At 42.0% G+C, this 72,089-nt stretch overlaps 2 protein-coding genes across 7 annotated transcripts in view; both read right to left on the reverse strand.

Annotated features, from left to right (window-relative positions):
• Window positions 1-8,626: 8,626 nt before the first annotated feature.
• Window positions 8,627-48,600, reverse strand: SLC6A12 (solute carrier family 6 member 12). The gene is made up of 15 exons (XM_044677496.1): window positions 48,546-48,600; window positions 47,723-47,971; window positions 42,397-42,531; window positions 36,448-36,588; window positions 35,125-35,212; window positions 34,465-34,597; window positions 28,151-28,285; window positions 24,951-25,054; window positions 23,523-23,647; window positions 23,075-23,187; window positions 20,230-20,367; window positions 19,804-19,906; window positions 15,911-16,011; window positions 10,347-10,517; window positions 8,627-9,830 (listed from the first exon to the last, which is right to left on the reverse strand). The coding sequence occupies exons 2-15, from the start codon at window positions 47,919-47,921 to the stop codon at window positions 9,693-9,695; spliced, it is 1,824 nt and encodes a 607-aa protein (XP_044533431.1). The 5' UTR covers window positions 47,922-47,971; window positions 48,546-48,600; the 3' UTR covers window positions 8,627-9,692.
• A 15,550-nt stretch (window positions 48,601-64,150) lies between these two features.
• The window catches only part of SLC6A13 (solute carrier family 6 member 13), a 57,161-nt gene continuing 49,222 nt past the window's right edge, over window positions 64,151-72,089 (reverse strand). For all 6 annotated transcript variants that reach the window (XM_044679418.1, XM_044679416.1, XM_044679414.1 and 3 more), the window contains exons 10-15: window positions 71,572-71,684; window positions 71,009-71,146; window positions 70,149-70,251; window positions 69,549-69,649; window positions 68,586-68,756; window positions 64,151-67,380 (exon numbers count right to left, since the gene is read on the reverse strand). In XM_044679418.1, the coding sequence (XP_044535353.1) occupies window positions 67,258-67,380; window positions 68,586-68,756; window positions 69,549-69,649; window positions 70,149-70,251; window positions 71,009-71,146; window positions 71,572-71,684 (749 nt within the window). In that variant the 3' untranslated portion in view covers window positions 64,151-67,257. The remainder of the gene's footprint in view (window positions 67,381-68,585; window positions 68,757-69,548; window positions 69,650-70,148; window positions 70,252-71,008; window positions 71,147-71,571; window positions 71,685-72,089) is intronic.

The raw sequence follows: 72,089 nt of genomic DNA on the forward strand, positions 1-72,089 counted from the left end.
TAATTCAATTTGATAATCATTTATTAAGTGCCTATACTATGGGACAGGCACATTGCTAGGCTCTGGGACGTGAGAAGGTAAACAATCTTTTAGAAGCAGAATACCAAGTTGCTGGTATACCAAGAATTCTGAGCTTGGAATCGGGAAGATTTATCTTTATGAGTTCAAATTCTGCCTCAAGCACTTACTGGCTATATGGTCCTGGGCAAGTCACTTTGCCCTGTTTGTCTCAGTTTTCTCATCTGTAAAATGAACTGGAGAAGGAAATGGCAAGGCATTCCAGTATCTTTGCCAAGAAAACCCCAAAAGGGGTCAGGGAGCGTCAGACACAACTGAAAATAAGTCAGCATCTTTATCATCACTAAGTTGCTGACCCATGTTCTTTCACCAAATGGAAATTCCCTAAGATTAATAAATTCCCTTTTGAGAATGCAAATAACCCTGGAAGGGTTAGGCCTGTCAATCGGTTATCTACAATTAATGTGAATTTATTTAACCATGCTACTTTTAGCCAAATGTTTGTCTGAAATTACAGCAGAGAATCCTGTTTGGCCTTTGGAGGGGAATGAAGGGTTTTCAAGAATCAGAAATGTGCAAAAGGAAATTAGTTGCCTAGAGGTTTAAAAAAAAGTGAGAGGAAGTAAGAAAGGATCTCATAAATGGAACAGGACAACAAAGACAAGCTCCTCTGCTTTGCTATGTTGCCTAGGACTATGGGAATACAGCATCAAACGACGTCAAGATCTAGAAGGAATCTTAAAGGTCATGTCAACCAACCTCTTCATTTTATAGAGATAGAAAATTGGGAGTTCTTTCCCAGAATCACACAGAGTTAATTTAAGTAGCAAATTGGGAATTCGTAAAGAATTTTTCTGACTTCCTCTGAATCTAGCACAATGTGCTACCTGGGCTAAGGAATTTTCTCTCCAGAAGTATTTGGATTTTTAATAGGAGAATTCCTAAAGTTTGAAAGAACCCCAAACTATGAGGAATGGATTTTCTAATGGGAGAACTTCAGGCAATCTGGAAGGCTGGCTGGGAGATATTTGGGGGCAAAGATCCCAAGCAACCCCTCAAATTATAGTTCCTAGGCCACTACCTATTCTCCTTCTTCTTAACCATGATTGGCTCTGGTCAGTGTCTTCTACTGTTGTTCAACATATATTTATAGATGGAACTCATTGATTGATTCATCTCACTCCCACTAGAGCCTGACTCTATTTCCCTTTTGTAATCTTTCTTGCTCCTGCAAAGTCATATAGACCCATAGACTGTTGGGGTGGTTTTTTAAAACTCTTACCTTCTGTATTAGAATCAATCCTAAGTATCAGTTCCAAGGCAGAAGGATGGCAAGGGTTAGGCAGTTGGGTTAAGTGAATTGCCCAGGGTCATACAGCTAGAAGAATCAAAATTTGAACCCAGGTCCTCCCAACTTCAGGCCTGGCACCCTAAACCACTGAACCTTGTCTTGGCTCTCTCTTGTCTTAACATCAATTCTGAGGCAGAAGAGTGGCAAGGGCTAGGCAATCAGGATTAAATGACTTTCCTAGAGACACATACAGCTAGAAAGTATCTGAAGCCAGATTTGAACCCAGATCCTCCTGACTCCAGGCCTAGTGCTCTGTCCACTATGCTACCTAGCTGTCCTGGACCCATAGAATGTTGGAGAACCAGAAGAGGTCGATCTCAGAGCTGGCAGGGACTTCACACAAAATCTAAGTCCCCTACTTTAGAGATGAACAAATGAATGAGATTCAGAAAGTTATCCAAGTTGATGGGGATATGGTTGGGGATATTGACTCTAAACAATCACCCTAGTACAAATATCAATAATATGGAAATAGGTCTTGATCAATGACACTTGTAAAACCCAGTGGAATTGTGCATTGGCTAAGGGGGGGGGGAGTAGGGAGTGGAAAACATGAGTCATGTAACCACGGAAAAAGTATTCTAAATTAATTAATTAAATGAAATTTTCCAAATTCAAAAAATAAAATAAAAGGTTGCCTTGGGGAAAAACAAGAAAGTTACCCAAGGATCCCTTGGGGCTTCAGTTTCATCGTTTGTAAAATGAGGGGGTTCAAGCAGATGGCTTCTGAGGTCCCTTCTACCTCTAAGTCCTATGAATCCTAAATGGCGGGGCTGGAGCAGAGTTTCAGGTCTCCTCAATTCGGTATTCTTTCCAGTAAGTCATGCAGCTTGTCAGAATGACCTCCTGCATGCGTGGCTTGGTTCTCAATAGCATTTTCACAAAAACTTTCACAGCAATGGAGGTATAATCAAATCTTGATTAACAAAGCCTTACAAAGTTTCCAAAGAAAACCTGAATTCATAAATTTTTTAAAAACATATTCATTGTGAGCTGAATAAGACCAAATAGAAAACCAAAGAAAAGGAATCTGAGAAAAAGCTGACAGCTAAGCAAAATTAAAAAAAAAAACAAACCCAAACAATGGAGCTGTTTGTTGGTGCTAAGATTAGATGTGGGGGGGATTCAGATTGGAATTTAAAATAAAGAGAGTTGGATTTTTAAGGGAGGGCACAGATTCGGGATTGGTAAAAGAATTCCATGGGGTTAAATTTTCAGGGTTGTTCTAGATACCTAATGAAGTTCTGCTCCCAATGTCATTTTTCTCCCCTTTGTGAAATTCAATCTATGTTTCTCCCTTCAAAATTAACTGGTCATGGAGGACTGGCCTCGGTTCTCACTCCCCAAATGGGCTGAATCCACTCAATTGAGGTAACCAGTCCCAGCCTGTGCCTCCTGAAAAAATGAACTAGCTGGCAGGAACAGCCAAATTGATTCTCACTTGACCATTAAAAAGTGACCAGAAATGATCATACTTATATGGCCCAGATCAAATTGCTTACCATCGGGGGCAGTTGGGTAGCTCAGTGAATTGAGAGCCAGGCCTAGAGATTGGAGGTCCTGGGTTCAAATGTGGCCTCAGCTACTTCCTAACTGTGTGACCCTGGGCAAGTCACTTAACCCCAACTACCTAGCCCTTACTGCTCTTCTGCCTTGGAACCAATACACAGTATTGACTCTAAGACAGAAGGTAAGGGTTTAAATTTTTTTTGCTTACCATCTCTGAGTGGGGAGAGGGAAGGTATGGAGGGAAACAGTTTGGATCTTATAATTTTGGAAAATGTATGTTGAAAGTTATTGTTACATATAACTGGGAAAATAGAATATCTTTGAATTAAAAAATAAAAATGAATAAATATTTAAAACAGAAAAAGTTACTCAGTGGATTGAGATCCAGACTTGGAGACCAAAAGTTCTAGGCTCAAATCTGAACTCAGACATTTCCTAGCTGTGTGACCCTGGACAAGTCACGTAACCCCCATTGCCTAGGCCTTCCCACTCTTCTGCCTTGGAACCCAATACGCAATATTGATTCTAAGATGGAAGGTGAGGGTTTTAAAAAAAAGTTAGTAAAAGTATCTTGTCGTGAAGAAGGTAAATGGAAAGGCACCCATTGTGTCTGCCTGGCTCTAACATTTTCCTCCTAGCCTTGATTTTTTGGGGGTGTGAGCAAGAATACCCCTCTCCTGCCCCTGCCCCTGCCCCAGGAATCCTCAGGGGGGAGGATGGTGAGATGGTGCCTCTGGGAGCTGCCAGGGGAAGAGCCACACGGCACAGACCAGGGCTGCTAGAGGAGGAACGCTGACTCGTTGGATCCACACCTTGGGCAGCAGCGTTGAGTTATGGAAACAAGCAAGTCTGAAGGAGTTGGCCCCACGGTGGGATTCTCTTGATCCTCTTCCTTGTCTTAGCTATTAGGACTCCTATCAAACCTAATTATGATGCTTCAAGGAAAATATTCATGAGACCAAACAAAGCATATTCCTGCAGGGCTTGTGATGGATGATTTCTATGTGGCAGCAGCATAGGTTTTTCTGCAGAATTTGTAATGTGTTTTCTCTATGTAGTAAGCTAATGTTATATTGGGCTTTATAAATATCTAGTTAATATATGCAATTCTACAATCTGATGTATGTCCTCTTTTTTTAAAATCTTACCTTCTGTCTTAAAATCAATAGTGTGAATCGATATTTAAAATCCATCCTAAGCATCGGTTCCAAGGCAGAAGAGCAGTGAGGACTATGTAATAGAGGTTAAGTGACTTGCCCAGGGTCACACAGCTGGGAAATGTCTAAGGTCAGATTTGAACCCAGAAACTCCCATCTCCAGACCTGGCTCTCCATCCTCTGAGCTACCCAGCTGTCCCTATGTATGCACTCCTGCTATGTGTTTCTTTGATATGTATTCTGATATGCAACATGTAGCACAATGGAAAGAGTCTTAGCTTTATAGTTCAAGGACCCAAATTCAAATCCTCACCCTACTGCTGTTTTGTTGTTGTTGATCCTTCATTTTCAAAGAAGACCGATGATATCAGGGTGAGCGATATCTTCACGTGCTCTGGAATTGGACTGAAGTGAGGCAGAATTGTACAAAGTCATCCACCTCACTCTCCCTTCCAGTCATCAAAATCCAGTTCTGGACAAAAGTCAACACAACCAGGATGCAATGGATCATCTTGGTTTCTTCAATGTCTGACCAAGTTCTGGGTGCTCTTTCGTGGCCTTTGGAACAAATTGTTCTCATCTGTCCATTCTGCCAGGGAGGTCTTCACACGCTTGGAGTAACTAAGTCACCCACAGGGGTGAGGTCTGTCAGTGATCCTCACCCTGATTTAGCCCATCTGCAGAGATGGTTTTCCTCGGCACGGTCACTGTGCCTGCTACAGCTTCTTGGAGCCACAGGTGAGAATAGCCTCGATCTACTACTTGCTCCCCACAGACCTTATGGCCTTGGGCAACCCATCTCTGTAACACGAAGGGGTTGGAATAGATGCCCCCTACGGTCTCTCCTAATTTTTGGTCTACGAGCTCGTGCCATTGCTCTACGCCATCTTCCTACATAGATTTGGTCACAGTATGTAGCTATCATATATGCTCTGTGTTTTGTATTTCACGGGACGTGTTTCTGTTTTATAGATGCAACATTTTATATGCTATGTTTATGTGTAATGGGCTGTATTTGTGGGAAATTCTGTGGCAAAGCTGCACATAATTCTACTGTGAAGCCACGTATTCAGTTCCTTCTTGTACATTGTATTATGGGTAATGGTAGCAAAACTTTGTTAATTATGTCAGCTTTGGAGGCCAGGCTAGCACGAGTAACTCCAGTAATTGGGAAAACCGTGGCATGATGAGTTCTAGAATTCTATAACATATGCTAAACTCAGTACGCTGTGTTATATGTTCCCAGGTATCTCGGAGTCTTGCCTATGATATGCTGGGGCTGCAAAAGAAAATACAGGAGGGCATTCAAAGTCTGCAGTGTTTTGAGGATATATATGTGTGTGTACATATATATATATAAAACAAAGAAATGTGAAAAGGATGTCAGACAAAGCCTAAAGCAGCTCCACCTAAGGGATCTTTTTGTTGTTCAGTCATTTAAGTCTTGTCAGACTCTTCCTGACCCCATTGGGCTTTTCTTGGCAAATATACTGGAATGGTTTGTCATTTCCTTCCCCAACACATTTTTACAGATGAGGCGCTGAGAGAAGCAGGGTTGAGTGACTTGCCTAGGACCACACTGAAAGTATCTGAAAGCCAGATTTGAACTTTGGAAGATGTATCTTCCTGACTTCAGACCTGGAACTCTAGCTACTGCGTCACCTACGTGCCTTTTACAAGGGTTTTATTCATTAATTTTGTCCTCCCCTCACCCTCATTTGGGTGGGAGACCAAAGAGTCTTGGACTGTAAAACAAATAAATGAAAAAATGGGAAAGGAGGCAGTTTAACCTCAGAGAACTCTTGGCAGTTTGTTGAAAGGGCATCCTCTAACAAGACACAGAATGATCGCAATGGAACGATCTGATATTAAGCTGGGAGGACTTTCTAAGTCCTGCTTAAGTCAGCCAGAGATTTCAGGTAGAGGGTCTTGATGAGTAGAAATGAAAGTTAAAAAAACAACAGTCTACAGCATGTTTTATGAGCTTGGCTCCTGAAGCACAGAATTTCCTTTTGTCTATTATAGTTTTGTCGCTTAGAATGGTCTGAGTCCCTAAGGAGAATTCCCTAGTCAGCTGGCTGGGCGTGCCTGGATCTCACCTTTCTAAAAAAGCTGTATCTCAAGAGATGACAAAAACCACTTCTCTTTGGGTTAAAAATGAGATTGTAACTTTAAGTGATATTCCTCTTGTCTGCCTACCATGTCTCTCCACTCAGCAAGGAGGCACTTTCTTCTAACAGCCTTCCTCTTGTGACCACTGCTTAACATTAGTGAAGCTTCTCTTAGAAATGGTGATAATCAAAGCTAACATCTTCATTCACTTCCAATTTTTCAGAGTTAACAGTTTGTTCAAATGTATTTGATTTGGGAGTTATTGACTCTATATGCATTGGCTAATTTTCTTCTCATCTTTGGGCAACTAGGTGGTGCAGTGGTCAGAAATCAGGAAAATTCATCTTCTTGAGTGTAAATCTGGCTTCTGACACATACTAGCTATATGACCTTGGGCCAGTCATTTAACCTTGTTTGCCTCTGTTTCTTCATCTGTCAAATGAGTTGGAGAAGGAAATAGCAAAGCACTCCAGTATCTCTGCCAGGAAAACTTCAAATGGGCTCACGAGTCAGACATGACTGAAAAAATGACTGGGCAACTGAATCTTCTCATCTTTATATTTCCCTTTAATTTGGTGTATAGATAAGGTGATTCAGAAATGACAAAGATATCAGTAACCAGTCATTTCTTATCTGTTAATGTATAGGCAATTAGATTTTTTGCTGTGTTTTTCAGTGTCACCATGTTCAAACTTTGAATCAGTATACGGAAAAGAGTTTCTAACAAAGTTTTCCAATAATGGAATGGGTTGCTATGGGGGATGGTGAATATCTGATCCCTTGAAAGAGTGACTGGATGAACATCTGTAGAAGATATTGTAGACATCTTTAATAAAAGCTTTGAGTAGAGATTGGGCCAAGTGATCTCCTAGGCACTTCTCTGGACTGAAATTTGATGATTGTGAGGTAAACTTACTCCTCTTGCCCATAGGATAGGATTTGAGTACAACAAACTCTGAATAAGTGGGCTCTGGTTTCTTGGCTGTTACCTCCCCACAATTAGTCTCCACTAGTTGGGAAGTTAAGTTAACTCTCTCCAATCTCTCTTTGTTCCTCCTTCTTCCCCTTCTACCAAGCCCTGGCCTTGGCTAAGAAGAATTATGTCTTAGACCAGTGATGGGCAAACTTTTTAAAGAGGGGACCAAAGGAAAGGAAATGCTCATCCATCAGTCTGTTTCTAAGGCAACTCTTTCAAAGTTTCATTGTACTGTATCCTACTCATTGTACTCATCAGATTAGGAATAATGTCACCCGGCTGGATAGAACACTTCAGGGGGACGCATCTGGCCCACGGGCTGTTGTTTGTCCATCACTGTCCTAGACAACATTTACATTAGAGATATCCATTGTATTCAAGACTTGGAAGTAAGGAATATAAAGGCTTAAAAAACATACCAATTTGGAGAAACATTGGGAAAATGAGGGCATTCCATACACCATTGAGGCATTTAAATCCACAAAGGGGCTAGACTATAAGAAGTATTTTTCCAAAGTTGAGACATTCAATAGGAAGGAGTTGGGGCAAAGTAGAAAGGTTGTTCATTGTATTTGCTAACTCTGTGCCTAGCTAGGTGATAGATGTCCTGATCCCACTCATACCGTCACTAATCCTGGACATGATATGGGTCCTAAGGCCAGGCAGAACACAAGCAATTTGCCCTGGCTGGATAGATTTGGAGGAGGGTGTAAGAAGAATGACATCATGAATGGTAGTGGCAAGCAGAAGAGGAGGGTGACCCAGATGAAGCCAGAGCAGGAGAAAGCATGGTTTTTCCCTTCAAAATGCCCATGTCCAGCAGATTGTGTTTTGTCTTCCCCTCAGCATTTCCCTCATAGTCCTCTTGGGGGCCACAGTTGCTTTTGGAGAAGGTAGTGTGCTCCACACTCAAGTTGTCAGTGCCCTGGAAGAAGGAAGCATTTGCCTCCATGTCTGCCCTGCTCATGCTAGTTATGGTTCTGGTGGTAAGAGGCATAGGAAATTAAGTTCCCAAACATGCTGAAAATCTTCCCTTTCCCCTGAAGGGAAAGCAAGGAATAGTTTTCTCTCCTATCTCTTCTTTCTTGAATTTAACCCAAAGAATCTCCCAACCCATTCTGTCAGAGTTCTGGCCATAAGCAGGTACACAGATTTCGCTTCTCTATCATTAACAAGTTTAAAAAGAGGAATGGAGAATAGGAAATGAGACCTTAAACTATCCATAGGGAGCCAAAGACAGAGACTAAGAAAACAGGGATCCTCACACCTTGATTCCAGCTCTTAGAGGTTCACCAAAGTTGGTCTGATTCAAAGGATGTAACATAACCAATCCCATGTGTAGGGAAAGTTGGAAAGTTGCCCAGTCAGATCATACCTAGTGATCAGCATTTGTCTGATATTCGAAAGAAGTGAGCCATCTTCCTTCTGGCTACCTTCTCTCTCTGGCTATAAGAAACCATTTTGAAGTCAATAAGAATGTCTTTCTCACCATCCCCAACTGGCTCCAAGAACTTCACAATTTTATTTCTATGTCCTGCTTTAAACTTTCCTCCAAAGTAGAATAATTTGTACAAGTCCTGGTAGGGTTAAAGGGGCTAAGGAGGGCAAGGGCAGAGGGAAAATGGTGTGTTCAGTTTTTCTTGTGGCAATTGTCTCCTTGCCCCACTTCCCAGTGCTATTGTTTCTGATGGAATGAAAACATGGAACTAGGGGATCACTAATGAGGAACAGTTACTTCCAGAGACTTTGTGGGCATTGATAGTAACATGCCAAAAAACTTTCCTTTTGATTGGTTCTCCTTACCTGGGGGTAAGAGTTTCCATTAAACCTTAGGATTAAAATCACCAGGTTCTAGATTCTGTCCTTTCCCCTTCCCATTTCCCCTGTTCCAAGGGAAGACTATTTCTAGGACAATTTTGAAGACATGACTGCCTACTAATCAATTTTAATGGAAGTACTGAAACATAATGGGCATATTTTCTAATGCATTCCACGTCTTTGCATGTTTTGAGGGGACCCCCAAATCAACACATAGTACATTTCACATGAAATCTCCTTACATCATGGTAATTCTATTTATAATCCTCTCACCAGAAATGTGCTCCAACAGAGATCCCCTCCCCAACACACAAGCCATACCGCATGGGGTATGGCTTTAGATGTTCTCTCCTAATGTGACATACTCTAGTCAAATAACTCTCTCTCTCTCTCTCTGACCTTCCTCAAATTCTCACAACATACTGATTTGCAAAATGATTCCTTTCCCCTATGTATAAGATAGTGTATTCCAACAAGACACCCCTTTATCGCATGGCATGTACCAGTGATAACATCTTTAACCAAGTCATTTATGCTCATCCAGGAAGAAGCAGTTAGGAATATAGCTGCACCACCTGAGGAAATGATAGGAATTTGGCCCTTGCTACAAGGGAAGCCATTTTCATTCCCATTTTTTGCATGATAGAATTAGAACAAGGGGGGGAATAAGGGAATGCTATCTGATAAGAAGGCACTGAAGAGGCTCATCTCAAGTTTCTGACTATTAATCTCTCCAAGCTCCCACCGTGGTCTACAGGTGAGTCTCTTTCTCCAAGGTCATCAGTCCCTCTTTAGCTGGAGAAAATGAACAACTCGGCCTATGAACACCATCGGAATACCGCTTGGGCTGCGGCAGATCCAAGGCTGGGGAGATAAGTTGTTGAAGGCGCTGTGGAGAGAACAGATAAGATGGAGATGGGTAGAGAGAGAATCATTCTTAAAATCCACCAGTCTGTGTAAGGTGGAACCTACTTTCTCTTCCTACAACTTGCTGGACCAGTGGAGATCAGTTCACTACCTGATGTCTGAACATGAACAAAGTGGAAATGACCTGGCACCTCATTCATTTACAATATGGGAAATGTCTTTGCACTTTCCATATGGTGCATTCCATTGGGTCTCTTTTTACATGCACACACAGGTATACAAAAACATCCACCTCACAGTGCCTTCCAATGAGACTAATACTAATAAAATGCATTCTAATAGAACTCCACTAGGTTCTGTGGGAAATGGCAGAGGGTGCCCCTTAGTTTTACAACATGATATAGCATCCCAGGTAATCCTTTTAGCCTAACCTCCATGTGCACTCTCAGCTCCCAGATTTTGTTCCCTGCATGAGATCTCTCTGCAGTCCTTTTCTATCATGTCTCCCATCCCCTCCCTTCTTCTCCTATCCTCTTACCTTCTTGAAGGAGCCTTGACTCTTCAGTAAGCCTATAATGAAGAAGATTGGAACACAGACCATGGAAGAGAGTGCCAGCATCCAGCCAATTGAATATCCCCATGGTGGGTACACATAGACATTGTTATATTTGAGGGGTGTGTACTTGATCAGGGAGAACAGAAATGTGGCCTGGGTAAAAGAAGGGACAGTGATGGGTAGGACGGTGGTCCATATGATGAACCATTAATTGCAGAATCAGATTCAAAGTCATTTAAGAATTGGACTTCAGTGGCCATCTTGACCAACCACGCACAAAAGGAATCCTCAATTAACCTACCTCTTTTCACATGATAGCTCCTCAAATTCTTGAACTCAGTTATCACGTCTCCCCTGGTTTTTCTCTTCTCTAAGCCAAACACGCTAATTTCCTGCAACCAAGCCTCCTGTGTCATGGACAAGTCATTCTCATCCTTGGTTGTCCTCATCTGGATATTCTCTGGTTTATCAATGTCCTTCTAGAGGCATGGGGACCAGACCTGAACACACTACTCCAGATGTGATTTGATGATTATAGACTACCTTGAGATGATCACCTCTCTTTTCCTGAAAGCTACGCCCCATCTTCATGCAGCTCAAGATTTCACTGGCTTTTTTGTAGCTGAATCATATATTGATCTTTTAACCCACTAAAAATCAAAGATGTCCTTTTCAGAATAGCTACTCTCTGGCCATGCCTTTCACATCATATATTTTTGTGCCCAAGTACGAGTCTACATTATCCCTATTGAATTTTGTCTTATTAGATTCAGCCTACTACCTAGCCTGTTGAGATCCTTTTGGAGTCTGACTCTTTCATCTAGTATATTATCTATCTTTCTCAGCTTTGTGTCATCTGCAAATATAATGAGCACCTGCCTTAATCCAAGACATTGATAAAATACATAAAACAGCATGGGACCAAGCACAGATCCCTGGAGAACTCCAAAAGAGACCTTCCATCATGTTGACTCTGAGTTGTTAATAATTAACAGCTACTGCCCATTCAACCATTCAATCCCAAATTCATCAATTCTGATTGATCTGATTGTATTATCTTCTAATCTAGGTCTCTATTTTCTCCACATGGGTAGTATAAGATAGTTTATCAAAAGTTTACTAAAATGATCAACCACAACTCTAGAGGACTAATCATAAAGCACACTACCTCCTTCCTAATAGAAGAGTAATGGACTTAAGGTGCAAAATGAGACATATTTGGGGGCATTAGAAATATATGTATGTGTTTTGCTTTACTATGTTTATTGCTTACAGGGATTGCATTTTATTTCTTTTTGGGTGAGATTTGGGAGGAAGGGAGAAACTAGTGAAAGTGTTACCAAGAAGAAAATGAAAAGAAATCAAAGTATTTTTTAACGCAAAAACCACCACCACCACCACCCCAAAAAAAAGAAGTCCAGAGGGAAACGCAGGCAAGCAGGACAACTTTGAAAGTAACATGCTAATAAATAAATAGATATGCATATGTATATTTAAAACAAGTTGCATGTAATTTATCATTTTATCTATAATCCTGTTTTTCTGTTCTGTCTTGTTGATGGAAACATTCTCTTTTTCTATGGCTATTAATGTCAAATTTTAAAAACTTAAGCTTGCTAAAATCTAGGTAAACTATATCCACAGGAGTCCTTCTGCTAGTTTAGCCATCCTGTCAAAAAAGGAAATAAGTTAGATGGCATGCCCATGATGAAATCATACTGGTTCTTTGAATCACCACTTCCTTTTCTGGATGTTGGTCAACCATCTCTTTAATGATCCTTTCTATAGCTTTTTCTAGGAACCAAAATCAAGCTCAATAGCCTATAATTTGTGGACTCTCTTTTTTTCTTTTTCCCTTCCTTCCTTTCTTTCAAAACTAGGATATTTACCAGTTTCCAATCATACCATCCTTCTTCTTTTTCCCATGATCTTTCAAATATTGCTGATAGTGACTTGAATTCATCAAGGGCTACTAAATGATCTCTTACTATCTCCTTACTTATCTTGTGAGTATCATTTTCCTATTAGTCATTTTAGTCTGTTATTTCCAGTACGAAGGTCATTCTTCTTTGAAGAGAAAGCAGAAACAAAGTAAGAATTTAGCAGCTCTGCTTTTTTCTCAGTTGTTAGTTATAATTATCTCATCCATCTCAAGCAAAGGTCCTAACCCATCTTTTATCCTTGCTCCTCCCTCCATATAACCTAATGTGTCTATTGTTCTTATCTCTCCTCAGCTCAATTTCAGTTTTAGTTTTATTAATACAACTGCTTCTTCCATCTTCTGTATGTTACTTTCTTTTAAAACTAAATTTGTTGGTGAATTTCCTGTATATCCACAAAGGTCTTTTCAGATAAATCCATTTTCCCTCTTTACTAGAATTGTTTCTATCTATGTCTTTACTTCTGGAACATCTCTCTTCTCTTCTGGGCAAACTTCTCCCTACTCATTTCACTCCTTGGTTCATTACTTTCTTCTCTGAACCTTTTGAAATCTGCTTTTTTCAAATCTGGGGTACATGTCAGATTATGCAGAGGAAGAGAAAGATGATAGAGGAGAAGAAAGAGAAGAGAAAGAGAAGGATGAAGAAAAGGAAGTGGGGAAGGGGAAGAAAGTTCAAGTGGATGTTTGAAGTCCCCCATCACTAAAGTATGCCTCAGTGAAAGACTTATCTTTCCTAAATTCCTTTATTTCTTCTTTCTGTATTGGATTGGGTGGCATAGATTTTCTAATAACAAAAGCAGTTCTGTTGTCCCTCCTTGACTTTTGCCCAGATGATCTCCATCATGCCCCTTCCCTCTGATTCCTGGATTTTCTCACATGAGTTTGCCTTCATAAAATACTAAGCTACCTCTTTCTTCTCCCCTTCTCCATATTTTTGTTTATCTTAATTACTTTGAATAAGACATTTATATTAAAAAAAAAATAAGGGGGCAGCTGGGTAGCTCAGTGGATTGAGAGTCAGGCCTAGAGACAGGAGGTCCTAGGTTCAAATCTTGCCTCAGATACTTCCCAGCTGTGTGACCCTGGGCAAGTCACTTGACCCCCATTGCCCACCCTTACCACTCTTCCACTTAGGAGCCAATACACAGAAGTTAAGGGTTTAAAAAGAAAAAAAATTTAAAAAAATAAGCCAGTCATGTGGTGAGATGACACCTATGAGGTCAAATTTACCATCTTGTTTTAGGACATCTTATTGTTGCCTAAACATAGGGTATTTGTTGTTATTCTTTTTTTGTTTGTGCTTACTCTCTATAATATCTTACTTTAAGGATATACATAGGTAGACTTCTCATTTGTCCACCCTTTTCGATTAGATTTGCAAGACATCAACAGATTATGTTATGTATACTGCATCTTTGGTCAAAAATCTGTCATCCATGTAAACTGGGATCCAGAATCTAGATCACATTCTCAGATGCCATCCTCTTGGTCACTTCCCAAGATAATTATTTTTTTTCTTTCTGCATTCCTTGGCTTCAATGAGCATCACTGAAGAAAATACAACTTGTGTTCCATGGTCTTCGGTTTCTTTGCCAAGACTTTATAATCACTGACAATACTTTTGTGGTTCTTTCTGATACCAATTTTTTCTCATTAATCACTAAAAGTGAGAATTTTTCAACCATTTTGGTAAGTCTTAGGAGGTTCTCTGTTATTCTCAGTCCAACCCCTGCTCATTCTCTGTACCACCAAGATATGGCAAAGATTGAAATACAAGGAACCTTGGAAATACAGAAGGTTAGAGTGTGTGTATAGGAATCAGTCTGGTGTTCTCTTCAAAATGAAAAAAAAAAAATCAGGATTGTTGGATCTTTAAACACTACTTAGGAAGTCATTTAGTCTATCCTGCTGTTTTCAAGCAGTCTGCCCCTAATCATATGAGAATTCTAGCATCAAGGATGGTAATGCTTCCGCCACCAAAGACGACTTTTATTAAGGCATTTGAAGGGTCAGTACAAGTCAAGGGTACTTCTTTTCTAAACATAACTGGAAATAGACGTTAAGTCTGACAAAAATCAGAAGTAGTGAATCTCTTTTAGAGGATGCAAGAGAAGACAGGATAGGAAAGTTGTGAGGTTCTTTACTTACATCCATGTTAGAAATAAGGAATGAAGGAGATATGAGGGAGGGGATGAAAATAGTGGGATGTAGTGAAAAGAAGACTTAACAGTCAGGAGAGTACCAATTCCAATACTTAATAGTTATGTGGACTTTTGAGAGTCACTATATCTTTCACTTTCCTCTTCTGAAAAATAACATTTGTATAATGTATCTTATGGGTGATGAATTTACTTCAAACACCTTAAAGTGCTCTAAAAATATTCGTTGTTCAGAAGCAGGCTGAGGCCCTTTCCTAACTCATTCCTAAATATCATTTGTATAATGTGAATTCAGTGTCCTCAATTAAAGCCCTCAGTCCCCAAATCTTATGTAAACTTAATCAAAATCCCATAAAGACAACTTCACACAGTGAAATGGTTTTTCTTCCATTCTTGACAAACATCGAATTAATCTTCTTTTTTTAGAAAACAATCAAGTTTAGGAAGAAACTGGAAAATAGATGAAACTAAGATAATATAGAGAGAATGTTCCTTTTATTAGCCAAAGGAAGTTGCCTTGGATTCAGTTATACTCTGGACAAGATCTTAGTTTTCTGGAACGATATCATCTCCAAGGATGGACCTCCCAACATGGCTATTATTCTGTTTGATGAACCAAAAACCCTAAGCAGAATTTTCTGTATTTGGCTTATCTCTGTAAAATATTGATTTTGTTTCTGAATGCTATAAAATATATGAAGACTTTACCTGGCCAGAAAGTTTCAGTAAACATTAGAAACCATGTAGAATATAGAAATTATATGTAATGTTTACACATATTATACATCTATGTATATATGTTGGTAATGTTTACATATACATGTGTATTAATATATCCATCATTGTAATATGCACATGTTAATACTAAGAATATGTGTGTGCCTACGGATAGAGTGCCAATCCTGGAGTAGGAAGGACTTGGGTTCAAATCTGGCTTAAGATATTTCCTAACTATGTGACCTTGGGTAAGTCACTTAACCCCAATTGCCTAGCCCTTGCCATTTTATGTCTTAGAATTGATACTAAGACAGATGGTAAGGATTTTTTTAAAAATGGAGATGAAAAGACAGAGGCAGCGGTGAAGACAGGGGCACTTAGACAAAGAAAAAGAGAAACATATACATTTAGGTACTTGGATAAGTAGGCAGGAGATGGTTTTGACAATAAAATTGGGCCAGAATAATCTCTAAGAAGAGATATTGAGAAGACATACAAGACTATTACTGAAGAGAACTATTGATTAAAATAATAAACATAATACACACCAATTAAGTACCTACCATTCGCATAGCACTGTGCTGGCACATAGGATAAAAAGACAAAACCAAAGCACTTATTTACTGTTCTTGATAAGAAAAATAAAACATAGGGCTTAAATATTTTTTTCCTATTTTTCTAAGAGTTCTAGTTTAGGAGTAAAGTAGCTGGACTAGAGGATAACATACCAAGCAAAGTCCAGGAGTTAGGAAAAGCCAGCAGATCTTCACCAGTGGCCATGGCCGGTAGCCAATCATGTCTTCAACATTATCATAGAAACGTTCGGCTCCTGGAATAATGGGCATAGAGGGAGCAGAGAGAGAGAGAGAGAGAGAGAATGGCAATGAGAGAATGGAGCTAAAAAGGAATCATCATGGTAATTCAGTGTTCCCTGCTGGAAATGGAAGACAGGGACAGGGGAAAGGAGAGAGGACTTCTCAAAATTATCACTGGAAGTTCCAAGATAACCCCAAGGCTCTCATGATTTTCAAAAAATGCTATCCACAGCCAAAGAAGGAACTATTGGAATCTGATTGCAAATCAAAGTACAAAATCTTTCCTTTCATTTCCTTTATCAGCTTTTTTTTATTGTATATGTGATATGTATCTTCAGTCACAACATGGGGAAGATGGAAATATGTATTGCATGAATGTACTGACGTAGCCTATATCAGACCATCATGAAAGGATGGGAGGAAGGGAAGGAGAAAATCTGAATCATAAACTGTCAGAAAACAATTGTCAAAAAATATATATGTAGTTGACAAAATATAAAATTTAAAAAATAAAATAAATGATCATCGAGAAATGACGAGATGGGGAGAATACAGAGTCTATCAAAATGACAGTGAACCAGTGTAGTATAAAGATCTGAAGTCAGGAGAGATGTGAGTTCAAATTTTATTTCTGACACTTTAGTCTTGGCTTCTTCATCTGTAAAATGGTGAGGATCAAAAAGATATAATGGATATTTAAAAGTGCTTTGCAAACTTTAATGCATTATATACATATTACTCTTCTTTTTGGAGAGCTCCTGGTTTGTAATATATTGAAAATCAAAAGAATGAGAAGTCTATTCTCAGCTTTGCTATCAAGTATCTGTATGACCTTGGGCAAGTCAAGTGACTACTATGTGTAGCATCAATTACCTCATGTGACATCGGCAGGAAGAACTCCTTGCTTGTCTGTCCTTATGGGATTGATGCAAAATTTAAAAAACAAAACACTGGTTGTTTAAAAAAAACCACTTGGAATTCTTTTAAAATGTTTGGGATTCTTGCATTCTCAGTTGAATCTCATCACAGGTCATTATACTAGTGTGCGAGTAAGGTATAGGTTCAATAAAAAATTGGAACATAAGGGAGCATACAGGACTGGGACTTAAGAAGATATAGGCTCAAATACCATCTCTCAATTCAATTTAACAAGCATTTCTAAAAATACATAGTGGGCAGCTAAGTAGCTCAGTGGATTGAGAGCCAGACACGGGAGGTCCTAGGTTCAAATCTGACCCCAGACACTTCCCAACTGTGTGACCCTGGGCAAGTCACTTAACCCCCATTGCCTAGCCCTTACCACTCTTCTGCCTTGGAGCCAATACATAGTATTGACTCTAAGATGGAAGGTGAGGGTTTAAAAAAAAACACATAGGGGGCAGCAAGGTGGCTCAATGGATATTTAATGGATATTTAAAAGTGCTTTACTGCATTCAACTCTGGCCTCAGATACTTCTTAGTTGTGTACCCCAGGGCAGGTCACTTAACCCCTACTGCCTAGCCCTTACCATTCTTCCACCTTAGAATTAATATTTAATGTTAATTCTAAGACAGAAGGTAGGGATTCTAAAAAAAAAAATTCTTACTTTATTCCAGGCACTGTGCTAGTTACTGGGAACTTTGTGATCTTGAGCAAATTGTTAATTAATAGCAAACAAAAGTAGGTATGTTCTAGTGGTTGACACTATAGTATAATAACCTTTTTTTATTTTTTAACATTAGACAAGATGAAATTTCTTTTAGTCACTGTATTTATTCTACCTAAGATGGCCCTCAAGAAGCTCTCATGTTTAAAAACAAAACAAAATGTAATCCACAGAAAGTTAAAATGAATTCAGAGCAAGCTTCACAGAAATAGGTGTCTAAGATAACATTTTTCAAAGACTTATATTGAATACAGAGCAGCAAAATGAGACTTTAAAGTGCTTTAAATCTGTTTGAAATAAGTAATTAAAAATATGGCATGTTTCAGCTTATGGTCTAATTAATCTACTCTAGACAATAAAGTACCAACATCCTATATTTGATATACATTATTTATAAACATCCATATGTACAATTCTTTATAATAGCTTCTGAAGAGTTAGGGTTAGGATCGGGTTCAAAAGGGAGAATATGTAACAGTGAGGCTGCTATTCTGCATGCCTCACTATATATAATTGAATGCTTAAGGGGGTGGCGTGGGGGATGATGAGCAATTTCTGAGAAAGTGATCCTTCGGTCTTGAAAATCCCAATTCTGCCATACACTAGAAATTTCGAGGAAGCTCATTTCTATTTTATCATTTATTTTTATTAACAATATGATATAAATGTCAACACAACCAACTAAACTTGCTCAGTTGAGTTTCTCATTTGAATTGATTCATTTTATCACAGAATATTCTGACAGTTTCAGTCATTTCAACTCTATCAGTCAATAAATTAAGAATTTATTAAGCAACTAATATGAGTCAGGGCTATTAAATGGCATGGTGGATAGTCTCAGGTCTGGAGTCAAGAAGACTCATTTTCCTGAGCTCAGATCTGGTCTCAGACACTTACTAGCTGTGTGATCCTGGGCAAGTCACTTAACCCTATCTGCCTCCATTTCCTTGTCTATATAAAAGGAGCTAGAGAAGGAAATAGCAAACCACTCCAGTGTCTTTGCTAAGAAAATCTCAAATGGGGTGAAGAGTCAAACATGACGGTTATGACTGAACAACAATGACATGTTGCAGGTACTGTGCTAGAGATTCAAAAACAAAAGCAAGCCAGACAGAGCCTGCCTATATGCCACTTTTATTTCAATAGGAAGAGGAAAGAAAAAAGCATTTTTAAAGTGCTATAAAAATTATGAATTGCTGAGATTGAACACATAGAAGCATACTAAGGTCGTCTCTTACCCCTTTTCAAGATATTACTTGTATAATATTAATTGTATATATACATATATAATTACTCCTATAATATTAATTCAGCATCCTTAGTTCCTCTTTTAAAAAAATCAAGTTTAGGAAGAAATTGGGAAATACTTGAAACTAAGATAAAATAAAAGGAATGTTCTAGGAAAGAACTGAGAAATCATGAAACTACAATAAGATAGAATGGTCTAACACAGAATATACTAACACAGACAAGATTAATATGTAATTTTCTAAGTCGATATGCTGCCTGCAGGGATCTTACTCCCCTTTAGTGCCCCTCCCCACCATTTCTGTCTTAGTTTGGCGCCACTGTTGTAGGGGACACCACCACACCGAGAAGCTGGAAAAGACAACATCCAACATTCCTTCCAACTCTACTGGAAAAATAATGACTAGCTTTTAGTTATCGTATTTGTCAGAGAGATTAGTGTCATCCCAACACTTCAAGTCTATCAAGCTTTCATGCTTCAAGGTGACTTTGGGTTCTCAAAGCCTATGTTGGTGGGAAAAAATATATCTAGCAGGTTCTACCAAGACTGATATAGACCCAGCAAGAGAATGGACGCCAGTCATTCAAGGGTCAGCCTGATTCAAGTCAAAGAGGCTTACCAACAAAAAGTAATCACAAAATGGTGACTTTCTTTTTTTTCCTCATAAAAGCTCCTAAAGACTCTCTAGCAAGAAGAGGAGAGGTTGTTTTAGAGGAGGAGATCAGTGAAATCATGAGGCTTTTGAAATGTGAAAGAAACATTATTGTAACAACCACGACATGCTAGATGATAATCTTTGGGACTAGAGGGGCTGAATTCCAATGTCATCAAGGACTTGGTCCAAATATTCCTCTTCTCATATCCGTGCCCTGCCCCACGTTCTTCCCCCTCCCTCCATCCCTCATGCTTACCATACACCCAGCCAATGCAGATCACCTCTAAAAATGAAAGGAAGAGTAGGCACATGCCACTGGTGGCATAATAATCAAACAGCTGGAATACGTACATTCCACCCTGTGGAGAAAATAGCAAAGCTGAGCTCTTGTTGGAGGAGAATGTCTGGGACCTGGGATGGAAAAGTGGACCTTTAAGAATAGGAAATGCCCAGGCAATTTTGGGGCAGGCGCTGTCTTGCCAGGCTCTTGGGTGGTTCTTCCTCATACCCAGTTGGGATGAGCCCCTAGAGATCCTCCCTTTCTCCCCTTCCAGTTAATCCATGAACAGAAGGTGCCCAACCCTTCTGGGTGAGGACAGGAGGAGACTCCATCATTTAAACCAATGTCCTTTTGCAGCTTGGGGTCCAATATGCCCACCAGCTCCCCCTCTGTCCCTCTTACCTCAGTGACAAGGAGAAGTCCGATCAAGTAGAACACGACAGCCATGAAGAGGATGAGGAGTTCCCTCCTCCCTGGCTTCCGTAGCTGCCTGGGGAACATGTCCATGGAGGCTGTCACCAGGCACTCCATACAGACAAACTGTGGGTGGGGGAGGAGGAGGAGGGTGGGAGGGGAGAGGGGAATATGAGGGCAGGTTATTCTCCCCTCTTCCCCCTGTCCTCCCCCAGAGAAGGCCCCCTAATGCTGCTTCCTCTTACACATGCATCCTGAGATATGGGAGGAAATGGGGCCAAGTGGGGAGGGACTGGGCAGCCAAGGAGAGGGAGCTCAGGGGTAAGGTAAATTATGAGATAGTGGCCTCATCTGAGTGTTGGCATGCAGCTGGGACTAACATCTTATCAGTGGCCTCAGCATAGCTCAGCAAGGACCCTGAGCTCTCAGAGGCTATACATCCAGAGTCCATGACTGTCATGGTCCTAGCAAGCTGGAAAGGCTTCAGGTATGACAGTACCTCTCATCTCAGGGCCAAGGGGTTTCCAGTCAGTAAAGCTCATCATCAGAAGGTTTGCTGGTGTGTGTTTTATTGTTGTTATTGTTATTGTTGTTGGGGGGGTTGTCACAATAAATCATAAACCTATCTCCAGAAGTGTGATTAATTTGCTCCCTGTGTCAGGGTTGGGGAAGGCATACATGTAGCAATCAATTCACAAATCCTAGAAATATGGAACTCAGCATGACTACAGATTTTTGAATCTATCCTGATTGGGAAGATTGTGTCTTACAGGTGGAGCCATTCTAAAGTGGCTATTCAGATGGTTAGAAGTATCAGCCTAGAAAGTGGATAAGAAAGAGGACAAGAAGAAAATGGGAAGTGGCTGAAAGAGAAGAGCATTGTGGGAGCCAGAAGTTAGTGTCCACCTGTTTCACTAGATTAGGAGCATTTTAGGATATGATGGCCATGATATGCAACTTGAAATTTCTTTTTGCTTCATTTTTTCCTTCTTTCCCTTTGATGTATGTCAAGTCTTTTTTTAATCTAGTTTCAAGTCCCTAATGCTAAAAAAACTGAAAAAGAAATAAAAAAGGAGATAGGCCAGAATAGGCAAGAATCAGGGCTATGGTGGATGGATGCAATGGGACTCAGCAGGAGCCCCTCTGGTCTGAAGGTTCCTCGGCCACTTCCAGAGAGACATGTGCTCAAACTCAGTGCTCAAGGAGCTGTACTTTGAGGTGATGAAACAGTCACTGATTGGTCCCTTGGTTCCCATAGCAGCAGCAAGATGGTTTGGATGATTTGCATCAAAGATGATTGGCCACTGAGCAGGAGGTGTTGCTCCCTCAGGAGACTTGAAGAAGAGGCAACTTCTACTATCCTTTCTTTGTTCCTGTGCATCAAGCATGATGGGGCCTCTCTGAGCCTCTACCTCAGACTCCATTGAGGGTGGAAGAAAAAGAAAATATTTCTCCACTCAAATTCTGGAAGTGATAGTAGTGGCTCACCCATGGCAATGAGAACATGTGCTGGACTAGATAAATTTGAGATTAAACCCCGTCTCTGGCTACCTCTCTTGGTTTCTGGGGTTTTCCCAGAGCAGATGTGGCCAAAGAGTGACATTGAGAGAGTCATTTCTTGCTTTGGAAGCAATCTCATGAGTTCAAAAAACCAAGAGCTCGTGTGCCTGGTATTCATTGAAACTACTTCTCTGAGGAGAAGATGACCATTCCCAGGAGGACGAGCTCAAACTATTCCCTGGCTTTCCAGAAAATATAGATCTTGAATGCATTTATAGGACAGTGTAGTATAGAGATGAAGGTAAAATGTCTATCAGCAGTTTCATAAAGTACTCCAAATTTTTAACATTTTGAGTATTTAATTCCCAGGCAAGTATTATAGAAGTGAGGAATTATTCTACTATGTTTTAAGGATTTGTCTTGTGTCTTTTTGTTTCAAGCACTTTTTTGTGGTGAAAGAAATAAATAGCTGTCCTATACTTGACTTATCTTGTGCACTGATCATTTCTCTTTAAGGGACCTTGATAACCCTTTTTGGAAGTCCTTTAAAAAGCCTTAAGACATTTCCCCTGTGCCTCAGAGGTGAGGGAGTAATGAACCAGAGAGCATGAGAAAAAATCTGATTTCCTATCCTTTACAAGGTCTGTCTATTTCCAGACAGAGTTGGGGTCCTTTGGCAAGAGTTGGTACCTTTTCCCTGAGCTACGGATTTTAAAGAAATATAGAGGAGTACATACTTAAACGCTAATCTCCCTTCCCATCATCTTTCCTCAGGCTAATTCTACATTTGCCAAATCCAAGTTAATAAGACAGGATGGAAAGGCCCATAAGGAAAAGTAGATCTCAAAAGTGGCTCAGGAGAAGGAGAGCAGAGAAAGCAAGCTACCTACCTAGAGGGAGAGGGGAATTCGGCTTCATACAAATCTAGAGAGAGTTCATTCAGCAGGCACATCTGATGCCACAGATCCATGAGACAGAAAGATAATCAAACCACTTATATGTGTGGGAAAGAATCCTAGATTTGGAGTCAAAAGCCCTGGGTTTGAATCTTAGCTCCGCTAAATATCCTTTGTGTATGAACTGAAGTCTCTTCACCTCCTTTGGACTTTGTTATAAAATGAGTAAGTCAGGCTAACTGGCTTCTGCTTCTAAGATTCCAGTTCCCAAATCTATATAAATGGCAAGGCTAGCAAATAGAGCAATTGAGGAAGTGAGCACTCCAACTAGGGGAAAAGGTCCAAGATGGTGGCAGTTTGTCCCATTAGACCTATAAAAGGAAGGAACTGAGAAGTAGGGTGAAGGGGAAGTGGGTGTGTGTCCCTGCTGCCCTTACCTGGCTATCCAGTCCCAAGAATATCAGCATGATGAAGAAGAGACAGGACCAAAGCTGAGATATGGGCATCATGGTTACTGCCTTAGGGAATGCAATGAAGGCCAGGCCAGGACCTGTGAAACATCCCACACTGCCCAGTAAATAGGAGCAAGGACCTTCTCAGTTTTACCCTCTACCCAAAGATCCCTTTCTCCAACTCCTCATAAGAAAATGAGCAGAAACCATGACTGGAGCCAAGGACAGAAACCAAGAGATGAGGAATGAGCTCACTGGCACAATCTCATGGCTCAAGTGCCTCACAAACAAGATATGGACTGCGGGAAGCTCCTTTGCAGTTTTTGCCATGCCTGGGGCTCTGGGGTGAGTGGTCAGGGGAAATGATTGAGGATCCATATTCTTACTCACCCCATCTTTCCAATATGATCTCCTAAAATGTGGCAGCACATACCTGATTCTGCCACTTGAGAGATGGGCATCCCTTGCTCCTGAGACATGAAGCCCAAGATGGAGAAGACAACAAAGCCAGCCACAAAGCTGGTTGCACTATTCAAAAAGCAGAGGGCAATACAGTCCCTGGGAAGAGAAGACCACAGAAAATGAGACAGAGCAGAGGAAGAGAAAAGTAAGGAGAGGCACAGATGAAGGGAACAAAATTAGGAAGGGAGATGGAAAAGGAAGGAAAAAGAAAGAAAAACAGATGGGGAGATAGAAGTCGGTATTTCCTGAGTCCAGTATTTTTTCCATTATATCATAATACCTCCATTGTTTGTTCTGCTATCATGTCCCCCTTAAGACTTCTCTTCTCTGGGCTAAACATTCCAGGTTATTCATATGAAATGGTCTAGACCAGTGATGGGCAAACTTTTTAAAGAGGGCACCAAAGGAAAGGAAATGCTCATCTGTCTGTCTTCACTCTTTCCAAGTTTCATTGTATTGTAGCATACTCATTGTATTCGTCAGATTAGGAATAATGTTGTGGGGCCCAATAGAACATTTCAGGGGGCCTCATCTGGCCCACAGGCTGTAGTTTGCCCATCACTGAGCTAGAATACATCTACCATATACTGGTTGCTCTCCTTGGAACCCACAATATTTGTCAATGTCCTTTCTAAAAATCTGACCTTCAAAATATATTATACTACAGATATAGTCTGACCAGAACGAAGCAGAACTACCAGTTCATTCATGATGTCCTTCTTAATGCAGTCTAAGATCTCATTGGCTTTCTGAATGCCAAGTTATCTTGTTGATTCTTGTTGAACCTGTGATCCACCAAAAAAGCCTGAGATGCTTTTTTTTTTCATGTGAACTATCGCCTAGCTATGCCTCCTTCAACTTTTACTTGTGTAGATGATTTTTTGACAAAATGGGCCCTTAGAATCATAGATTCCATTAGCAGAATGGGACCATAAGAGATCATCTCAGAGACTCCCAGCCTCTACTCATTGCTGAGAGCTGAGAACAAAAATGCTAGCACGGTGAGGTTGGGATGATCGCCTAAGAGTTCCTGCTTGAGTAGGAACCAGCAAAAAGCCTTGGTCAAGCGGACTCTGGCCTCCTCCCCGCTAGAAATCTGTCACTTCACTAGAGAAGGCCAAAAGTTCCCATAACCTTTGTAAACCAGTCTGAGATGCAGAGGCCAATTCTTGAACATAAAAATCTCTCCTCTACCCCAGAAGAATGAACATTGCCTGCTCTTTCACTCCGTCACTCAGCCTTTATAAGGTTTAATAGCCCACATAATCAGCTATTTCTCACTTCTAACTTAAAATACCATCTGCTTCCCCTCAAGTCAGTTCCCTCTTGTCTAATCTTAGTATTCTACAACTTGGAGGAATAGCTAGGAAGGCCAAAGCGTAGACAGGTTCCTCCCTACCTGTAACAGTTGTTGTGGTATTTGTTGTAGCTGCCCAGGGCGGTGAGGCAACCCTGACTGATGGCAAAGGAGTAGAAGATCTGAGTGCCTGCATCCATCCACACCTGTAATCATCCAAGAAGCATGTGGTCAGTGGGGAGAGAGGTAAGAGTCCAGAGCTACATTGAAGGGAAAGACCAAAGCCAGCAAGCATTGGGCATCAGGATTCTGGTTTCCAATCCCACCTCATCTGCTGAGGTGCTGGAGGATCTTTGGAGCAGTTGTTCTTTCCCTAATCTTAAAATGAGGGAGATGGTGACTTTTTAGGACACCACTTGGCAACCGACAACTGGCACGAAGAATGGCTTTTGCAACAGCAACCAGGCTAGTTGCCACTACTATGATTTCTCCCTGACTGCTTTTTGAGTCTGCCTGATGCCAATTTTGCCCAGCGTCAATAAGAGTTGTTGTTTCCTTATGCCTGGCATACCAGAAGAATCATGAGATCATTTTATTCAAAGCTCAAAGGGATCTTAGAGGTCATCTAGTCTAACCTCTTCAATCAGCCAACAAACATTTTTAAGCATTACCATGTGCCAGGCACTGTGCTAGGCACCGGGGATACAAATTTTAAAACGAGACAGTGATCGTCCTCAAGAAGATTACATTCTACCAAGGAATAAAACATGTTCCTAAGTAATTATGGGATGTATACATTTTTTTTAAACAGACAGTGATGGAAAAACGCATTAACAACTGGGGGAATAAGGTCTCTTGAAGGAAACGATGCTTGGGATGAACCTTGAAGGGACCTAGAAACCCCAAGTGACAGAAATGAATTGAAAGCGCATTCCAGGTATGGTGGAAAACCTGTATGAAGGCAGGAAAGATGGACTGTCATGGGCAGGCAACAGCAAGGAAGCCAATTTAGAGTATAAAGTATAGAGTATAAAGTATAAAATTGTTAAAGTATAAAGAAGAGAAATGTGTAATCATTCTAGAAAGATGTGCTTTTATTTTAGAGGAGAAATGATTAGCCCGAGGTCACACAGAGAGTAAAAACAGATACTAGACTCGAAACTCATGTCTTCTGGCTCCAAATTTAGTGCTTTTTCCACTATTCTATTATCTCTCAAATAAATATTCCTTTAGAGATGAAGCATCTCTAAATAGATTAAGTGCATGGAGGGAGACTTTTGTATACTCTATCCCTAACAAGGCTGGAGCTAGTTATTCAGACCAAGTTGGACAGAATGGGTTCATTATACTCAAATAGACTCCAGTTTTCAATGGGCATTTCTTATAATTCTCCATCAGAGGTTGTATATGTTTAGCAGTCCCCAGAGAGAAAGGTAATTATAGACAAACCTCTCAATAGAGCCAATAGTTTTTACTATCTTGGCCAGTCAGCCCTCCAATTCCAATGGACATTGTAGCATGCTACAAATAACCTGGGGTTTCTGGGGTTTAAACCAAACAAAAACAGGCCCATTCCACAGCATTGATAGCCAAGATTGGTAGACAGGATTCAGTATTTTCTAGCCATCCCCATCCACCTCACCATCTATGTTTCCTTAATTCAGATATTCCTATAGTGAAGGTGTCCCAGATTTTTTGGGTATGGAGGTATTTTCCTTTCTCCAAGCCTTGAGACCTCTAGAAAAGTAAGGCAGGGAAGGAAGAGGTGCAGAGGGAAGGAGGATGAGATTGTTTGGTATAGTGGAAAGAATACTGGACTTCTAGTCTGAAAACCTGGGTTTAAGACCCAGCTTTGTCACCAACTCGCTGCAAGATGAGCAAAAAGCTTCATTTAATTGAGTGTTCGTTTTCCCATCTCTGATATACCAAATGCTCTCCAAGGCCCCTTCTAGACCAGAGATCCCAAGTCCTTGAGTCAAGAGAGGAGGAACCATTGAACTCTGAAGAAGGGGAGGGACTACCATTCAGAACGTGCTTCCTTCCCTTCCCCACTTTTAGAATCTCAGCTCTGCTTACTGAAGAAAGCAGGCTGTGGCAGAGAGGAAGACAGCAGCAATCAGTATGGAGGATAATGCCAGGTAATACTTTGATATTACTAAATAAAACTTGACCTATTGGTTAAGGTCGATTGTTTTAATATAATGCCTTGATAGGTTATTCTGAGATCATTCCAGCCACTCTTCTGCATGTCAGAACTTCGAGAACAGGGCACAGCAAACAAGGGAAGGTCCTGTGACTTTTCTCTTACAGATCTACAGAGAAGGAAATGTCATAGACTCATTCTTGCATTTCACAGAAATTTAGAATCTTAGTATTGGAAGGAGCTCTGGTGATCATTCCACCTCCTACCCAGAGTTGGGATATAGCTACTACTTGAAGGTGAGAAGAGGAAGGGAATGAACATTTACAAAGCACCTACTACATTCTAGGCATTGTGCTAAATGCTTTACAAATATCCATCTCATTTCATCCTCACAACAATTCTGCAAGTTTTACAAGTGAGGAAACTTTGTAATTGAAGAAACGGAGGCAAAAAGAGTTGACATGATTTGCTCAGAACCACACAATGTCTGAGGCTGGATTTGAATTCAGTTCTTCTTGACTTTAGGTCCAGTGGATAGAATGCTGGGATCGAAGTCAGCAAGACTCTTCTTCCTAAATTCAAATCTGGCTTCAGACACTTACTAGCTGTGTGATCCTGGGCATGTCCCTTAACTCTGTTTACCTCAATTTCCTTATCTGTAAAATGACCCAAAGAAGGAAATGGCAAACACTGTAGGATCTATGGCAAGAGAACTCCCAAATGAGGACATGAAGAATCAGACACAACTGAAACAACTGAACAATTTCTTGCCTCCATGATGAGTAACTCATTAACCCCTAGGTTAACCTGCTTCCCTATTTCTCCCACTCTTCATTTCTAGTTCTGCCCCTTGGGACCAAGCAGAACAATTTTAACTCCTCCTCTAGTGTGTGACCACCCTTCAACTCTATGAAGCTCAACATCATATCTCCCTTATGTCTTCTTTTCCTTCCCTTAATGTTGCCTAAATTCTCCCAATTGTCATTTCAAGCTATACTTTGGTTGTTTCTTCTCACTCTTCTGGTCACTGAAATGCCCCAGCTGCCTGAACAAATTGAGATTGCAGAGGATGCTAGGATTTCTATCTTCAGTGAGATAGAAGCAAATGAAAGATGTAGGAAAGGATGCCAGGGGAAGTTATCATCAGCGCAATACCCACCTGGGGGTCCTTGAGGCGGACCAAGTCTGGTTTCAGGTAATAGATGATCCCTTCATAGGCCCCCGGAAGGGTGACTCCTCGAATCAGCAAGATGATCAACATCAGATAAGGGAATGTGGCTGTGAAATAAACCACCTGGACAGGAAGGAAGAAATGATCATTTCTTGAACTGACTCATAGGTTCACAGAAGTCTAGAGCTGGTTGTGTCTTTTCTGAAGCCATTTTATTCACCAAAGGTCAGGGGTGTGCTGGAGCCAGCCCAAACCAACTCAAGAGAGTCAATTGCTAAATTTTCATCATGAAAATTTACATCTCAGGGGGCAGCTGGGTAGCTCAGTGGATTGAGAGTCAGGAGGTCCTAGGTTCAAACCCGGCCTCAGACACTTCCCAGCTGTGTGACCCTGGGCAAGTCACTTGACCCCCATTGCCCACCCTTACCACTCTTCCACCTATGAGACAATACACCGAAAGTTAAGGGTTAAAAAAAATTTACATATCAGAAGCTGACAGACACAAAAATACTTACAGTGGCTCTTTTTGTAATGGCAAATAATTGGAAACTGAGGGGATGCCCATCAGCTAGGGAATGACTGAACAAGTAGTGTATGATTGTGATGGGATACTATTGCACTATAATAAATGATGAGTGGGATGATTTCAGAAAAGCCTGGGAAGACTTACATGAACTGATACAAAATGAAGTGCAAAGAACCAGGAGAACATTGTACACAATAACAGCAATATCGTATGATGATCAACTGTAAATGACTTAGTTATTCTCAGCAATACAATGATCCAAGACAACTTTGAAGAATTCATGATAAAAAATGAAAATATAAAAAAATAAAAACCTCCAGAGAGAAAACTGATGGCATCTGAACGCAGCTCAAAACATACTTTTTTTACTTTCTTTATTTTTCTTGTTAGTTTTTTATCTGTATTTTCTTTTTTAACACAAATAATATAAAATATATTTTTGCATGACTTTGTATGTATATTCAATATCAAATTGCTTGTCTTCTTAAAGAAGGGTAAGAAAAAGAAGGGAGGAAGAAAATTTGGAACTCAAAAAAATTTATAGAATGTTAAAATTTTTTAAATATGTAATTGAAGTAGTAAATGATATAAATAAAAATATTTGGGGAAGAAAGAAATTGGCAAACACTATAAAACAGAATTTGATTTATCATTGTGATGATTGTCTAGATTCAAGAAAGTAATGGGGAAAACATTAATGTAAATTAAACTTAATTAAAAATTAAACTTTCTCCCTTGGAAAGCCAGTTGTGAAACATTTACCAGCAAACTCTTGCCTGAAGAAAAGAGCACTGGACACGGATTCAAGAGACCTGTTTTAAGTTTAGCTCTACCACTTAGCTGGGTGACCTTAGGTATGCCACATTTTTATAAGTCTCAGTTTTCCCATCTGTAAATTAGGACCAATAATATTTGCACAGTTTCTCAACAGACTATACCTTTTCTAAAACATAGAATGCTATAGAGTTGTTATTATTGTATACCATACCAGAGTATCCAATGTCATTGACAATAAGTGATAAATAAGTTGAGGCAACTAGGGCTTTGTCCCAGGGTACCAAAATTTGGAGAGTGGGCACTGATATACATACATCAGCAACATAAAAACAATGGAGATTAGCACCTAGTTAGCAAGAATAATTCAATAAAATGAGAAGCCGAGGGGACACCTAGGTGGCTCAGTGGATTGAGAGCCAGATTTAGAGACTTGAGGTTCTGGATTCAAATCTATCCTCAGACACTTCCTAGTTGTGTAACCCTGGGCAAGTCACTTAACCTCTGTTACCTGGGTCTTACTGTTCTTTTGCCTTGGAACCAATACTTATCATTGAGTCTAAATATTAATTCACAATATTGATTTTAAGACAGAAGGTAAGGTTTAAAAAAAAAAAGGAGTTGCCCAGTACATCTCTGCCTTCTTCCCCCATCCTGCAATTTAGCACCACCCTGTCCCTACCTCCCTATCCCTGGCAGAAGCCTCCCCAGCAATGGCCTCACAGTATCTCAGAGACTCCCTACTAACAACTGTTTGCCTTGAGTAGTGAATTCAAAGACATATTTCTTCAGAACTTAATTGAAAAAAAAAAGAATGTTAAAAATAAATTTAAAACGAATTTTGGCTTTTTAAGGCATATTTCATGCTGCTTGCATGAAAGAAGAGAATTTCACGAAATTTGGCTTGGGTGCCAAAATTGCTAGTTACAGTCCTGTGAGTGCTTAAAATAGAGCATCACAGAAACGTGAACAAATCTCGTCTATCTTCAATTCGTTGACCTCTCCCCCCCCCGCCCCCTCCAGCTTCATTTGTGAATGCTCTTAGAAGGATGTGGCTGATTTAGGTCTCACGTCAAGGCTTCTAGGAGCTCATTTCAGCCCTAGTGCTTTTTTCTATTTTACCAGGCACTCGTGCTTGTAATCTTCCACTAGGGTTTTCCAAATGAATTTGAATTCTAAGTTGGCGTTGGCTTTGGTTGCCATCTCTCCCTTTGCTTGGGGAGGATATCAAGTTCTTTTTGTCTCCTTGTTACAGTGATTGCTTTATCCTAATCAATCTTTTGCTAGAAATGGTGCTAATCAAGGTCAGTATATTTGTATTTTTTCATTTCCCACTTTTGTCATAGATGGCTTCTTTAAATAGATCAGTCTGAAACTTCTGGAATTATATTCATTTGCTCATCACTATCCTTTATTCTAATTTCATACTGATTTTTACATATTCATTCATATTTAATGTAATTATAGTCAGAGTTACAAAGCCATTAAGGGTGCTTGTGCAATCTCCTCATTTTACAGATGAGAAAATGGAAATCTAGGAGCTTAAGTGACTTGCCCAGGGCCCCACAGTTAGGAGGCACAGTGGATAAAGCACTGGATAGAAGTCCTGAGTTCAAATCCAGCCACAGACACTTACTAGCCATGTGGCCTTGAACAAGTCAATTAACTTGTTTGCTCCAGTCTCTTCAACTCTAAATGGGGCTAATTTTATTATCCTATGGGATTGTTATGAGGAGCAAATGAGATGATATTTGTAAAGTACTTAGCAAAATGCCTAGCACATAGTAGGCACTATATAAATGCTAACTATTATTGGTAGTAGTAGTAGTAGAGACAAGATTTGAACCCAGGTCCTATGCAAGAAGGGGGACCTGGCTTTTATACCAGGACTCCAACTGCCTTTAACTGCCTCTTTCTCTTAGAGTTCTGGGAGGCACTATGGAATTCTTTGATGCAGCTTGAACCCCTCTCAGCAATATGGATCCCACACTCCTGCCATACTATTATTCCTTAATTGATAATCTAATAATACCCAGATAGCTGATAGGATTCCCATCTCAGTAACTAATGATTCTCTGTCCATTAAAGTGAATTTTATTTTTTACAATGTTATTTAGTGCAAATACTGCCCTTATAATAATGGACAGTTCTTGTAACCCCTTAGTCTCTGAAAATCAGACTTACGGATTACCCAAATAAATGGTGAGCACAGGTAGATTTTAGTACATCTCAATGATGATCTGCATTCAAGAAGAGTTAAAGAAGCTATCATTCAGGAAATGAGTGATTGGAAAAGTCACTGGAATGGCCATTTAGCAAGAGTAAAAGACAATATATGGATAAATGATTGTTTCATTGGTACCCATAACATTTTTTTTGGAAAGCATCCACCCTGGGTAGTTCCTTTGGGTGGTGTTTATGAGCTAGTATAGGCAAAGACCATAGAAGCTGAAAAAGTATGTATTAGTTTGAGCTAAACCAGTGGAGAGAATGTTTACTATCATAGTCAGTGGAATACTGAAAAAGTAATCATAATGTAAGAGCTGGCTAAGATCTGAGAAATCACCTAGTCCAGCCCTTTCACTTTACAGAAGATGAAACCCTGGCTTCAAGCCTGATTCTGCAGCTAGGTGGTACAGTAGATAGAATGTTGGAGCTGGAGTCAAGAAGAACTGAGTTTAAATGCAGCCTCAGACACTTAATGACCCTGAGCGATCCTGGACAGCTCATTTAAATTCTATCTACATCAGTCTCATCACTAGAAAGTAGGGATAATAATAGTACCTGCCTCACAGGGGTGTTGTAATAATCCAAAGAGATAATATTTGTAAAGGGCTTTGCCAATCTCAAGGCACAACATAAATGCTACTTAAAATTATTATCTGACTTTAATCAAGCCACCACCTCCATGGCTCTTCATTTTCTTATCTGTGAATGCAAAGGAGTTAGATTATCAATGATTCTTAACCTGAGATCCACACAGGTCTATGGATAGATTTCAGGGGCTCCATGAACTTGGATAGGGAAAAAAAATACAACTTTATTTTCACTAACATCTAATTGAAATTTATCATTTTCTTCAAATATGCTTTTAAAAAAAATCCTTAGCTTCTGCCTTAGAACTAAGTCCTAGAGTGGAAGAGTGGTAAGGTCACACATCTAGGAAGTATCTGAAGTCAGATTTGTTCCCAATCCACTGAACCACCTAACTGCCCCCAAAAAATTATTCTGAGAATCCAGGAGTTTACTCAGTCTGTCAGAAGGGTTCATGATACTAAAAAAAAAGGCTAAGAACCCCTGGGATCTCTAAGGCCCCCTCTAGCTCTAAGTTCTATGATCCTAGTGAAAAACTTGTTCAGGTTCACAAAGCCCCAAGTCGCCAACCCAGAATTTGAACCTAGATCTTCTGACTTAATTCTAGTGCTCTATCACCACAGAAACATTATTACTCCCTTACAATTATTCTCACTAGGCATACCCATCCTTTGTGCTACCCATCCTTTGCGGGGGGAGCCCATTCTTAAGTATCTTAAAGACATTTGGAAAGCACTGGGAATATGGGATTTTCCACATCTCTCACACATTTCAGTGAATCTCATCCTTAGAATCACAGTTGCCAAGGCAAGGTTCTGGTGGTTGGGAGGCAGAGGGAATCTCTATCACCAGATTCTTCAGTGCATACTTTTGAAACTCCAATCTTAGTCCTCTTTCTGGTTCAGCTGTTCCCAAGCTACACCCAATTAGGCTGGGACTTTCCCAAACACTGATCAAGCATTTTGTCCAGCGATCTTCGAAGGGGCTTTTACTTTCTGTACTTTTCCAGGGCTGGCAGGGAGGCAATGTTGGTGGCCTGAGCCTCTGGAAGCTATCTATTGATCTGTTATCCTAAGGCTTCACCCATGGGGGCAAACCCTGCCCTTGATTCAGGATTCTGGAAGTGTAGAAGGGCTGGAAGGAGGGGGCAGCTGTTTCTGCCACTCAATTTGATACTCTCAATGACCCTGAAAGATAGGTTCTATTGCTTTCCCCATTTTACAGTTGAAGAAACAGAGGCAAATAGGTTGATTGATTTGTCCTAGGTCACACAGCTAGTAAGTGTCTGAAACTGGATTTGAACTCAGGACGTCCTAACTCCAGGCCCGGTGTTCTATCGACGGGAGTAAGTAGACCCAGGACCAAAAGTTGCTTCCATTCCTCTCTCAACTTTTATGCTGGAGAGGAAGACAAAGATATAGGGGAGGATGCTCATGGAAAATTCTAGTTTCTGGTTGACATTTATTTCACATAAATTAACTCCTTATAAAGGAGTTAATGTGCTGCCATTTCTTTATCTTGTAACATTTCTTTATCTTTGTTTAGTCTACACCAGGGATGGGCAAACTACAGCCTGCGGGCCAGATGCAGCCCCCTGAAATGTTCTATCCAGCTGAGGGACATTATTTCTAATCTGACGAATACAATTGAGTAGGATACAATACAATGAAACTTCAAAAGAGTTGCCTTAGAAACAGACTGACCGATAAGCATTGCCTTTCCTTTGGCCTCCTCTTTAAAAAGTTTGCCCATCACTGGTCTACACTATGCCTCAGAGAATGACCTCATTTTCTGTGGGTATCTACCCTCTTCTTTGCCTTCCAGCATTCTCAAGGGAGGCTTTTCTTTCTAAATGTCTTCCTAATGTGAGAAGATGGGCAGCTAGATGGTACAGTGGATAGAATGCTAGACCTGGAGTCAGGAAGACTCATCTTCATGAGTTCAAATCCAGCCTCAGATACTTGCTAGCTAGATGACTCTGGGCAAGTCACTTAACCCTGTTTGTGTCTGTTTTCTCATCTGCAAGATGAACTGGAAAAGGAAATGGCAACCTATTCCAGAATCTTTGCCAAGAAAACCCCAAATGGGGTTATAAAGCATCAGACACAACTGAAACAACTGAATCACAACATGAGAAGAAAGAGCGAACGGCAGTAGGGAGAAAGGAACAGAGATGAGGGTTTCTTACCTTCCCTGTAGTCTTAATTCCCTTCCAGATGCAGAAATAGCACATAATCCAGGCAAGCAGAAGGCACAGGGCCAGCTCCCAGCGTAGGGCACCTAGATCATGGATGCCCATGGTAATGCCCAGGACCCGCTTCCTAACAACCGTGAGAAAAAAATGGGAAAGGTAAGGGTGCCCATTTGACTTTGGCTACCTGATCTCTGCCTTTTATGACAGACCCCACAGCTCTGGTAGCTTAGGGCTTTCCTACCACTCTTCCATAGTCATTCTGGGCATTAAGGTTAGAAGGGACCTTAGAGATCCTCCAAACTACCTGCCTCGTTTGATGGATTAGAACACCAGTGAGTCACCCAAAGTCACCCAGAGAGTTACTGTCAGAGACTCTTAAATTCTTGTCTTTTGATTACACCAAAGTCACCCAGTGAGTTACTGTCAGAGGTCTCTTAAATTCTTGTCTTTTGATTACACCATACTGCCTAGGTGGTCAGGGGTAGATGGAAAAGATGCTGTGAGGATATGAATGGGGGCAAAAAGGTGCAACAAGTGTCAGGAAGAAAGCACAAGAATTCTTGAACTTTCTCTCTCTCCCCTCTTCCACCTCCCAAGCCTCAGCCATTTGTATTCCTTTGGCTGGCATGTGGAGAAGGGGGCCCAACTACCTACTCCCAGAATTCGATGACTGGTGAGATGCTTTTGTTCGATGACTTCAGATTATTTGAACCTGAACAATTCATAAAATCCACACAGTATTCTGCAAAAGACAAAAATGATAGATGATATATAATTATAAAGTCAAAGTTGGAAGAATTTTAGAGATTAGCTAGTACAATCCCATTTTATAAAAAGGAAAACTAAGGTTCAGAGAGAAAATGATCTTCGTCAGAAGTCTTTCTTCTGCCTCTCATTACTGCTCCAGCTCATTTGAGCTCCCAGTCACGTACTCCCCAACAGAAATCGTGCTAGGACCAACCTCCAAGTGCATGATTTCCCAAAGCATCTAGTAGTTGACTCCCTAGATTATGTTTATGGAGGTTTTTTTTCCTTTTCCTGGGTTCTGCCCCACACCTGTCCCTGATGAACTTCTTGGTTCATTGTATTGATGTATTTGAAGGACCATCATGTGGATGAGGGTTTAGATTTGTTCTACCCAACTCCAGAAGGCAGAGTTAGAAGCAATGGCTACAGGTTGCAAAATGGTGTGACTTAGACTTACTTGAGGGAAAGAGGGGAATAAAAAAAATGCTTAACTAACTGTTGTCATTCAGTCATTTCAGTTGTGTCTGACTCTTCATGACCCCATTTGAGGTTTTCTTGGCAAAGATTCTGGAGTAGTTTGCCATTTCCTTTTCAGGAGGAACTGAGGCAAATAGGGTTAAGAGACTTGCCTAGGATCACACAGCTGGTAAGTGGCCAGATTTGAATTTGAGAAGATGAGTCTTCCTGACTTCAGGTTCAGTGCTCTGTTAGAACTACTCCAAAATGGAATGGATTGCCTTAAAAGCCAAAAATCTTCAGGCAGAATTTGGATGAACCCTTGTTGGGGATGTCATGCAAGGGATTCTTGTTTAGTTAGAGTTTGGACTAGATAAGTTCTGTGGTCCCCCTTCCAATGCTGTGATTCTGTATTCACTTACTTCTCCAACCCACTGGTATCGTTCTTAATTCTAGTCTGGTCTTCTAAAACGTGGTCTCCTCCTGCTAGGTGAGAAAGGTAGGAGTCCTAGTCCCGTTTTATAAATAATAGGACTCAAAAATAAATAATAGTGCTCAGAAACACCAAATTATAATGAGCCAGTCAAAAAACTCAGTTCTTCTAGCTCTAGGTTTAAAATCCTTTCTAGCATGCTATGCCATGCCCCTAGCATCTCAAATGACTAAAAGAGACCCAATTCCTATTCCCTAGATTCCCCGAGAAAATCCAACATTTGAAGTTCAGAGGCCCAGTCCCAAAGGAGAGAGCCTTCTCCAACATGGCCTAAGGCATACCTGTGTTCCAGAAATTGGTACAAGTAGTCCAGGGCAGCTGTGAGGTGAAGGAACTAAATAGGTAGAAGAGGGCCCAGGCGAGGATAACGATGTAGTAAACATTTAGATAGGCCTCAATGACCACAGAAGCTACACCAATGCCTGCAGGAGTCAGAAGGTTGGGGTAAAAGAGTAAACAACACAGAGAGATCCCCATCATTGTCAGAAAGTACATAAACACAGTCTCCCCTCTACATGTAGCAAGTTGTTGGTGACCATCAAAGAAAAGCCAGATAGACACAATATTAGCAGTTCATAGCTCTATATAACACTTTAAGTTTTACCAAGTGCTTTATGTGAAAATATTAAATATGAAAGTACTAAAAAGAAGAGGAAAGTAAGGCTCAGAAATGAGGGAGCCACAAGGCCAAATCCAGGTCTAAAACCAACGTTTTTCCCATTACACCACATGGCTTGCCATAGCCCCTACCCTCAAATAACTTAAGAATTATAGTCTGAAACAAAAAAAATATGACTACAGATGACCACAGGGAGGATGGGACAAAAAAACAAAAATAAAAATTTGCTTGTATATTATGGTTTGCATATATTAACGCCTCACAAAATACTTTGTCAAATTAGCTCCCTTGAGTCTCAGGTTCTGTGAAAGTAGGCACTACATATTATGAAGCAGTATTCATCAAAATAATGTGGTACTGACTAATAAGTAGGTGGTGGATCAGTGGAATAGATCAGGTACACAATAAATGATAGTAAATGGTCACAGTAATCTAGTGACCCAAAGGTCTAAGTTTTGGGGACAAGAACTCACTACTTGACAAAAATTAGGGGGGAAATTGGAAATCAGGTGGGCAGAAAATAAGTATAGACCAACATCTCACACCATACATACCACATCTGGTCAAAATTTATACATAAATTTAGATATATACATGATTTAGACATTTAGACATAAACATAAGGAAATTAGGGGAGCAAGAGATAGTTTGTCAGATCTATAGAAAAGAGAATTTATGACTGAAGAAGAGATAGAGAACATTATGGGATGCAAAATGAATAATTTTGATTATATTAAATTAAAAAACCAATGCAATCAAGATTAGGAGGAAAGTGTAAAACAAGGCAAGGGGGGGATGATCATGGGGGGGGGGGCAGCTAAGTGGCTCAGTGGATGGAGCACTATGCCCAGAGATGGAAATCCTGGATTCAGATCTGGCCTCAGATACTTCCTAGCTTGGTGACCCTGGCCAAATTATTTAACCTCCATTGCCTAGTCTTTACTGCTCTTTAATCTTAGAGCCAATACCTAGTATTGATTCCAAGTTGGAAAGTAAGAGTTTTTTTAAAAAAGAAAAAGAAAGTGGAAAGCTGGGGAAAAGTTTTTACAGCAAGTATCTCTGACAAAAAGCCTCATTTCTCAAAAATGCTGAGAATTGAGTCAAATTTCTGAGAATATAAATCATTCCCCAATTGGTCAAAAAAATATTAACGGGGGCAGCTGGGTAGCTCAGTGGATTGAGAGCCAGGCCTAGAGACTGGAGGTCATAGGTTCAAATCCAGCCTCAGACACTTCCCAGCTGTGTGACCCTGGGCAAGTCACTTGACTTGCCCACCCTTACCACTCTTCCACCTAGGAGCCAATACACAGAAGTTAAGGGTTAAAAAAAAAGATAAAAATATTAACAGGTAATTTTCGGGTGAAGAAATCAAAGCTATCTATAGTCTTATGAAAAAATGCTTTAAATCAGTATTGAGTAGAAAAATGCAAATTAAAACAACTCTAAGATACTACCTTATACCTATCAGATAATCTAATATGACAGAAAAGAAAATCACTAGTACATCTATACCTCAAGAGGTCATGGAGAAAAAAACAGAAAAGGACCTTTATGTACAAAATATTTATAGCAGTTCTTTTTGTGGTGGCAAAGAATTGGAAATTGAGGGGATGCCCATCAATTGGGGAATAGCTGAACAAGTCCTGATACATGATTGTGATGGAATACTATTGTGCTATAAGTTATGATGAGATGGATGGGTTCAGAAACACCTGGAAAGACTTACATAAACTGATGCAAAGTGAAGTGAGTAGATCCAGGAAAACATTGTACATAGTAGCAGCAATATCGTATGGTAATCAACTGTGAATAACTTTGCTATTCTCAGCAATACAAGGATCCAAGACAATTCTGAAGGACTCATGATGAAAAATGCTATCTACTATCAGAGAAAGAATTGATGGAGTCTGGATGCAGACCAAAGCATACTATTTTTCATTTTATTGCGGTTTTTTCTTTGTTTTCTTTCTCAACATGACTTATATGGAAATGTTCTGAATGATTGAACATATATAACATAAAATTGCTTGTTATCTCAAGGAAGGAAGAGAATTTTGAACTCAGATTTTTTAAAAAACAAGTGTTAAAAATTGTTTTATACATAATTTTAAAAATAAAATATTCAAAAAAAGGAAGTAGGCATTTCTGATGTTATACCCATTTTACAGATGAGAAAATTCAGATTCAAAAAGTAGTAAGGATTGGAGGCAGAATTCAAAATCAAGTCTTCTTGATTCCAAGTCTAGCATTCTATCTGCTATTATATTTTTTTAAGCTTTGTAAAAGATTTATTAGTCTGTACAAGTTAGTTTTGATAAACCACTGCTACTTGTTACTGTAAATTCAAGATTTTCTTTGCAACAGTATTTCCTCACACATCAGAATCCAGAAGTTATATAATGCCTTTTCTGAAACTGTCACTTTGTGCTTTCTCCCTGACCCCCAATACATAGCAATAAGGTTCAGAATATCAATTAACCATTTAAAGCAATCATTTGATACATATCTTCATAACATCAAACAAGCTACAGTTGAGTTACTTGGACAGACACTATCAACATTTAAGAAAAAGCAGTGGTTTTAAAATGTGCTAAGTACTACTACGAACAAGTCACAATGAACACACTAATTTGAACAACCTCCGAATGATAATAGTAACAAATACGCAAGTCAATCATATATGTATTAATATTATAGTTATTTCAACCAATTTTAATTTTAGGATATAAAGTGGCTTCTGGTATCGCAGTAGCATCAAAGCAAAGACAATAAAACACTGCTCCCACCGAGGAAGGTGAAGAAGATTTGAGTGGGACTACAATCCGCCCCCTTGCCTTGGGTATCTCTCCTGACCAAAGTCCACCTAAAAGACTCAGATCCTTTCAGAACGCTCTACATATGCTTCCTGGCAACTTTTATTATGGTATCAGGAGTGAACATTAACTCAAGGGATTGTTTAATGTTCAGCATTCCACAAAAACAAATATGAGCGTGGATAGGAGAGGTCATCACAATTCCAACTCCCTGGCTATCTTTTCTGATTGAGCCGGATTCCCCCACTTGAAGAAAAACATCTCATCTTGAGTTTTGCTCTAAGTTGGACCTCTAGTCCTCTGGGGAAGCTGGGACCTATTGCTGAAAACGAGATGGTAGTAACATCTACACGCGGAGGGCTCCCGGTGAGCCAACCTGGTCCTAGAGTGAGGAGAACGAAGTGAGGGAAATTGGGAGCATGGGGGAGCCACTGTAGCCCAGACTGAAAAGATGTACTCATGCTTACACATGCACCTCAATACAAACATCTTTTCATCATCTCAGATACATACTCACCATTCGGAACATCCTGTCCTGAGGCATTCAGAGCCAGACCCAACAAAGAGATGTGGAAGGAGCAAAAGGGGGTGGGGCAGGGAAGTGGGTGTAAGCAAGCAATGAGCTCCTGTGTGTGTCTGTGTATGGGTGTGTGCCTCTGCATACTCACTATGGACACTGGTGCCCCTTGGCAGGCTATCCACCCTGTAAACAGTGCGTAAGAGGGGAGTATTCACCTGGGTTTTTCCTCTCTGCCTTAGCAGGCAGGGAGGAAAGGACCAGCCTAAGTATTTCAGAGGATAATGAAGACCTTCGAGTGTCTCCCCAGATGCAGGGATGAGGATGGAAGGCGCATCTGTGTCTCTCAGGAACTTAAAAAGCAAAAGTATTCCATCTCTTCTCCTCCTTCTCTAACCCTCAGTCTCTCCCTATCCATTAGTCCCTTCCTTCCTGGCTGCTTACAAGCACGACCAGGTCTCCCCATTACTTAAGAAGCCCTTATTTGATAATAATAACTTATTGGGGAAAAAAAGGCTCCTATACTAGATGGCTCTGCTTCCTCTCCTCTTCCATAATTTCTATATGATTTTAGAACTTTAGAGGCAGCTAGGGTTGTTGGACCTGAAGACAAGAAGATGTGAGTTCAAATCTAACCTAGCTATATGACTTTGGGCAAACCCTTTAACTTCTCTGTGCCTCAATTTCTTCATCTGTTGATTGGGGATAATAATAGTACCTACCGCCTAAGGTTATTGAGAGTCAGGAAGAGCTGCCATTTAAACCTGAAGACTTTTGGGAATACCTTGGACATATGGTCTTCCCCCGTTAGAATGTGAGCTTCTAGAGAGCAAAGACTGTCTTAGTTTTTCTATCTCTATCCCCAGTGCTTAGCACAATTGGCACTTCATAAATGCTTTTTTTTATTCATTCAATAGAGAGTATAATTTTCTGGGCATGAAAGATATTATTTGCATTTATGAAAAGTCATAAAACAGGTCCCTCTGTGCCATCTTGTATGTTATAGTGACAGGAGACTATAATGGAAAGAAGATTTGGATTCCAAGTCTGACTACAATTTAATCCCTATGTTAGGGGCAGCCAGATGGTGCAATGGGTAGAGTGCCAGGCCTGGAGTTAGGAAGACTCCTGAGCCCAGCTTTAGTCACTTACTAGCTATGTGACCCTGGGAGAGTCACTTAATCCTGTTTGCCTAAAAAAAAAGTTTATATGTATGTGTATACACATATACATATGTATGTGTATGTATGTAGTCTATATGACATGGACAAGTCCCTAAACCTCTCTAGACTTTAGTTGGATTACTTGTAAAATACTCTAGTGTTGGGGGCAGCTGGGTAGCTCAAGTGGATTGAGAGCCAGGCCAGAGATGGGAGGTCCTAGGTTCAAATCTGACACTTCCTAGCTGTGTGACCCTGGGCAAGTCACTTAATCCCCATTGCCTATTCCTTACCACTCCTCTGCCTTGGAACCCATATATAGTATTGATTCTAAGATGGAAGGTAAGGGTTAAAAAATACTCTAGTGTTCCTTTTTTATCAATACTATTAGAACTTTTATTGCACCCTGGGCATCTATCTGCCTACCCTGCATATGTCTTGTCAAAGCTCTCATTGGCTCAATGGTGGGCACCCAAAGACTAGGAGAGCAGAATTGGAAAGTCCCACAAGATAATGTGGCATAGAAACCCAAGAATTGTCCCCTGGAAAAAGCCTTCTCCACTCTGAAAGAATAAAGACCCCAAAGAAGGAAAGAGGCAATGCATCTCTCTCCTTTCTTTTCAGAGGTGGGGGATTATGGATGTCTGAATACACATACATATAGATGAGTGAGTGCATACTTTTCTACTATTGGCTTCTTGGATACATTGCTTTGTTTTGCTGAATTACTTCTCCCACTTTCTTTTCCTTCTTTGTTATAAGAACAAAGTGATATATCTGGAAATGCCGCTGATGTAAAAACAAATGATATCAATAATTTTGGGTTTTGTAAATGAAAGTACAAGGGCCCACCCACTCTTCAGGGTAGACAGTTGAGAGGAAGATGGCCAGATTTCTCGAAGATTCCTTTGACTGGCCCATCGGGAGAAATTGAGGGTTGAGTGTGGGAAGTGGGGGAGCATGGTGGATATTCAGTAAATCCATCCTTTCTTGTGTAGAGGCAGTGAACAGGAGGAAAAGATGAAAGAGAAAGGGGGACCAGTGAAAAGAGAGGTCAGAAGATAGACCAAAGGAGAGATGGGAGGAAGGGTAGTGAGGTAGCAGGAGAGTCTGGTACTTACCCTCAAAGAGGGGACAGATCTTTTTCCAGGCTGTAACACTGCCCTGACTGGTGTACTGACCCAGTGCTGTCTCCAGGAAGAAAAGTGGGATGCCACAGGTGAAGAAGAAGATGAAGTAAGGGATAAAGAAGGCACCTGTGGAAAGAAAGATGAGCCAAGGGCTCAGGTGAAACCATCCTCCATAGCGCTGTTTCTCAACCTTTCTCCTTCCCCCTTCCCTTCCTTTCTTGCATGCCAGCAACCACTCCCCACCATCCCACTCTATTCTCTTGCCTCTCCATCCCTCCCCATACACATATACCACCAACTTTCTCTTGAATTAATCATCTGGAGAGGATTTTCTACTTGTGGAATACCATGGACTCCAAGGAGTTATGAAATTCGGTATAAGCCTATACCCAAGCCATCAGGCAGTCAGCTGACACAAGGTCATGCTTAAGAAACATCAGGCAAGTATTGATCTCTCGACAAGCATTTATTAATCATTTTCTAAGCACCAGGCAGTGTACTAGGCACTAGAGACATAAGGATGAAAATGAAGCAGGCCTTTTCCTCAAGGAGCTTCCAATCTACTGAGGCAATTATAGAAAGGTTTCTACAAGACAATTTTGGGAGCAGCTGGAAGAGAAGGAAGACCAGGAATGACTTCACATAGAATGTGGTACTTGAGCTGAGCCTTAAAGGAATTTAGGGATTGTAAGAGGTGAACCTAAGGAAGGAGTACATTTCAGGAATACAATACAACCAGTACAAGTCAGGAACATGGAAGATGCATTGTCGTGGATGAGAAGAAATGAGATTTTAGAACAACTTTAAGAATTGAAAGGTGCAGAGTGAAAAGAGCAGAGTCAGAAGAACGTTGTACACAGAGACTGATACACTGTGGTAAAATTGAATGTAATGGACGTCTGTACTCGCAGCAATGCAATGACCCAGGACAATTCTGAGGGATTTATGGAAAAGAACGCTACCCATATTCAGAGGAAGAACTACAGGAGTGGAAACACAGAAGAAAACAACTGCTTGAACATATGGGTTGATGTGGATATGATTGGGGACGTAGACCTGAAACTACCACACCAATGCAACTATCAATAATATGTAAATAAGCCTTGATTGATGACACGTCTTAAAACCAATGGAAATGCACGTTGAATATGGTGGGGGAGGGTGAAGGGGTGGTTAAGGAGAAAGTAAAAATATGAATCATGTAACCATGGAAAATTTTTCTAAAAAAAAATAAAATATTTAAATAAAATAAAAATAACTGGAAGGGAGTAAACAGCACCCACATCTGTTAGGAGATGAGATTTCTGAGCATTCAGAGCAACAGAATTGGTCCATAGCAGACCATAACTCCCCTTAGACCACTGAGATTCCTTCTTTAGTCCTATTGTTTCCCACATAGACAATTATTCTTTAAGAATTTGAATTTAAGATTCTTTAATATTTAATTTAATGTTCTTTAAGAATACTAAAGAACTGTTCTTTAGCAAACTCATTGCTAATAAAACCACTAGATTGGGTTTAAGGGCATTTAAATGGTTTTGAGGTAAGATGGTTTGCAAGGTCTGGGAGGGTTTGAAAATAGGGTTGGTGGCCCTCTCGACTCTTCCACCTTCCCCCCAACTCCAAGGCAGTAGGCCAGTTGTCCTGTGCCCTGTGAGGTAACCTATATGTTTTATACTTTTTTTTAACCCTTACCATCCGTCTTGGAACCAATACTTTGTGTTGGCTCCAAGGTGGAAGAGTGGTAAGAGCTAGGTAATGGAGGTTAAGTGACTTGCCCAAGGTCACACAGCTGGGAAGTGTCTTAGGCCACATTTGAACCCAGAACCTCCCATCTCTAGGCCTGGCTCTCCATCCACTGAGCCACCTAGCTTTTACAGTTTTAAAGGAAGCAAAAGAAGAACAAGGACCTGACTCCCTTGAAGTGGGTGTTAGAGTGCTGTTTGAACTGTAGAGATTTGCCCGTACAGATAGGTGGAGGCAGCTTCAGCTGTCCAGCTAACCCCTAACAGATGGTGGAACATAAGTCGAGAGCACCTTGTGCAGGCAGGTGTGTTTAGGCTAAAAGACGTGCCAAGCTGGGCTGGCACAGGGATTTTTTTACCCCCTTGACCTTTCCCTCCTCAGCACTCTCTGCACTGTAATTTCTCTACCTTCCATCACTTCACTCTCCACGAAATCATCATCACCAGCAGAGCCAGCAGCAGAAGCCACCCAACTCCTTCTGATGAAATAGCCAGGACTATCACTCGGTGCTTTTTGTCCCCACTGTACATCCCCTGCTGCCTTTGAGCAGGGACCGTGGTGGGCTTCCAGGCAAGGTTTCCTGAAGGTGGAGTAGCTTGGGACAGCCACAGTAAGCAGCCCAGGCGTAGGGAGCTGTCCATCAGAGGCACACCGAGGGGAGGAGAGGAGAAGGTTGGAAGCCAGGCTGTCCTGCCTCTAGCACCAGGTCACAATTCCTCTTGAGTCTCAAAACCTGCTCAGCCTTCCCTCTTCCTGCTACCCTAACTGCCTGCCTCGGGCTCTCTTCTCTTCCCTTCTCTCTCCGCACATCAGTAGCCTCCTCAGCAGCCAGGGATCTCATTATCCTCGCCATGCAGATGATCCGCGCATCCCTCTGCCAGCCCCGGTCTCTTTCCCCAAGCTTCGCATCACCAGTCCGCGATGGAACATCTCAAAGCAGATATCCCAGACACGCCTTACATCCCGGACTGAACTCATTATCCTCCCTCATACCCTCCTCTCTTTGGAACATTCTCATTTTGTCAGAGGCTCCTCCATCTTGCTAATCTTTCAAGTCTGTATCTCCCTCCCCCACATAGCCAATCCAGTTTGGGGTTTCTTTCTTTATCACCTCTCTCCTAGCTAACCCCTGCTCTCCATCCGTGTAGCTGCCATCATGGTTCCGGCTCTCGTCGTCTCTCGTCTCCATCGTTAAGACTGTCTCTTAATTGGTCTCTGCCTAGACTCTGCTGCATGATTTTCCTTAAGCACAGCTATGACCAGGTGATTCCCCTACTCAACAACTCTAGGATAAAATATAAATGTCTCTGATGGGCTTTTTTTTAACCCTTAACTTCTGTGTATTGGCTCCTAGATGGAAGAGCGGTAAGGGTGGGCAATGGGGGTCAAGTGACTTACCCAGGGTCACACAGCTAGGAAGTGTCTGAGGCCAGATTTGAACCTAGGATCTCCTGTCTCTAGGCCTGACTCTCCATCCTCTGAGCTACCCAGCTGCCCCTCTGATGGGCTTTTAAAGCCACAATCTCTTTCCAGCCTTAGTGGACATCACCTTCCCTCCTGCATTCTATGATATAAAGGAGTCGGCAACGTATGGCTCTTGAGCCATATCTGGCTCTTTTGAGGGCCAGATATGGCTCTTTCTGCAGGAGCCATAAAGTCCATTTTTTTTCAGGCACTGTTACAGGAGCCGCACTGTGAGCACTTTAGGGCTCTCACAAAATTACATTTTAAAAAATGTGGCGTTTATGGCTCTCATGGCCAAAAAGGTTGCCAACCCCTGATATAAAAGGGCCTTCTCTCTGTTCCTCATGCACCCCATTTGCCCTCTCTGTGCCTTTGTCATGGCCATCCCACATGCCTGGAATATACTCCCTCCTTGCCTCTGCCCCAGGGTCCCTCTCTTCTTTTAAGGTTTGGCTCCCATCCTCTTCGACATCATTTCTTGCTCCCCATTTCCCAGTAGCTAGTGTCCTCCCTTACAAACTACCTTATATTTAGGCACTTTCTATAAGTTTGTATTTGATAGTCTTATACTTTTAGTGCAGATACTTATTATCTTTGTTATCAGTATTAGAATAGAAGCTCCTGGGAACAGCTGGGTAGCTCAGTGGATTGAGAGCCAGGCCTAGAGGTGGGAGGTCCTGGGTTCAAATCTGGCCTCAGACACTTCCTAGCTGTGTGACCCTGGGCAAGTCACTTAACTCCCATTGCCTAGTTCTTACCACTCTTCTGCCTTGGAACCAAGACACAGTATTGATTCTGAGATGGAAGGTAAGGGGTTAAAAAAAAGAATATAAGCTCCTCAGGAAAAGGGGCCATGTCATTCTTTTTACTCATATCCCCAGTGCCTAACACAGTTTTTAGCAGATGGTGGGCACTTAATAATTTCTTGTTGGTTGGTGCATTGATCGAATCCCTCTATCAAACATTCTTCATTACAACGCTGACAACCTGGGCAACCAGATGCTCCCTCTTCCTCTTCCTCCCCCTCTTTCCCATTCTCCTTCCCTCACTGCCCCCCAAAAGGTAATCGTGAGAAACCAGAAGCACAGAAGCAGTTATGGTATAATGAAAAGAGGACTGATCTAAAGGAGTTCAGAGACCCTGATGCTGCCACTATCTTGCTATGACAGATTGAGCAAGTTATTTCATTGCTCTAGATCTGTCTCCTTCTCTTTACTATAAGGTAGGGCTTAGAGCTTAGACCTGGAAGGGATCTGAGGCATTATCTGGTACAGTTGCCTCTTCAGCTGTCAAGTGATTTGCCTATTATTACATGGGTAGTTAGTAGCAGGGGTATGTAACTAGGTGGCATAGTAGATAGAGTACTGGATCTGGAATCAGGAAGACTCCTCTTCCTGCGTTCAAATCTGACCTCGGACACTTACTAGCTGTGTGACCCTGTGTAAGTCTCTTAACCCTGTTCACCTCAGTTTGCTCATCTCTATGTTGAACTGAAGAAGGAAATGATAAACCACTGCAGAATCTCTGCCAAGAAAAACTCAAATGGGGTCAAGAAGGCATAAGTGAAATTTGAACTCGGGACCTCTGATTCTGAATCCAGATGATCTCTAAAGATCCTTCCAGTATTAAATCTCTGTGATTTCATGATTCTACTAATTCAAGAAGGTCCCCATCCCCTTTGACCTCCTTAATCTCTGTCTTAATGCTCATTTGGTCATAGAGGGGCTGTTTAGTCTAAGACTCTGTGTGGAGATAATAGCTGACGTCCAAGAAAAATCCCCCGCTGTGTAGAGGTCTTCAGGGGAAGACTGGCTGTCCCCTTGTCAGGTGTGCCTTCTGGGAATTCCTTTTGGGTATGGTTTGGAATCGATGGTTTTGATCCAGCCCTCAAATTCTGTCACCTCTCATCACTGTGTCCACCTCCTAATCTCTGGCCCTGCTCTGTATCTCCACATTTGCTTTTTCTAGAGGCCTCAAAAGAGTCCGGTAGGTACAGAGGGTCACTTGGCTGTGAGAGAAGGTCATCAGAGAGGCAACACCAGGTTTTCCCAGCAACATTTTCCATGTATTTTCTACCCTCACCCCGCCGACCTCAAAGAGAACTCACCGCCTCCATTCTTGTAGCAGAGATATGGGAACCTCCAAACATTGCCTAGGCCAATGATCTCTCCAGCCACTGATAGCACAAACTCCATCTTATTAGCCCACTGACCACGCTCTTCAATCTTCTCCTCCTTCTCCTCTTCTTCAGGGCCCCAGGAAACAGTTGGGGGACCATCCTCCAGGATCACCACTTTGCCATCCATTGCACTAAGAGAGTGCTGAGGGAACAGGAGAGAGGAAGAAGCAACGGAGCCTGGGAGGGGAGAGAAGCGAAAAATTTTAAAACTCCTTAATGACAGGATCCATGTCGTTTCATCTTTGTATCCCCAATACCTAGACTGTGATTTCCATATAGATGTTGCTTACAACTCACTGTGTGACCTTGAGTAAGTCATTTCCCTTTTCTGAGACCTCAGTTTCTTCATCTTAAGAGGAGAGGTTTGGATAAGACCATCTCTAAGGTCTCTTCCAGCATAAATGTTCTGGGATTCTAGAATAAATAGCTGTTAAATTTAAGTGAAGCACTCTGGACTATCTCCACCTCTCCCTACCATTTACTGTTTCCATCTCCAGAGGTTTTATGGTTCTTTTATCCTCAAGCCCACAAGGCATCTCGCAATTATTGTCACAGTTGACCCTCACTACCCTGGGGGAGTGATAAGGAGCTAACATTGTCCCCACTTCTCAGGAGGAGAAGCTGAGGCCCAGAGAGAGCTTGCTCACAGTCACACAGCATGTCAAGGACAGAATAAGGATTAGGAAGTAGAGGGGTCCCAATTCCCAACCAGGGTCTCTGGTTTCTGCCAACACCTTTCGCCACCACTAACCTTCCTTCCCATAAAGACCTGGGTCTTAGCTGCCTTAGTCAGTGACACTTGCCTAGCTCCCTGGTTGGGGAGAGGATCAAATGATTCTGTGGGTGATGGGAGGTCAAAGAGCAGGCCTGGCAGAGGTGACTGCACCCCTCCACCCCCACCAACTATGTGCTCATTCCCATGCCAGGGTTAACGATTTTCACAGGGTAAACAGAGGAGCCATCTCAGTCTGGGCATCTGATTGGGAGGAGAACAGAAGGTGGAGTTCATAGACAAAGCCAGAAGAGAAGGTTGGGGGAAGGGGTGAGCTGAAGAGTTAAAATGGAGTCAATCAAAGAATCAGAGAAGATAGAGGTTGAAGGGTTCTGAGGGGTCCTCTAGTCCAACCCTACCTGAGTGGGAATCCCTTCTACAGCATGCCAGACAAATGGTCATCCAGCCTCCACTTGAAGAACTCCACTGTCTTGTGGAAGCGGGATTGGACTTGTTTTGTCCTGATGAATCTCAGGAGGGAGAAAGATGACTTTCGAAGAAATGGCGGGTTCTGTTTCACCCATCCCTGTGCCTTCCCCGGTCCCCCCACTGGGCTGGAGGAGGGGAGGAAAGGTTTGGGGTAGAGCAGAAGTCTTCACTCATAAGGGCATCCCACTATGAGGCTGATTGATTGGCCTGCAGGACAGGACCACCTACCCACAGCAAGAAGAACAAGTCACCTAAATACCATCCGGTGTTTCCAAAGGGCCTTTGAGGTCATTGCTGCTCCTTCTCCCTTTCTTCTTAGAGTGAAACACCCCCAGGGATGCCCCCGAACCTCAAGAAAAATGGCCCATAAACCTCTACTGTCATTTCATCCTCCTGCATCATGCAGTGGAAGACTCACTAGTTCTTTAGCCAGAATACCTGAATTCAGGTCCCAGCCTTAGAAAGGACCTGAGCAGATTACTAATCCTATCCAAGCTTAATTTCATCTGTAAAATGGGAACAATGATACTTGCCCTACAGTTTCATGAGGTTATTGCAAGGAAAATATTCCCTAAATCCAAAAACCCCAAAGAAAGGTGAGGTTATAATGAGGATTATGGGCATTGCCCCATTAGATCCTGGGAGAGTGGGTGACTGCTAGCCAGAAAAGTCCCTGTTTTGTGCCTGCAATTCTGTCTCCCAGGTCAAAGCAATGGGAATGAGGCCACCTTTGCCTCTCATTCTTGGCATGTTACTCTCCCATACCTCAGTGGTCCCTGCTATCCCTCTCCCAACTGTAGAGAAGGGAGAACAATTCCCACCTTGGCTTTCATGTGGCACCCCTCCCCTCCACGACCATCCTGGGGTGGTAGAAAAATCAAAGAGAACATGTCTATAAAATGGTCTGGGCTTCTCCGAGGCTCCAGATTCGGAAATACAAGGGATTCTTTCTATTAGGGAAGATTCTGCTTATTTGTTGGTCTCTTTAGCCCAGGCAACAGCCCAAGTTGAAGTCAGTTAGGAGGGTGTGGGCCCAGGCCACCTGAGGTTATGGAAAATTTCGAAGGTGACTTGGAGGGTGCAGGTTATAAGAGGAATGATGAAGCCTGCCAGGTGGGAAATTATAGTAAGAAGCCCAACTCAGAGGCTTCCTTAGGCTCCACAGCTCATCTGGGAAGGATGTGGTGTCAGGGGCAAAAGAAAGGATGGGGCTGCTGGAGTCTTTTTCCTGCATTGGGGAAGTAAAGGAAAGAAAGGGAAAGGAGTTGCTGAACCATTAGGAATCCAGTGAGTGTCCTGAGGTCTGGAGGACTCACTCCGATCCCTGGAGTCTTGGATCAAACAGGCTGGCCTGTAGCAATGCAATTCAGACCTCTCCAAGACACCGTTTGCTAATCTGTAAAATGAGGAGAATTTTCCTAGCTCTAACCCCCTCTTGGGGTCTTGAAGAAACTACTTGAAAGCATGACAGAAAAGGCAGTTAGTGGTATTACCGCATCCTCGAAAGGTCCCCTCGCCTTTGACCCTGAGAACCTGCTAGGAAGCAGGGTATATTACAGAATCAGAGGAGAGCAGAAAGGACATCAGATGCACATATTTTGCCCATTTTTTTACTCTTTGAGTAAACTGAGATTCATTGAGATTTGCCCAAGGCCAAACAGAAATTTTCAGAGGTAAGATTTGAACTCATGTCCTCTGCCTCCAAAAGACATTTTAAAGTCTTTTGTCAAATTTTTTTTTCAAGTTTTTCAAATCATTCCTAAACACAAAACCATTGTTTTAATGGTTTAGTCCTAGACTGAGTCAAGGAACCTGAGTTTAAGCTTATTCTATCACTTCACGTATTTCCTATTTCCCATTTAAATTCGTGTATGTAATTTTATGCATGTCATCTTTCTCCACAAGAAGGCAATCTCCTTGAAGGAAATGACTTTTTTTTTATTTTAAGTATAGAGAGCAGTGATTGGCAATAGCAAGTACTTAGTAAAATATGTAAATTATATTATAAATAATATTTAATATTTAATATTAATAAAATAATAAAATGTATAGCATTATTGTTGGGTAGCCTGTTTGAGCCTCTATTTTCCTGTCTATGAAATGGGAGAATAAGTGTCTTCCAGCACCTTCCACCACCACCACACACACACACACACACACACACACACACACACACACACATATACACTGGAGTGTTGTGAAGATAAAGCAAAATTAGCATATAAATACAACAGGCTATTATTATTATCATCTTTGTTTTTGCCAAGCCTTGGGGTGGGGCAGCCTCTAGGAGTTCTAAATCCCCCCAGTCCCCAAGAAGTGTAGCCTGGATGAAAGCCTGAGCTCTCCTGTTCTCCAGAATTGAAGAATTCCGACTAATTCAGATGTTTTTAACCATTTTTGTGTCATGGACCTCTTTGGCAGGCCAGCAAAGCCTATGGACCCCTTCTCAGAATACTGTTTTTTAATGCATAAAATAAAATGTTGTTTCAAAAGAAGCCAATTGGAATGAAGTCCAGCTGTCAAAAAAGTGGATGGGTTTGGTTTGGTTTGGTTTGGTTTGGTTTTCAAGTTCATGGACCTTAGTTAAGAACCTCTGGATTAGGGGGGAATCCTTCCAGAGTTTGGGTAGGAAGAAAAGGAAAAAGGGTGCCAGGGCCTCAAAACAAAATAGAAAGCAATGTGGGCCCTGGCCTGAGGAAGCAAATAGGCCAAGAAAAAAGGAGAGAAAGGACAACTCAGAGACAAGAAGGAATGGGCAAGGGCAGCTAAGAGAAAGAAGCTAGCTTGGAACCCTTTTTGCACAATGTCAGTGAGGAAAGCAGCTTAAATATATAAAAGCAAATTTAGGCTAAATTCAAGGCAGATCTTCTAAAAGGCAGCAGAATTTTAAATAGGAAAAAGAATCCCCCAAGGGAAGATCACCAATCTTCTTTCCTGGACTACATTTACAAGTAGGAAAGAGAATTTCCCCATACAGGAGCCATACATCTCATAGGCACAACATTGGACAATCTGGTCTTCTAGAGATGTCCCCAGGCTCAGGAACCCAGGGTTCCATTCCTACCTTTCTGATATCACCTCTCCAAGCCGTCCACCCCGCTACTTTAGGGGAAGAAGTGGGGCCTATGGGAAAGGGGAGGGAGAGGGAAGAAGGGAGGGTGAGAAACCTGCTCAGTTTGTCTATGAAGATAGGAGCTCGCTCTCTCCGGCGCCGGGCTCTGCAAAAGTTGGAAGAAACCTACTAAGGTCCTGTTTCCCAGCTGCCTTCCCAAGGACAATATTCAGATCCTGCTTCCAGGGATGGAATATCCCTGTGCACCTTGCCCCAGGCAGGAGAAAAGCACTTGCTCCCTCTCCTCCCCGTGCATTTGGGCAATGTCCACTGTCCCAGTGCCCACTGACTGAAGGTTCCAAGGATGATACGTTCCCTGTTCTCCGAGGCCCTGCCCAGCCTCCACACCCACATACCAATGCCTATTTACACACACACACACATACACACACACACACACTCCTGGTCACGTCCCCCTGCACACACATACCTGTGTTCATGGCACCAAAACCCGAGAGCCTTTCTCCTTTCTCCACATTGTCCGTCCTTCACAGCCAGTTGGCAAGTTTGCACCCTTGCTACCATCCCGCTCTCCCTCCCTCCACCACTCCAGCTCTTGCCTCCTCCTGTCCCCACCCCAGGTGACACATGCATTCTTGGACAGCCATCCCCTCCTGAGTCATCTCAGACCCCCATTCCCTGTTTCCTGCTTGGACAGGCACGTTACACCTCGCGCAGGATGGCAGGAGATACCCCTCCCAAACTGGCTTTATTGCAGCCCCCACCCCTCCAAGCCAGGTCCCGGACCCATCCTATCCCCAGCTTCCATACTTCCACTACACTGACTAGCTTATCTTTTTCCCCACCTGGCACCTCTCTTCTCCTTACCTCCCCCACATCGCCCATCCCACTCTGGCCCTGACCCCCTTCCCTGCGAGCTGTGGCTCCCTCTTTCCTTTGCCAGGCTTCCCTCTCCAAATGTACCTCCGTTTTCAGAACTCCAGGTCGGGAGACAGCAGTGGAGGGAAATGACATTTCCAGGACAAGATTCCGCTGGAGCTAGATGTTGCCTTTGCTCTCAGTGTATTAGAGGGAAAGGATTTCCCTGTCTCTGTCCCCCTTCCTCCCCAGCCCATGACCACTCTGGCCCAGGACCTCAAAGCAAAGCTAGGTCTCCTCTGGTACCCAAGAATCTGCCCTGAAGGCAGCTTTCCGAGCCTGTGACAAGAGTAGTAGCGAGCCCTCCATCTCACCTCAGTCCCAACTCCAGGTTCCTGTGGTCAGTTCAGCCTTGGGCCATCAGGTCCTTGGGCCAGGCGCTCAGGAAGCTGCTGGCTTGCAAGAGAGCCAAAAGAAAGGGGGCCTGGAAAGGGAACACCACCCCACCTTCACTCCTCCTACTTTCCCTCCCACCTCCTGAATCCCATCGCTTGTCCCAGGACTCCCAGACAGAAAGCTGCTCTGTGCGGGTGTGTGTGTGTGTGTGTGTGTGTGTGTGTGTGTGTGTGTGTGCTCGCGTGTGCGTGTTTGCACGCTCTCCTAGGGCAGGAGCAGGACCGGGAGTGGAGAGGTGACTAACAAAGAAACACCACAAGCAACGACCCACAGACAGGAGCAACTGGCCAGAAGTCTGTGCATAGGATTACGACATCCAACCCCAGGAAGCCAAGTCCCCGGGGTCTAACCGACAGCCCCCCCCCACCCCCATTCCTCTGTGGACGCAGGCCCAAAGGTTTGCCTCTTCACAACCCGACTGAACTGCTGAGCCCCTTCCATGGCCCCATCGTCACTCATGACCCCTCTCCTCTCCAATCCTTCTAGTCCAAGAAACCAAGAAGAGGGATGGGACGGGGGGAGGCAGGGAGGGAGACAGTGCACTCCAGTAAAGGCTCCACGGGCTTGCCCACGCCGGGAGGGGTGGTCTGGCTGTTTTTGACGAGGGACCTGGAGGTGAGCCAATCCTCCAGTTACTGGAGTTTTCCACAAAGCATCAGCCTTGGGCACAAACCTCCAGAAATATGACCCTCCCATATGGTGAAATGAGAAGTGAACAGAACCTGGAACCACATGACCTACCTCAGTGTCCCTATCCTATCCCATACTAGCCACAGCTTCATCCTCCATAAAATGGGGATAATCATATTTGTTCAACTGATAACACAGGGTGCAAGTGGGAAGGCAAGTGCTTTGTAAACTCTCAAGTACTGCAATCACGCAGCCTCGTTTTTATTACTGTAATTATTATTGATGCCCAGAGTGAGTCCAGAGTGGTAAGGGCAGCTCTGAGCGTCAGTTCCCCCAAAACTAAGAGCCAAGAGGTTTGGAACAGTACCTGGCCCCTAGCAGGAACCTTTCAGGAATGGGGAACTTACCTAGCACGTGCTTAATAAAGACTCGTGGAAGAAATCAACTCCTTTGTTACGTGTAGTTTTTTTCTTCTTTTTATGTGCCCTTCTCTACTATTAAATTATTTATTACTTTCTTGAGCACAGAATTCATGTCAGAGTGCCTAGTACTCTGTCTTGACCACACTGGCAACCCAGGTCATTGCACTGACAGAGCCAAAACCCACTGTGAGATAACATAATAACCATGGCTGGCATGTATATACATGTGCACACAGACAGGTAGGTAAATAGACAGACAGACAGACAGATAGATAGATAGATAGATAGATAGATAGATAGATAGATAGATAGACGGATAGATGGATAGACAGATGGGCAGATGGGCAGACAGACAGATGGACAGACAGGCAGATGGATGGATGGATGGATGGATAGATAGATAGATAGATAGATAGATAGATAGATAGATAGATAGATAGACAGACAGAGACAGACAGGCAGATAGGTAGACAGACAGATAGATGGACAGACAAACAGGAAGATAGATGGATGTATGGATAGATAGACAGATAGGCAGACAGACAGACAGACAGATAGATAGATAGACAGACAGGCAGATAGATGGATGGATAGATATTCATAAATTTATAGCTTCAAAACCCTTTAAAGTTTATTTAGGCCAACCCTTTCAACTTACGGATAAATCAACTGAAGTTTAGAGAGATTAAGTGATTTTCCCACAGTCATGCAACTTGTAAGTGGTGGTATGAGTTCTTAAAATCTCCCGATTCCAAATATTCTACTCTTTCCATTACACCCCACTGCTCCTGAAGCTGACTCTATGAACTGAAGAAACAGAGGTAGAGGCAGAGGCAGAGGGGGAGGGGGAGGATGAGGGAAGACAGTACATTTCCTTTCTCACCTACTTCCTCTTCAAACATGAGTTCTTCCCCATTCAGAATAAAGTGTGAAATGAGTGAATCATGGCCTGTAACTTTCCATAAGGCCACTGCCCTACGTGCTTTCCAAACCACAGTTAGCATCTTTCTGCAAGGCCCTTCCATGGAAGATATATAAAATTATTCCCAGGTAACAGACTACTTGTCTCCAAATCAAAGGCTGAAAGCCTGGCATGCTCCATTCAGTAAAGCTTAGATAGCATCTATCCACACAAAAATGGCACTTTGATCACCTCTTTTGTTCAGCATGCCCCTCAGCTCAAAAGGATACAGCTAGGACATTGAATCTGTCCTTGTTTATCTCTCTCTCTCTCTCTCTCTCTCCTTCTCTCTCACGTGATTGTCCTATCTTTACCCACCCTAACCCCAGATTTTAGATTGTGAACTCCTAGAAGGTTGAAATCATTTGTTCCTACTAGACTGTTAGAAAAAATAGACATACAATCCATGCTGTTATCTTAATAAGATCTCCTCTAAGAAGAGAAACCTTTGCTTCACTTCGAACTAAAAAATGACTACTAGGGGCAGCTGGGCAGTTCAGTGGATGGAGAGCCAGGCCTAGAGACAAGAGGTCCTGGGTTCAAATGTGACCTTGAATACTTCCTAGCTTTGTGACCCTGGACAAGTCACTTGACCCCATTGCCTAGTCCTTACCACTCTTTTGCCTTGGAACCAATACATAGTATTGATTCTAAGATGGAAGGTAAAGTTTTTTTAAAAAATGACTACTATGTGCAAGGTGTGCAGTGCTAGGGGTCACAAAGAATCTATCCATGCCCTCAAAATATCCATGTTCTACAGTTGGGGTTATACCATATACACATACATGAATCCAAGATAATTTGAGGAGAGAAAAAGCATTAACACCTGGGGGTTTCAGGAAAGACTTCTAGTACATGGTGGTATATGGGCTAAGCCTTGAAAGAAGAGGAGATTCTGAGAGGCAGAAATGAGGAAGGAAAGCATTCTAGACATGGAAGACATGGAAAGGATGGAGTCACTGAAGGTCATAGTGAGTACAAAGAATAGATTTAATAAGAATGAGGAGGAGAGAGAGATGAGAAATGGAAAGAAAAGTTTAGAAAACAGCTAAAAAGCTAGTTTGTCTAGGATGTATCATGTGAACCTGAAATCAACCCAGAAAGATAGATGGAGGCTAGATTGATTTTAAATAGCAAGCTGAGGACTTTGTAATTTATTAGACTAGGGCAGTGATGGGCAAACTACGGCCCACAGGCCAGATGTGGGCCCCTGAAATGTTCTATCCAGCTTCGGGACATTATTCCTAATCTGACAAATAGAATGAGTAGGATACAATACAAAGAAACTTCAAAAGAGTTGCTTTAGAAACAGACTGACAGATGAGCATTTCCTTTCCTTTGGCCCCCTCTTTAAAAAGTTTGCCCATCATTGGACTAGGGGATTATTGGCCAATGATGAGCCATCAAAGGGTTTTAAATAGGAGGTAGACATAATCCAACTTGTGTCTCGGGGAGATTATTTTAGCAGCTGCATGGGAAATTAATTGGAGGTAGGAAGAGAAAGTACAATAATTCTGAAGAGAAATGATGAGGACCTGAACTATAATGATGGCCATGTAAGTAGAAATAATAGGTTGGATTTGACTGACACAGAAGAGAATCAACAAAACCTGGCAGCTGATTAGATATGGAAGTGGAAAGGGGGAAATTATAACACTGAGACTATATTGAGTCACTTAAAAAGATAGTGCTTTCCAAGGAAATACAGAAGTTTGAAGGAAAGAAAATAAGGAAGTTGGGGCAGGGGGAAGATGATCAGTTCCATTTTGACTTCAAGGTGTCTGTGGTGTGACCAGGTGGAGATCTCTAGAAGGCAATTGGTAATTTGAGAATGGAGCTCAAGAAAGAAATAAGGACTATCTACAATAAAAAAGTGGGAATTATCTTCTGAAAAATAATAATTAAAGCTATAAGACGTGATCAGATCACAAAGGAAAAGAGTATAAAGAAAAAAGAGAACAGGGTCCAGGACAAATGGAACAGCCATTGTTGGGAAATGGGAGCTTAAAGAAGAAATGGTTGTATAGGTAAGTAGAAAAAGAGGACAAAGCAGCAGTGTCACCAAAATCATATTAGGAAAGAGTAGCCAGGAGAAGGGAGTGGCCAACAGAGTCAAAATCTGTAGAGACATCAAGGAGCAGGAGGAATTAGAAAAATGTCATTAGAATCAGTAGGTAAGAAATTACTGGTAATCTCAGAGAATGCAGCTGGGGTCAGAAGCCAGATTTCAAGGGGTTGAGAAGTGATTAGGAAGTAAAGGTCATGAGTGCAGATTAGATTTTCTATGAATTTGGTTATGAAAAGGAGAAGAGATATAGGACAATAGGACAGCAAGGTCAAGTGAAGGATTTTTTGTTGGAAGAAACCTGAATATTCTAAAGTCAGCTGAAAAGGAAATAAAAGATGAGATGAAGGGTGCAGCTGGGGAGCTTGGAGGATTGAGAGCCAGACCTAGAGATGGGAGATCCTAGGTTCAAATTTGGCCTCAGATACTTCCTAGCTGTGTGACCCTGGGCAAGTCCTTGACTTGGAACACTTACACAGTATAGATTCTAAGATGAAAGGTAAGGGTTTAAAAAAAAGATGAGATGAAATATGACAAAATGAAGATGGGAAAAGTTCCCAGAGGAAATGGGAGAGGATAGGACAAAGGGCAGAGGTTAGCACTGATATTAAGAAAGACACCTCTTCCTCAAAGACAAAAGAAAAGAAGTAGAGGGTGAAGATATAGAGGAGTTTTGAGGTATGGGCTCAGATAAATGAAGGAGTTTTCAATGGAAAGACCCAATTTTTCTAGTAAAGTGGAGGATGAAATTATCTTCTGAGAGAGAAGGGATAAAAGGAGACCTAAAAGGAGGTGACAGTGGAATAGTTTCTTTAAGAATCAGGATTGGGGCTCAGTCAAGAAAGAATAAAATATCTGTCCTGCAGCAGTTGGGCCCCAGCTGAGTAAACAGACCATGGATTTGTAGTGGTCCCAGTCATTAGAAGTTGTATCATTTCTTCTATTCATCATGTAAGAGTGAAAACAGATTGTGAGGGCTAATTATAAGATATAAAAGAGTTGCTGCTCTACCTTGGTGAAGGGAGCTTTCACACCCTGAGTTCTTCACACTGATTAAATCATCAGTTTGGACTCAAAACAAGAAACTAATTCACAAGGATTTGTGGAAATAGGATGTGGGAGTTTACCAGACATGGGATGGGGAAATAACCAACTAATTGTTGCCCCCAACTCTTTAGGATCCTATGGTGACCGAGTTCCATAATGGTATGGAAGAGTGGTATCAGCTTCCATCATTTCTTTAAACTCCAGGAAGAACAGAGGAGGAGGGCAGTTAGGGCCTAGCTATTTGGGTCAGTAAATATATGGTTAGATCCCCTGGGCTGGACCCGACACAAACTCAGCACCAGTACCATAGCCTCATCCCCAAATGGCAGGTAATGAGGAACATTTAGAGTGTAACATACATAGGATATGGGTTTAACTGCAGGTGTTTGGTAGCTCTGAATCCTCAGGCTTGGAGCATTTGTTCTTCTTTTCTGGATGAGAGCTTCCTTAACTGAACTTACAAAATGATGTCAATACTCCTGTCCAGGAAATTATAGAGCACTTGGCTTTTCCAAAGAAGGTACCCCAAATAGACTTTCTGGCCTGCTCTAATGCCTATGGTATTAATCTACTTGCATTAGTCTAATGTCTTTCCAGGTTCACACTGTCATTGCTTGACAGTGGATGAGGTTGCAGTGACTTTGAGGTATTCCTTTTAGAAGCAGCACTATTTTCTCATGATGATGATGGTCTGAGCATCATTGAAGTCAGACCATACCTTCCCCTTAGCCTACATATTCATGGATAAGACCCAGGTCTGTTGTGATTGGACAGTTGAACCTATTTTGTCCAGAGTTCTGCTGCTTTCTCCATTTCTGGCATGGCCACATCATATATCTATATCACATAGCCCCTCAAGGTATGGTCAATTCAGCCCCAGGATCTCTGATAAGGCCAGTCTGGCTCTGATCGGATATTGTATTTGAATGAAGGAGAAAGCTATTAGAGATAAGCAACCAAAGAATTAAAAATTCGGTAGCACCTTGGACAGTTCCACAACCTTAATTGGAAGCTGGAGAAAGGAGTCAGGGTGAAATATTAGCCAAGTAAGTCACCCTGTTTTAGGGAGAGCCCAAGAGCCTATAGAGACTCTTGGCCCTTCCCCTGCTACCAGAGGGACTTCATCTGGCAGATTTGGCAGACTGTAATAATAATAATAATAATAATAATAATAGCTTCCATTTACTTAGCACCTACTATGTGCCACAAAGAGTCAGGGTGAAATATTAGCCAAGTAGATCACCTGTTTTAGGGAGAGCCCATAGAGACTCTTGGCCCCTCCCCTGCTACCAGAGGGACTTCATCTGGCAGATTTGGCAGACTTAGGGACTGTAATAATAATAATAATAATAATAATAGCTTCCATTTATTTAGCACCTACTATGTGCCAGGTACTATGCTAAGTGCTTTATATTTATTATTTCATTTGATCCTAATACAGTCCTAGGAGGTAGGTGATATTACTATCTCTTTTCTATAGTTGAGGAACTGAAGCAAACATAAGGTAAATGACTTGCTCAGGATCACACAGCTAATAAGTGTTTAAGGTCACATTTAAACTCGGGTCTTTCTGACTCCAGGTCCAGTGCTCTATCTACTGTGCCACCTAGCTGTGTAAAACACAAAGGATTTAAAAAAAAACATATTTGGGAAGCAAATTGTCATTTCCAAATCACATGGTGGTGGTGGGGTAGTGTAGCAAATGCTGCCAGTTCTCTCCTATGCAAAAAGAGAAGGATATCAGAACTTGAGACTTAGAGATTCCTTCTCCACAATATCTCTCACAGTAATCTTTTCCTTTGCATCAGAAATGTTGTGGCCCAACACATTCAAATGTAATTGGAAAATATTGAACAAAATGAATAAAAGTATAATAGAACGTAGATAATGTTAATATATGAGGAGCTAGGACTCTGGGCAAGTCACTTAATGCCTTTTTGCCTCAGATCCTCATCTATAAAATGGGGACACACTGGAGAAGGAAACCATTCCAGTATCTTCACCCCAAAAAAAACCCATGGGCAAAGTCCATAAGCTCATGTAGCATCAGACATGACTGAACAACATTGATAAATGGTTTTCTAAGTCAATATGCGGCCCATCAGGATCCTTAGGTGTGGTTAGTGTCCCATCTTTTCTATTTGTGTTTGACTCCATTTCTCCAAATGGCTAATGTCATCACCTTAGTTATCATCCAAACTATCTGAATAGTCTTCTAATTCATCTTCCTGCCACTATTATCACCTCCTTTTAAACACAACTTTTATGCTGCAGCTCACATTAATTTTCTTAAACTGATCATGTCACTTCTCTGTTCTGTAAAACCTCCAGAGGCTTCTCATTGGCTTCTCCTGACTGTGACCTTCTAGGCTCCTCCCTAGGGCCTCAGTGGTCACCTCTTGGCCATGCCAAAACAAAAAATAGATTCAACTTTCTAATCACCCCAGATCTGGCCCTTATCCATAAATGTGAAGGCCAAAGGAAAGGTTTGGTGAGACTTCAATGATGCTCAGACCACCATCAACATGAGAAGACAATACCACTTCTAAAAGGAATACAAAGTCACTGTATCCTCACTTGTCCTGAGAAGGCTGAAAAGTTTATATCTGGTTTCGCATATATTTATGTGTCTGGGTTTTATCCAAGGTAAAATTTGTGGAGGAGAAGGTCACATAGAATTTAGAAGGATATGTTTGGGGGCAGCTAGGTGGCTAGAGAATCAGACCTGGAGACAGGAGTACCTGGATTCAAATCTGGCCTCAGATACTTCCTAGTAGTGTGACCCTGGGCAAGTCACTTGACCCCCATTGCCTAGCCCTTACCACTCTTCTGCCTCGGAACCGATACTACTTAATATTAATTCTAAGAAAGAAAGTGAGGATTTAAAAGAAAAAAAGATATGTCTGGATTTGCTCAAGTGAGAAGGTTCCCTTGTAGATCAGTAGAACTGTGCTTTCTAGACTGTAGTTCTATGAGGACAAGGACCTTGTTTCTTTTCCACTGTATCACAGTGCTCTGAATATATGCTAAATAAATGTTTCTTGAATCTGCTTGGAAGCCAGAGAGCAGAGGACTTACACACATGTGTGTATCTCTGGGGATGAGCTCCTAGAATACTGGGGGCTCAGAGGCCAAAGCAGGCAACCCTCTTACTTCCAGCTGAGTAACCTCTGTGCTAAAGTAAATCTCAACTGCTCATATTTCTAGAATGCTTTTTCATCTTGCCTCTGGACTTTGATGGCTCTGGAACTGAGAACGAGGCTGATGACTTTGTGCTTCACTGAAATCCCATTTACAAGCAAGTCCAGACATCGTCCCTGATGTCACTGGTTCTCCTCAAAAATGCAAGGGACAAACAACAGCCACGTTTGGGTAAGTGGACCTTCTGAGCTAGAAGCCTGGACAGTCATTCCTTCACTAATGGGTGTGGGTGTCTGGGGTGTATTTTGCACCTTTGTGGGAATCTACTTGTTTGTTCTCTTCACTGAGCTACCATTTGCCTCCAGGGCTCCCCCAGCTGCCTTTTCTCTGGAATTTTTCTTCTCTGGTTAGTTGTGACCCTCAGGCAAGCAAGTCACGCGCCATGTGTTTTGTGTCTCCTTCCGTACAGGATCCAAAGGGTGCCCTTCCCAGCAGAGGGCAGAAACATTCCCCTAGGCACTTCCTCCATACCCCAACAATGGGTTAATCAGGTTGCAGTGTCAGGAAGAGCCAAAAATCCAGACACAGAGCTAGCAAGTAGCTGAGGCAGTTTTTGAAATCAAGTCTCCAGACTCCAGGACCAATGGTGTCTATTTTAAGTCGATAGAACAAAGTTGTGTTTATTAATGTCCAAATAGTCCTGCTCTGCCCTCACCGCTCCCAGTCCCCCAAACACTTAACTAAAGGATTTAGAAATGTCTTTGGATACATTTTGGCATTATGCAAAAGAATAAACATATGAACATCTATTTTACAATAAGCCAATGGGGCATGTATGTGTCATCAGACTGCAATGCTAGCCTCATTCTCTAGGGACTCTGGGAAAACACTTCAGTATGTGTGCTTTTGGTCACCAAAACACATAGCCTTGGCACATGAAGGCATAGAGAGAGATAGATGGATAGACACAAATGTGACCTTGGACAAGTCACTTACACTCTGGCTCAGTGGATTGAGTACTGGGTCTGGAGTTAGGAACACCTGAGTTCAAATCTAGCCCTGGGCAAGTCACTTAACCTGTTTCTTTCATCCACTGTCGAAGGAAATGGCAAACCACTTTAGTATCTTTGCTAATAAAACTCTATGAATAGTATGGTCCACAGACTCACAGAGAGTCAGACACAACTGAACAACAAATCTCTCTCTCTCTCTCTCTCTCTCTCTCTCTCTCTCTCTCTCTCTCTCTCTCTCTCTCTCATACACACACTGAGACATAGGGAGAGAGAGAGAGAGAGAGAGAGAGAGAGAGAGAGAGAGAGAGAGAGAGTGTGTGTGTGTATGTGTGTGTGTGTGTGTGTGTGTTCATTGGAGAAGTGAGTTGGATTACAGTGAAGCAGTACAAACTTTTAGGAGAAGGCTGGCCAACCTGGATTGGAGGAGGAAAAGAAGAACACCAAAGAGAAAGAGCAAGAAAATGGGGAGCTGAGTCTGGCTTCAGTCTTGTTCCCGGTAGAAACAGCTGCAGAAGTTTCCCCCTCCTCTTGCTTCCCAGAGCTGAAAAGAAACAACCAGGGAGGAAGGCTGCAAAGCTTTCGTGTTTACATGCTCAGCCAAGGTACCTACCAGGTGTCAAGGCTTCAACATCCATCTAATGGGCAAATCAATCACCCTCCTTTCCATTCCCTAGGCTGCATTGCCTTTTGCTGGGAAGTAAAGAAGGGAGGAGAGATGAGTTGATTTGAAGCCTGCCTCTTGTCTCCAGATGATTGTGAAATGGGTTATGTGAGTACCTATTGCTTGACTTAATCCCTTGTTATTTATTGCACATTTTGTTTGAATTAAATACCTTAAGCTTTACTGTGGTGTCACGCGTTTCCTTCGGTTTGGGTAGGTGGAAATGGAGACTTAGTGCACCGAATGAGATCTGTGATTATCTGTTGAATATTATGGATCTGGAAGTAGCTGCCATGTTTAAAGGCTCGAGGTGCTCCACACAGTCAAGACAAAATGAGGGCATGCACCAAAGCACCCACAGAAGAACCACATGGCTGAAGACATTCCCATCCATGACTTCATGGTACCCAGAGAGGTCCCGTGATGTAGTAGTAAGAATCCTAGCTTTGGAGTCAGAAAACTTGGACTTAAGTTCTGACTTAGCTACTTTATGACCTTGGACCAAACACTTCTAATCTTTGGGTCTTAGTTGCCTCTTCCATAAAATGAAAGGGATGGCACTACTGAGCATGAATCCCAAGAAGGTCAGAGACCGAAAGAAAGGTCCCATAGAAACCAAATAATTACTTTTTTCCTGTAGGTAGAAAAAAACCTGACCATAAAGTATGTGCCTACTCATTGGGGGACGGATGAGCTCTGACGTGAGAATGGAACGGAGCACTATTATACTATAAGAAATAACAAATATGAGTTATTCAGAGAAACCTGGGAAAGCTTACAGGAACTGATAAAGAAGGAAGCAAACAAAACAAGGAAAATGATATATACAATGACTACAATAATGTAATCAAAAACAATGCTAAAAGGCAATTTAACTCAAATTCATTGAAATAACCGTGTCTTGGGCTTGGAAAAAAGAAGATACATACTTCCCTTCTCTCAATAGAAAGGGGAAGAGGGCCTCTATAGGGATAGTATTGCATATGCACCTATCAGTCAGTTTTACTTCATTTTTTCTTTGTCACAACAGAGGGTTCATTGGGGGAAAAGGGAGGGGGTATTGGGAAATGCCCAAGATAAAAAAAGCAGAAAGCATCCATATCTTTTTTTTCCAAAATGATAGGATTATACTGAATGATCTCTAAGGTGTCTTCCATGTCCGGTATTCTGTAATTCTCCACCTATGAAAAGAAGTGGTCTTCAGGAAGCTCTGATCCTACACCCATGAGTTCTGGGAAAAGGAGTTGAAGCACACACCAGAGGGTTCTGCTAGGGTAGGACTCTGGCCAGCAGTAGAGAAGGATGGTCCCTGTCACGTGTAGTTTTGCATTCAAACTTAAACCCAGCTTTGTCCAGCAGGATTCAACCCTTTTCCATAGACACATAAGCAATGTACCAAATTTAACCATCCCCTCCAGGTGCTGAAATTCAAGTAAGGCTTTGTCTACAGCAGTGCCACCCCCTTGTGGCTATATCTGATCGTGACAACTGGTCACTGAAAAAAGAAAGCAGGCCCTGGGAAGATGAGGACCACTGCTGGTGGAGCTTGGATACTGCTATTGGCTCCCAAGATTCCAAGCTGGTTTTTTTTCTCACATTTGTGCCTGTAGCATCATTGCCACAGTCCTTCTTTCCTAAGGCAGAGAGGGATCACTTGGGAACAGGAAGGCCAAGAAAGATTGGCAACCTGAGGTTGATGATTGTAAACCTGCTCAGTAAATTGTTATTCTTGTGAGGTCTGAAGGAGACAGATCAAGAAAGGGGTTAAAAGGCAGAAGAGTTGAAAGTATAATGCCTGCAGATATAGCCAACTCTTAATGGTCCTAGGGCTGATGCTCCAGTGTGTAGATTAGGGAGAATATGGGATTCTCTTATCTCAGTTTCTTACTGCTTACTATCTGTGTAGAATATTTTCCACTCCCTGTTAGGACTCTACTCTGCAGCCCACCTAAAAGGCTGGGGAGGAATAGGGAAGAGAATCATTTGTATTCCCTGAGATCATCTCCAGCAAACTATATGGTTGAAAAGAGGAGTTTAAAACCATTAAAAACCATTTAAAACGATGACCAACCAACATAAGATATATGGATTTCAATTATACTCATCCCCACCAGCAACAACCCATAACCAAGGATGAGCTGAATGGCAAAAAGTGGCAAGAAAGAAAAAAGAGGAGCAGGACAGGAAATTATCTCTTCAACTCTATCCTTCATTACTACCAAATCTATCTCTGTGATTCCATAATACTAAAATCTGAAATACCCATTTCTGCCCTTGGGCACAACTTTCTTCATCTCCACTCCTTCTACCCAAAATGCCCTACTATCTCTTCTTAATCTAATTCCTTCTCTTGTGTCAAGGCCCAGATTACAAACAAACAAAGAACTTCCCCTCAAAGAGTCCACCACATAGGGCACTAAACATTATAGATATATAGATAAGCAAAATAAAAGGCGAAGATCAAAAATGGTAAGAAACACCAAGCAAAGTGCTCTAAAAATATTTGAGGAAAAGAGCATCAAGGTCTTGAGGGTGGGGAATCAGGTTGCCCCTCAGTAGAGGTCTTCAAGAGAAGGGTGTATAACCACTTATTAGGAATGTTATATAGAAAGTTGGACTTGATGCCCTGAAGTCCCATCTGATTCTGAGCTGTTGCCTCCATAGGGCAGAGTAGGCACTTGGCAAATATTAATGGAAGGTATAAAAAAAGGGCAGAGAAAGTCAGTCTGCCTTTCTTTTTTCCTTCTGTGCATAAGGATCAACCCTTCACTTTCCCAGTAATCCTTCTCACTGCACCTACCACCAGAGCCTTTTTATGTCAAAAGAATAAGGAGACTTTAAGGGAAGGTTAGAGAGAAGAGAAGATGGTTTCATTTGGCCCAAGAATTTGGTGATGGAATACTCCAATTGGTGTCCTTCCATCTATCCATTTTTCTACCTAATCTGATCATGGGAACTGTGAAACCTCATAAACTCTGTATATCTCACTCAACAAGGCTCCATGAAGGAAAACTAAGGGAAGGGAAGGGGATGAAAGGAGCTAGGGCAGGATAGAAGGACATGCAAGAGTGACTGAGGCAGGAACCCAGGTCTATAGGGATTTTCCTCCTGTGTCATTCTGACTTCAGTCTGAAGCATTTATCACATCTCCCCAACTAGATTAAAAATCCCTCCAGGACACAGGCTATGTCTTTAGAAATTCTTTGTGTCCCCAGGATTTTTTTTAGCTCTTAAGAAGAAAGGAGGGAATCAAAGAAAAGGAAGTACTCTGAAATTTCAGGGTAGATGTGATGCATAGGTAGTGTTAATGCATAAAGGAGAGATAACAGAACTACTTAACTCTTGTTTTGTGGTGAAGATCATGGGGGCTGTGAGACCTCATAAACCCTGAATAGCTCCCTCCTATTCCTACAAGTTCCATGAAGTAGGGGGAATGGAGGAAGAAGGAAAGAGACAGCATCATGAAGCAAGGAAATCAGAGAAACAGGTTGGAAGGACAAAGAAACAGAGACAAGGCTAAGCTTTTGCAGGAGAACCAGTGTGGAAAATGTAGATTTAATGGAATGGAGATGGCCTATTTAAAAAAAAAATCTCTCTCCACCCCAACCCACTCTCCTCCCCAAAAAGATTCCCCTCTCTCAAGTAACTGAAGTCTTAATTTGTGCTCAGTTTCTTCCTCTCCCACCTAGCATGAACTTAGGGTCAGGAGACCTCCGGCACAGAAGGAATAGTGCGGGACACTCCCTAGTATTTTTTTCTATGATTCTGGGGTGAGGTGGGACTGGGTGTGGGTAGAAAACCCCTTCCTCCAAAAAGGCACAACCATCTTTCCTGCTCAGCTCTGCAGCCATATCTAGGATAGGGAAAGGAACTGAATACACAGGACTTTGGAAAACCATCAGTGGGTTTCAGGTTACAGTCTAAGTTGACCTCTAACAGTTAGACTCAATTTCTGTGAGCCTAAGAAGTGCTGCCCGAGTAGTGGAGGGAGTGGGGGGTGCTGTACATAGCCGCTGGGGCAGATCCTCTTCTGGGCATATGAGCTGGCGGACTCTCTGGAAGACAAAGGATAGAGGCTATAAGAAGATACAACACTGGGGGTGAGAAACTCTGACTCTTACCTACATCAGGCTCAACCCTTTCATCCCACAAACTCTTCTCCTATTGTCTTCTTCCGATCTGAGTACACACTCTGGCTTCCTACTTTGCCATGCCCACCAAGTCTCCCGCCATTTTCCTCAAACCCAAAACCATAGCCCTTAAACTCATAAGCACAGCCTGACTTCCTAACCTTGAAGACAGGGTACAGTGTAATCACACTCTTTAAATTCTAAGTGATTGTTCCAGAACAAGTTGGGGTTTTTTTTTTTGGCCTGTCTCTAGAACTAGAACTAATGCTTGGAAGTCGTGGGAAGGTAGGTTTCAAGTCAATATAAGGAAGAACTTTCTATCTATATCCAGAACTAGAATAGGCTGCTTTGGAAGGCAGGAGGCAATATGTTCCTTTTTACTGAAAGTAATCAAGAATGAGCTAGATAACCTGTCAAGGAAGTGGAAGAGAGAGAGGATTGATATTTCTGGTATAGATTGGACTAGATGACTGCTAAAGTTCTTTTGAATTCATAGTCTATAATCCTTTTTTCCCTCAAACCCTTACCTTCTGTCTTAGAACCAATACTAAGTACCTATTCCAAGGCATAAGAGCTGGGCAACTGGGGTTAAGTGACTTGCCTAGGATCACATAGCTAGGAAGTGTCTGAGTCCATATTTGAACTCAGGACCTCCCATCTTTAGGGCTGTCTCCCTATCCCCTGAGCCACCAAACTGCTGTCCCTCTTCAATCCCTTAATGCTAGCATCTAACAATCTTAATGGTTTTTGTCACTTGCTAATTTATGAAAGGCCATCTACCAAGACAGCTACCATGCCTCTTCCCATTCTAACTTCTCCCTTCCATTCCATCCTCCACCCTTCATTATTCTTTTTTTTTTAACCCTTACCTTCCGTCTTGGAGTCAATACTGTATATTGGCTCCAAGGCAAAAGAGTGGTAAGGGTAGGCAATGGGGGTCAAGTGACTTGCCCACAGTCACACAGCTGGGAAATGTCTGAGGCCAGATTTGAACCTAGGACCTCCCGTCTCTAGGCCTGGCTCTCAATCCACTGAGCTACCCAGCTGCCCCCCTTTCATTATTCTTAAAGTACTAATCTAAGCTTCTTAGAGTGTACCCTTCCCACTTCCCCAGCCTTAGTCCTCCCTACCTCCCTCAGGGAGCCTTTGAGAGTTATCAGCTTGTAACCACTCCAGGCAGGGATGCAGACCATGGAAGAGAGTGCCAGGAGCCAGCCCAGAGCATCACCCCACCATGGATAAGTGTACTTCTTGTTGTAGGTCAGCGGGGTGTACTTGGCCAAAGAGAAAAGGAAAGTGGCCTAAGGATAAAGAATAGGAATGGAAAGAGGTCAGTGAAGGTAGAGCCCTTGGAAACTCAGACCAACCCTCCCGCTGCCCATCATTCTATAGAGCTTGTGTATCAGGAAGGCTACTCCCCATCCCTGCTTTTCATTGTCTTGTCCTCAAATCTCTTCTATACTCTGTTAAACAATTCACCTGTTCCTGGAAATCTTTTCTGATTAGCTCTTCCTTGGCCCAAATTATACAATTATTGCACAGTCCGCTTAACTTACAGGATCCATTGTTTATGCTACATTCATTTGCACTTGCTTAAATGCTAATGTTTTATATATATGCATATACATATATATATTCTTTGACCTTCTTCATGAGTCAGTTTTATCTTTGAGTTTCTCAAGGGATTATTGGTATCTCCTCTTTCTCTGTATCTCACAGTAGTACCTAGCTCAAGAAACCATCCACAGAGGGTGCTAGACATGCACTACTAGCAGATTGAGGTAACATGGCCAAAAAAAACCCAAATATAGAATTAACCTCCCACCCCGCTAGGTCCTTATCCTGGCTCTGTCACTAGACTCTGTGGCCTCAATCTCTGAAACTTTTCTTGTCCACAGCTCCTTACTCTTACATATGACAGGAACTTTTCTCTTCGCCAACAAGGAAGGAGAAGGAGAATCTAAGCTATAAAGTACTTTGAGATCAACTGAAAAGTTGTTTCCTGGAGGATGCGATGCTCCCTCCAGAAACTGTTTCTACTTCTTGTGCCCTCACCCCTTCAACCTATCTTGCTTCCTCTGGGCTTTTCTTACTGTGCATACAGCTGGTGTGAGAAATATCCAGCAATATTTGATAACAGGCCATGGCCGATAGCCAATCATATCTTCAATGTTATCATAGAATCTCTCAGCTCCTGCAAGAAGATGGGAGGAGAAGAAGAGAAAGAGGGAGAAATTGTTTATATGCCTTTCTGCTCTTCAGGACAATAGGATGAGAGTCATGCATGGGGCCCAAAACATGAGAGATGCCATGGTGGTATAAAGTTATTATGGCAAAATGATAATGGGTCTGATCCACAGCAGGATTAATATAATTCAGAATTATAGCATAACTTTCTGACTTCCAATGTGATTAAAGGGGGTAGTAGAGAGAGTTTGACTAAATTTCTTTCCTCAGAGAATTTTAAGAAAAGGACAAAAACCTGTACCCTTGGGATAACATAGGTATAGTCCTCCTCACTAGAGGATAGAGGTTGGATGAAATGACCCCTTAAATGGCCCTTCCAACCTCTAGGAGTCCAGAAGAGCAGCCACCTTGCTGGAAGGATCCTGGGGAAAGGTACTCATCAGTATACCTTTGATGCCTGAGTGTCTTCTCTGCTAAGGAAACATCTTTGGGTCAGGGTCACTTACCATATACCCAGGCCACACAGAGTGTCTCAAAGATGGCTACAAATAATAGGCACATGCCACTGGCCGCATAGTAGTCAAATAGCTGAAACACATACATTCCACCCTGGCAAAGAAAAAAGAGAGGAGAGGAACATCTGGGGGACCTGTCCACCTCCACACCCATGGGATATCCCCAATGGGCTATTGCAGTCCATGGAGCATAAAAACAGAGCCACTCTTCCCTTTCAGTGGCCTCAGGTTAGGAGAATCCTTTAACTAGGGTCAGAATACAGCTGAAAGTATCTGGACATTTGCCCAGATAGTCTAAGAGCCAGCTGGTACTTTTCTTTGTGTGGGGCAATAGACATATAGGAAATTTCTCTTCATTATCAGAGGATCATAGATTTAGATCTGGAATGTATCTAAGAGCCCATCAAATAAGAAGTTTCAAGACTCATCTGTTTCCCATTTCCTGGACCATCATATGGAATAAAACAGTCTCTTCTTCCTTTGAAGCTTCCTTTGAAGCACTTGCCCATGAAATGGGTAAAGGGGACTTGACTTTGCTAGTGGCCCAGCTCTGGGTCCAAAATTCTATCTCTCAGGACCAATGAGGTAAGCTCTCTCTGGTCAGATTTCTTGCCAGTTCTGATATTCAACCTTCCTTCTTCACTACATTTCTCAGTCTACCATGGAAGCCTGTGGTAGAATATTTGCCTCCCATTTCTCCAGGATAAAGAAAAGGAAGCAATGGCACCCTTCGCTTCCTGGGAAGACCTGATGCTTCAGAAATTTGCCCTATCTCTTTGGTGAGGGTTGAGCTACTCTGACTCTGACACACATCTAATGCATCCCAGACTCTAGCTCCAAGGGCCACTCACCTCAGTGAGCATAATCAGTCCAATGAGGTAGGAGAGGACAGAAATTGCCAGAATAAGAGTTTCCCGTCTGTTCTTCTTTCGAAGGATGTTGGGGTACATGTCCACCAAGGCCGTCACCAGGCTCTCCACACATACAAACTAGATGAGAGGGCAAAGAATTCTAGAGGAGGGTTGTTCCCAAGATAAACTTCATCAGCTCTCTCTCTCCCCAGGGTTGGCCAACTCTTTAAGATTCTTTAAGCACACTTTCAGAGTCCTCTTCACACCAACTGGCTTATGTCTCATTAAGTCCTGGACTCATGTCCAAAGATCCTAGTGCTACTCAGAAGGGATCCTGCACTTCTGACATTCCCTCCCCCATCTTCCAACTAAAACTTCTGCAGAAAGTCCTCTTCTCCCATGGGGCTCCACTTGTCTCCTTTATTTCCCTCCAGTCACCCACCCACCCCATCCAACACCCGAACACACACACACACACACACACACACACACACACACACACACACATACACTCACTCACTCACACGTCTGTCAGTCTTCAGGTGGGAGGTAATGATTTATACCTGGCTATCCAGCCCAAGCAGCACAACCATGAGGAAGAAACAACAGGCCCAAAGAGGAGAGAAAGGTAACATCACCACAGCCCTGGGGTATGCAATGAAAGCCAATCCAGGACCTATAGCAAGAAGCAAAGTAAAAGAGTCTAGTCCTGGAAAGAGGGTAAGGATCATTAAAAGGGAAAGAACAGGGGATGCTCAACTACAAAAACATTTCCATTTAAAATCAGAAGATCTGGATTCAGGTGAACCCTGACTCCCTTAGATCTACACCATCCCAGAGAAAAAGGCAGTATGGTTGTGTGGGAAATGAGTTTCATTTGGAATCAGAAGCTATGGATTTCAATGATGACTCTGCCGGGTGTGACCTTTTGCAATTCCCAGCTTCTCTTGACCTCATTTTTCCCATAAGTCGAATTAAGAGGTTAGACTATGATCAATTCCTTCCCACTCTAATTCTGAGATTCCAAGATCCTAATCCTCACTCTGGTCACTATACTCCCAAGGGACCACTCCCCACATTC

The sequence above is a fragment of the Gracilinanus agilis genome, chromosome 5 (assembly GCF_016433145.1).
Source record: "Gracilinanus agilis isolate LMUSP501 chromosome 5, AgileGrace, whole genome shotgun sequence".
In the NCBI taxonomy this organism is placed as follows: Eukaryota; Metazoa; Chordata; class Mammalia; order Didelphimorphia; family Didelphidae; genus Gracilinanus; species Gracilinanus agilis.

What these genes read in the sequence shown, in the direction of transcription:
- SLC6A12 (XM_044677496.1), bottom strand. Translation starts at nt 47,921, where the DNA reads ATGGATGGCAAAGTGGTGATCCTGGAGGATGGTCCCCCAACTGTTTCC. An exon ending in CTGCTACAAGAATGGAGGCG is followed by an intron (nt 42,532 to 47,722) that starts GTGAGTTCTCTT and finishes TTCTTTCCACAG; the next exon opens with GTGCCTTCTTTATCCCTTAC. An exon ending in GAATTAAGACTACAGGGAAG is followed by an intron (nt 28,286 to 34,464) that starts GTAAGAAACCCT and finishes CTTCCTGTCCAG; the next exon opens with GTGGTTTATTTCACAGCCAC.